Source organism: Malania oleifera, chromosome 2, assembly GCF_029873635.1.
Source record: "Malania oleifera isolate guangnan ecotype guangnan chromosome 2, ASM2987363v1, whole genome shotgun sequence".
NCBI classification, from domain to species: Eukaryota; Viridiplantae; Streptophyta; class Magnoliopsida; order Santalales; family Ximeniaceae; genus Malania; species Malania oleifera.
In genome coordinates, this window is record NC_080418.1 from 62,746,085 (window position 1) to 62,818,173 (window position 72,089).

At 36.2% G+C, this 72,089-nt stretch overlaps 1 protein-coding gene across 1 annotated transcript; it reads right to left on the bottom strand.

Annotated features, from left to right (window-relative positions):
- Positions 1-7,719: 7,719 nt before the first annotated feature.
- On the bottom strand, positions 7,720-46,785 carry LOC131148916 (MLO-like protein 6). Its single transcript, XM_058098880.1, has 14 exons — positions 46,068-46,785; positions 45,886-45,943; positions 45,614-45,801; positions 45,330-45,446; positions 44,931-44,991; positions 44,322-44,410; positions 43,678-43,752; positions 43,375-43,463; positions 42,052-42,101; positions 35,567-35,607; positions 35,306-35,479; positions 9,161-9,196; positions 8,963-9,091; positions 7,720-8,197 (listed from the first exon to the last, which is right to left on the bottom strand). The coding sequence occupies exons 1-14, from the start codon at positions 46,176-46,178 to the stop codon at positions 7,811-7,813; spliced, it is 1,605 nt and encodes a 534-aa protein (XP_057954863.1). The 5' UTR covers positions 46,179-46,785; the 3' UTR covers positions 7,720-7,810.
- Positions 46,786-72,089: the final 25,304 nt, after the last annotated feature.

Genomic DNA, 72,089 nt, shown 5'->3' on the forward strand with positions numbered 1-72,089 from the left:
AGATCGTCATATCAGGCTAAAATCGGGCCAAATTCGAAGAGAGAAGGCAGAGAGGCCATTTTTAGAGAGAGAAACAAAAGGAAAAATGAATTCCTTCACTGAAATTCTAATTTTAGCCTATTTATAGGCAACTTGCCACATGGCCTCATCGAAGAGATGTCTAGACTCGTCGATGACTCATTGACAAGCCCAAGAACATAGTTCATGGAAGAAACCGGGAGCTCGTCAAAGAAATTCAGAAACATGAAAACCTCTCTCAGTAAACCCTCATTGACGAGACATACATACTCGATGACAAGGCTCAGAAGATTGCTTGTCGACGAGAAAATCAAGCGCCTGCTTATTATCCTTTAAAATTTCTTTCCCTTTTCTTCTATTTCCCCTTTTCCTTTTTATTATCTTTCTTATTATTTTAAATAGTTAAAATTTTCCGGGTTGTTACATTCTCCCCTCCTTAAAATAATTTTGTCCTCGAAATTCGTTGATCACCCATTTTCATAACTAAAAGGCTAACTAACCACATTCATACATTTCAATCAAATCAACATATGCAGCACCGAAACATGCAAAGTCAAATGAAATTAATACACATGCTAAAATAGGCATATTACTTGAGCCTTTAGCATTGTCCTTCTCAAGTGTACCCAATATATAGACACATGTCAGGGCACCGCCACCGCGAGGCACCAGGTTGTTCCTCTGATTTTGATTCGAAGCAAGTGCATTTTTCGGCGGTTCTCGACATTACTGAGTTATATGACCATATTTTCCACATCTACACCCCTACTTCGACATTCTCCCCAATGCCGCTGGTTACATCTAGGGTAGTGGGGGCGTGACGAATCGCCCTATCGTCCTCGATCATTTCTTTTTGTCCCTTGTCCTATAGCATCCCTGTCTCCCCTCCACGACCTTTGTTTGAAATTTTCTTGGGAGAAGGGAGACACGATCCTTTTCCTTCATTCTAATGACTCTACACCTCTCTGCAGACTTGACTCTTCAATAATGACTTTCTCCACCAATTCTGCAAAATCCTGAATCTGCAAATATGCCATATGCTCGTGAATCCTTTGATTCAGGCCCATTTTAAACCACCTCGCCTTTTGGTATTCATCTGGAACCATGGAAGGTGTAAAGCGAGATAGTTCTAGGAACCTAGCAGCATATGCTAAACAGTGAGGGGCCTCTGAGTCAAGTTGAAAAATTCCTCTGCCTTTGCATTCCTAGTGGTGGCAGAAAAATATAGGTTGTAGAAGACCTTCTTGAAACAGCCCCATGTCATCTCTATAGGTATCGCTCGCTGTTCTTCCAACAGCTTCATTGCGTGTCACCACCGTTCAACTTCTCTGTCTAGCTTGAAGGTGGTGAAAGGAATCTTCTGCTCCTTGGTGTAGTTCAATAGTGCCATTGTCTTCTCCATCTCTTGCATCCACATCTCAGCCTTAATTGGGTCAGTGTCACTCTCAAAAGATGAGGGTTTCAAACGGGTTAATTGATCAATCGTGCAACCCTAGTGCACTTGTGGGTAGCTTGATCCCCCAAAGTCTCGTCTCATCTCTTCCTTAACCTGACGAGCTATTTCTCATAATAGTCTCGAGGTGTCAATCTTATCCCCGCTGGAAGTTCCCAACTCTCTTCCTCCTCTATCATCCATGCCTTTGCCTCTAGGATCCATCCCTGAATATACATATACAATAGAGGCAATTTAGAATTTCCACATCTTAATATATTTGACATAATCATAAAATATGAAACCAATTTAATATCCAAATCCTCAATTAAATATCCAACATCCAGTTATCTGCAATCATCTTAACCTTCAAATTCAAATTCAATATTTCAGTTTCTATGCATGGAAACATCACCGTCAATGGATTTACTATGGTTTTCTAAAATTGTCGACTAATTCAGAAAATCACAAAAGTCCGTCAAAGGATTTCTATCTTCAAGCAACAAAACAAACACAAACTCCTGTCAATACCTTAATCTACCCATTCCTACCCTTATTTAACTTAAACCTATATTTTGGTATTAATCCTCCTAAAGTCTGCAAGATCGTTATGCTCTGATACCAACTGTAACACCCCGTACTTGCCATATGGGGTTTGGAGTGTTATGAGACCAATCATATGTCTCTGATACCATTCACGCAACAGAAATAATTATATAACCTCAAACAAAATACTAGAGTTCTATATTTACATATGCCAACCCATAAAAAAGTACGTCCAAATACCATATTACATAACCAGGTCAAAATATCTATTAAACATAAAACTAAACACATATCTGTTCTGGTATCCACTCACAAAAAAACTAACCCTGTCCTGGAGTTATCTAAGCTTGATCACTTGAAAGACCTGAAAAGATTAAATAATCGACGGGGTGAGACACCTCTCAGTAGGGAATAAATAAGTTACAATAGTGTGTGGGTAAAGTGTTTAATATATAATTACAAAATATACATAAAATTGTATTCCATTATCCATAGCAGCCAAGTAAATGCATTCATAAACACATCATTATCAACTTCTCTGTCTCCCAATCACATCCACATAAACATAAATATTTTTACTAATAATTCCTAAGAATAGGGAACTCTACCAGCCCATACAAGTAGATACCCTCTACTCTAACAGTAATACCAGGGCACTCACCTTTCTTAGTAAGTCCTCAGGTTATGTATTCAAGTAAAGTCTCCGAGAATAGGGAAGGTCACCCGCCCATACAAGTAGCTTCTCTCTACTTTGGTATCCACAGATAATTACTAGAGCACTCGCCTTCTTCAGCAAGCCCTCAGGTGGAGTATTCTACTTTACCATAAATAATTAAGTAATTAAAGTCACACGCAACCAATAATAACCATTTCACAAAGTTCCACATGTACATACATATCACAATCAATCCACATAGGATTTACACATTCCACATTCTCACTCACACAGGGTCCATATCCACACAAAATACAACGTCCACACAGAACTTTAATCCATATAAGTACATGTCCACATAGGACTGGTCCATAGAGGACTATCATACATGCAACATACATGTCCATACAGGGCTGGTCCATATAGGACTATCAAACACATAGGTTACACAGTCCACACAAGACTAATCATAATACATATTACAACACAAACACCCTGTTCATGGTAAATAGGTAAAACAAATTCCTCATACCACTGCCAATGTTTACCCCCCAATATAAACTTCCATATAATGACCTCCTCACACCACTGCCAACATTATATAACAGTTATATCAGGTACACTATAACAACCTCCTCATACCACTGCCAACGCTATATCGCAATTTACATGAACCACAACACAAATCAATATCAAACCAACCACTCAAACACATCCACACATCAATCACAGTATATACAATCAAACAGTATCCACAACCAACCACTATTTTCAACCAAGCAGAGTTCGCTGCCCAAACAGTATTCACGATCACAATAAATCATCATTCTACAGTACTCGCAATTATTTATTTTTCAAAACTATTTTCATGCCACATGATTTTTCCCAATATAATATATAATCAAAAACAATATTTTCAATACCTGTACTATTTAGAAAATTATACCTAAATAAATAGAATTTTATACCCACAAATTAACTAGTTTAAAATTAATGAAAATCTGTTATAACGTATTTCCCCTTACCCGCTCCTCGAGATTCTGCCTAAATTAAACAAACACGAGACCCTGTATTCTGAAAATCCCAACTTACTCAAATCTCATAAAAATACTCATTTAATGCTTCCTAGGTTCCAAATAACTATATTTGTTAAGAAAACTTCTAAATAACTCACCTACCCTGATTTTGGGTTATTTCCCAAACTTCTCAATTCGAAATTCTGCTCCACTTGTGTTGTAGAGAATCTTTCTAGGAGTCTCTTGGTAGCTTCCGATCGTCGAATTGGGCTAAAATCGGGCCGGATTCGAAGATAGAAGGTAAAGAGGCCACTTTTAAAGAGAGAAATAGAAGGAAAAATAATTCCTTTGCTAAAATTCTGATTTTTGTCTATTTATAAGCTACTTGCCATATGGCCTCGTCGACGAGACATCAGGACTTGTCAATGAGCCCAAGAACACAGTTCATGGACGGAATGGGGAGCTCATCGACAAAATTTAGAAACATGAAAACCTCTCTCGGTAAACCCTCGTCGACGAGACATGCATGCTCGACGACGAGGCTCAGAAGACTGCTCGTCGACGAGAAAATCAAGTTCGTCGATGAGCGCCCGCTTATTATCCTTTAAATTTTCTTTTCCTTTTCTTCTATTTCCCCTTTCCTTTTTTATTATCTTTCTTACTATTTTAAATAGTTAAAATTTTTTGGGTCGTTATAGTGGTTGTGTTTTAATTTCTGATCATATACACTACGTGGATTAGATTTTAAATAAACGAAAGCTTAATTTGTTTTTGGGAATTTGCAGAACTGAAAGGAAGTAAGTTAGTTGATCAATACAAATTGTAGAAACTGTAAGGGAGTGTGTTGATTGGTTGATCACCCAAGACTTATTAACTGAAAGTTTATTTAAGGTCTAAGTTTTTGGAAAAGGTGTTGGATTACATATTGAGCATCATATTGAGAAATTAAATCCATCAATACAGGGCTTAAATCAATCATATACATAGGGCTACAAACAAAGCTAAAAGTTGCCAAAGTGCTGCACATTGTATTTTGTGATTGATTTCTTTGAGTTATTAAAGAGTTGAATCTTGAAAGCATTGCTGGAATTAATCTAACTTATGTATCTTGTTTTGATCATTTTGGTTGAATTGAATTGTTGGAAGAATATATGAAAATCTACAAAGTATTCAAGTTACCATACTTACACTTATTTTATAAAGGTTTATAACTTAATTAATTTTCCTCTGAATTTGTCATTATAAACCAATTTTGTTTGTGTTGTGTTGAAGTATTGGTTTGTGGATTGATTGTCCAAATAAGGTTTGGTTGTGTGATTGCTAGATTAATTCACGAAAGGAATTAAAAGAAATTTTAATAATCCAATTCACCCCCCCTCTTGGGACAACTCCTTAACTTTCATTTATTATTATAAAAAATCTACTTTCATGTGAGATTATTCAAATTGTACGAACGAATTGATTTGCTGGTTTTACAAACGGATGACTCGGGCATAGAGTTGTTGCCTAGCGAGAAGGTGTTCTCGTTAGAGAGGGGTCTCCACCTTCCAATGGAGAGAGGCTACTCCACCTATTGAACGGAGTGGGTAAAGGAAAATCTTCTTAGCAAGTTGCCTGGGGCAAGGACATAGGCGGCAAGTTGAATATTGTAAAAAATCATGTGTTCAATCTTCTTTCCCTAACTCTCTTTAAATTTTGCACTTATAAACTGCTGTGTGTGTTTTAAAGTTATTGGGAAAATCTATTGAATGCTGAGATTTGATTGAGTTTACTTTGAGCAATTAAATTTGTTTGTTAATGGTGTTTATGGTTTGTATGAATTAAGTTTCTAGTTGAAATTTAGACAAGTGTTGAAACTCTAAATTAAGTTTTGGTAGGTTGAGGTAAAGTTTTTGGTGGGTTGATTGTTTAAACATAAAAAGCTTACTTGCTTGAGTTATATTATTGAATCTTGCCTTAAATACATACTTGCTCATTGTTTAAATTCAGGATTGATTGTTGAATTTGCTAAAGGTAAAATTCAGATTCTATTTTTAAGTTTCATATACCTAGGATTGTCTATTGGTATAGTACCATTCGCTGCCTAGTTGATTGTGTGGTGATTGATATTATTGAAAGGTTTAAAATAAACCAATCTTCCGCGTAATAATTTCTAAAATACTCAATTCACCCCCTCTTAGGATTACACCGTTACTTTCAATTGGTATTAGAGCGTAGGTTGTAACAAATCCTACTAGGTAGTTACACAAAGATCTAAATTGCAAACGTAGGTGTATCCCCATTCAGTGAAGGGTAATCCTCCTTTAGACCCCTTATTTTTTACGGTGTAAATTACACCTTCTGGAAACAACGAATGAGAATATTTTTGCAACCCATGGATTGGAGATTTTGGAGAGTAGTAACCCAAGGTGACTATGTTCCTTCTAAGACTACAGAGAACAAGGAAGTTCCTAAAGGAGAAAACAAAATGAGTGAGACTGATATGAAACAAATTCTAATAAACTCTAGTGCTATGAATGCCTTATATTGTGTGTTAGACACAAATGAGTTTAACAGAATAATGAGATGTAATTCTGCAAAGGAAATTTGGGACAAATTATAAGTAATCTATGAGGGAATAGTAGATGTTAGGGATAGTAGAATTGACATGCTTACTAGTGAGTATGAGGTCTACGTCCACAGGAAAGGAGTTTCACTATCTTAATAGGAAATACAATAGAGTAGGAGTAACACACTCAAAATCAATTCTTAGCTCAACCTTTATACCTCTCAATTACAGTTACAACACACAGCTCACTTGCTTACACCACCAATTACACTTGTACATCTTCCTCTACAACACACAACCCATTTTATAGGAGGGGGGAGGGGGGGGGGGAGAGGAGCCATGGAGATAGCGTAGCATTTAATTGAGCCAAGAGCATGCATTGCATTTATTTGGAAGATACAATCTTCTTATTCATTGAGCATGCGTAGCATTTACTTGGAAGATGCAATCTTCTCATTCATTGCAACTACATGTGTGGCCCAAAAAAATACTGATGTTAAAGCCTTGTAGTTATTTTTCTGCAGTATCCATGATTTTGAGATTTATATTTCCTTCATATGCTTTGAGGTTCTATTATGGAAGACCTCCAATTATGTCATAAGTGAAGTGTAGATGTTACAAGCTTCTGAGAAGAAGTGTTGAATGGCAGCTCTGAATTGGAGGTGATGTAAAAATTGTTAGAGAACTCATCCTCAAAACTTAGGTATCAAGGAGAGAGAGTTAAGATGATCTAATACTCGCTTTGGAACTACTCACAGAGACGATGTGGATTGGATGCACACTAATACTCCCTCTTGAGCCCATGTAGGGAAATGAGGCGAGGAAAAGTCCAACCCACAGAGGAGTCAAGCAGCCCAAGACCCAGCTCTGATACCATGTTAGAGAACTCATCCTCAAAACTTAGGTATCAAGGAGAGAGAGTTAAGAGGATCTTATACTGGCTTTGGAACTGCTCACAGAGACGATGTGGACTGGATGTATATTAATATGTTAGAAAACTTATCCTCAAAACGTAGGTATTAAGGAGAGAGGTTAAGAGGATCTTATACTAGTTTTGGAACTGCTCACAGAGACGATGTGGGACTGGATGCACACTAATACTCCCCTCGAGCCCATGGGGGAAATGAGGTGAGAAAAGCCCATGGGGGGAAATGAGGCGAGGAGAAGTCCAACCCATAGAGGAGTCAAGCAGCCCAAGACCCAACTCTGATAGCATGTTAGAAAACTCATTCTCAAAACCTAGGTTTCAAGGAAAGAGAACTAAGAGGATCTTATACTGGCTTTGGAACTGCTCACAAAGATAATGTGGACTAGATGCACACTAATAGAAATTGGAGATATCTGCAGCAAATGTTTTCATGGAAATCATCATTGCAATATGTTTGTGGTGTGACTAAGGCAGGGGTGACCGAGTCTTTAGGTTGATGGTAGGCTGGTAGTCTTGATTCCTTATGAGCTAGAGTTGTAAATATGCAGTTATACTTTTCAATGTGACAATGAATTTACATAGCATTAATTTATTAGATGTTAAAATCAGTTAATGACAAGTCAGTCTCTTCTAGCTTTGAAGTTTTGTTTCCTTTGTGCTTGCCAGCTTACAAATCCTTCCAGGTGCTTGCAAAAGAAATCTCACCGTCAAAGGCTTCTCCAGAATTTGGCTCCTCTTCAGTGATTTCAAGATTTAGAATGCTGTTTACAGTTCCTGTAGGGCTATGATTTTGCTGCGCTGCCTCTTCTGTGATTTCAGCATCATGTGGAGAGCTAAGGACTGCTAAGGGAGGAAGGTGGCCATGCTTCGGTAAATTTGATTTTTGCTTGTCTGAGAATGGAGGTGGAGCCCTCTCCATGAGGCATTGATCCGACGAATTTCTGGTTGAAGTACATCTATTTCTGTAAAGATTCTGCCTTGCAATTTTGTGCCAGCGTTTGATGCCCTTAGCCACACGATCGGTGAATACTGCTGTTTTCATTCCAGAACCCATCTGTTGCCATGATTGATGACATGAGAGAAAATAAAAGGAAATTTTTAGTTGAGAAATCTTGCATTAACAATGTCTAGTTTAAGATATCTTTATGTGTTAATTTAGATGAAAAGCAATGCTGCTTAGCCGCTTAGGGGGAATGAATGCTCATCACTTTTTCTAGAGAATTGGGAGGTCCCGTGTCAACAAAACAATTGAAGAACATTCAATTGTCTTTTATTTTGTTTGATGTGATAATGGTTTATGCATGCAGGCCTACATCAGGTTTTTAGCTGAGTTTGGTCAACAAAATCAGGTCCATGTCTGATCTATAACCGAACTGTCTTAGTTGAATATGCTCTATACACCAGCCACCAAAATTATCTATTTTATGAGAAATCTTGTTAGGAGATATCATACTGAACCGATTAGTGAGGTTTTTATTTTGACCCAGAAGTTTCTAATTTGGTACTAGCTGATTTTCTACATGGGATGATGGCAATTGGACCCAACATATAAGTAAATCTATTTAATAATTGAAAAATTTTAGTGTTTTCTTTAGAAGCTCCTTCAATTAGAAAGGGAGCTCCTGGTCCTACCTATTTTTGGTTCGTATTCAGTTGTTTTATGTCAAAAGAACTGATTAAACCTGCATATTTTTGTTTCTCTTTCGCAATTGGAGGCAATGTGCTTGTGGATTTGAAATGGAATTCCTTCATCTCCAAGGTTTCATAATTCTCTTTGCTATATGGTTCATTTCCTTTGTAGAGTAATATGAATTTGTACCTGTGTGACGAGCACACAAAGAGGAAGCGTCACATAACCACATAGGAACTGCACTGCCACGCCCATGACGACTCTTATGATGACGTCTGCTGTCCCTTGATTGAAGCAAGATCCTGGGCCATACTCATACTGTGTTTGCCAAAGTTGTCAGCTAAGAATGTGCAAATATATTCAAATTTCCAACTTTTTGATACCTACCCATGTCCACGTGAAGAATGCTAGCTGAAAGGAGTTCTGCAATCAGTTTCAACAGCTTTATTCAGGATTATGCCACGGAAACAGTAAGAAAGTCTATAGATTCTCTAGGTTAGCCTTTTGATGATACTGTAGTTGACGTTTGGGCAATTGGTTAAGTACCTACTCAGCTATGCAATTATGCATGTTGGGTCAATTTGACCACTATTGTTTTGATTGGCTCTAACATATCCATTACTGCTTGGCTTGAGGCCAAATTAGCGCATATTGAGTGTGGGCACATGTATGATAGGCCTGTGCCCAATTTGGGTTAATATGGACACAAACCTAACATGCATGGTTTAGTAGTCATTAAGTACTTGACCTTTTAAGGTTGTGTTTGAGAATATGCTAATGTGTATTTGACACGCGTATTTGAAATACATGCATTTTCAAATTTGTTGTTTGGGATAATATTTAAAGGTTATGATTTTGAAATATAGGTATTTAAAAATTCATTGATTGGACATCTTAATACCAATGTATTTGAATTTGAATTTAAATTTAGAATCATATAGATTGCCTCAAATTATATCAGACAAAGAACCCATAATCAATTGGTCTTTTTATCATTAACGAGATTTTTCTGCAGATTAAACTCTCTATTCACTTATGTTAGAATACTACTCTATGTAAAAGATTAAGTTATTCGGTTATGGACCAACAATGTATATCAAGTTCTAATACTCTCCGGCATGTGTAGCCTAATAGCACGTGAAGAGATAAAGACACGATAAATAACACTCATTATAGTGAATACAATAATTTTTTAAACACTACGTAATAAATGCAAATAAAGAGACTAGAACTTAGGATATGTTGGTAACTAGTTCTGATATCATGTTAGATTACCACTTTACTTGAAAGTTTAAGTTATTAGGTAATGAGCCAACAATGTATATCAAGTTTTAACAATTGATACTTGAATTTGTGAAGTTGCTAAATTAGTAGCAACTCCAACTAGTGGATTTTTTATTTTTTTGTTGCCTTCTCAGATGTTCCTTTTGAGTAGATGATGGCATAACATTTTGAGTACTTGTATGCTTTTGAAGTTAGCATAGATATAATTTGCTATGTGTAATTACAATTTACTTAATGCTGATTACTTTAGTTATCTTTATCTCCAAATGAAGCTGGTTTTTAGCAATTAATGTTAGGATTTATGAGGTTTGATGTTTTTGTTACTTACAACTACTTTCTTGTCCATTAAATGTGCTGACACCTAATTTTTTGTGGGGTCAATTTGATTATAATATGAAGATTTCTCATTAATTGGAAAATATTGGACAATAATTGGTCAAAAAACAATTAATTATGAATTCTCTCTCTCTCTTTCTCTCTCTCTCTCTCTCTGTCTCTCTCTGTCTCTCTCTCTCCTTGCTAGTTCAAATCAAGCATAGGCTAGGTTATGGGCTTCAATTATATATTTTTAAGGTTCAATTTCCTCTTTCTTATCAAAATAAAAGCTATCTTTAACTTGGTTAGGGGTTTACTTTAAGAATAGAGTGAGTTTATGTCCAAGCACCCATGTAGGACAAGGAAATGAGTTCCTTGATTCTAAAGGGTATTTTTGGAAAAAGTTGGATTAGGGCAATGCTCTAGCTTCCAAAAAATTTATAAAATGGAAACTGTTGTAGCCAAAAATTGAACGACCTTCACGATCCTTTATCACGACCACTTAAAAGAGATAAATAAGTAAGACTTTGAGGACCCGGGGTATACTCTGGGGGCTCTCTTTGATGCCTAAGTCAGGGATTGGCTTGAGAGGTTTTTTATGCAATAATAAAGTAGAGTTTAGAATGAGATACCTTAATCTCTTCTCTGAATCCCCATTTATAATGATGGAATATGACCCAAGGGTGGTGTGCCATTTATTGGTGAAGTATGGCGCAAGCGTGAATCGATCCGGTTGTTATATCATTGGCGTAGATTGCTCTAGTCGTCATGGAGTTGGCATCAATTGCTCTGGCTGAGCAGTTGACTTAGGTGGTAACTGCCCTCATCAATGCTGGGCTCTTGTATCCTCTAAACTTATGGTAAGTGATATATTTGGGCTATATCAGTTGCCCCCCCTTCAGTTTCAAATTTTTGAAGCTGGCTTCCAAAGTTCAAAAGTTGTTGTTGTTGTTGTTTTTTTTTTTTCTTCGAGCAGCTCTTCTTGAGGCATTTTGGCCTGCTTGTGGCTTTATGAGTCGTTCTCTTCTTTTTTTCCGTTTTTGGCCTAATGAGTTGTGCTCATATTTTGGGCTATTTTTGGGCCTCACGAGCATTGCTCGTTAGTTGGGCCGATTCTTTTTTGTCTAATGAGTTGTGCTCATTTTTTGGGCAGACATTTGGCCTCATGAGCGTTGCTTCTTAGTTGGGCCAATTCATCTTTGCCTAATGAGCTTTGCTTATTTTTTGGGCAGTTTTCTGGCCTTACGAGCGTTGCTCATCAGTTAGGCTGATTCTTCCTTACCTAATGAGTTGTGCTCATTTTTTGGGTAGTCTTATGGCCTCACGAGCGTTGCTAATTAGTTGAGCCGATTCTTTTTTGCCTTATGAGTTGTGCTCATTTTTTGGACAGTCTTCTGGCCTGATGAGCATTGCTCGTCAGTTGGGCCAATTCTTCTTTGCCTAATGAGTTGTGTTCATCTTTTGGGCTATATCTTCAGTAACATTTTGGTAATTTATGATGTCGCAATGGTTGTTCAATTCAACAGGTTCTTGCAGTTTTGATTTCATTGGGCTTAAAGATGTCAGTTATGGTGTTTTCAATATCAGTTAGGATTCGAAATCAGTTCGATATGGATTTGTTTCAAAGGGTTTGGATGTTTATGCACCAAGTTTTCGATCATTTGCGGCAAAGGGAATTGTATGTGAGTGTGCAATGTTATACATTTCATAGACTATTTTCGTGTCGTCTGTGTCATCTATGGGGTCTATAAAATCAAATTATTCGATTGTATCCAGTTGATCCGTGAGTCCCATGTTGGATTTTTTGGACATGGGGTTTTGAGTGCAGTGGCAGATTGAAGTTTGAGATTGAGATCTGCGAGATGTCTACCATTGATGACGGTGATTTTGTTACAGTTTGTTTTGATTATGGTGTGGATTGTTCGATTGATTGGGCTCTAGGTGCTCGATAGAATGTCATTAAGGAGCTCGGTTTTGCTATTTGGAGTTTTTCCGATTGCAGTTGCTACAATTATGCAATTTCAGTGTGCGTTGCAATTTCAACTCAAATTTCCAATTGCAATTTCAAATTCACTATTCAGAGCACTGTTCAGCACACATGAATGTGCAAGAGTCATTATTGTCGATCCCATGGTGGATTCGGCCAACTCATTATAATTTCAAAGTTTGGCTTTGTTTATTTGACTGGAAGTGCAGCTGTCATGACCCCACTATACATTTGGTGCATAAGTCATTGTTCAATCAATTAAATAACTTGAAGATCCTATTAATTATTATTAGCCATTAAGGCGGAGCTCTTCAAGCGTTGAAACTGTGACATCTATTTGTATTTTTTTAGAACTATTATTGTATGATGGAGAAAAAAATCATACCTTGAGAATAGGCACGTTGGCTACATAAATCTTGTGCATAGAAACATCAATTGTAGTCGGATTCGCATTAGATCCGAAACTTCCCAATATCACAAGCTAGGTCCCGGTTATTCGTCTGTCAATTTTCTTACTTGGCTTCTTCAACGCGAGCAAAGCGCCATTGACGTGCTTGAACGTAATAAACCCGTACCCTTTACTTTTCCTAGTGACCTTGCCAAGGATCGGGACGACTTCTTCGAGGTCACCATAGGTGGAGAAGAGATTGCGGAGGTTCTTGATGGTAGTGTCCCTTCCAAGGCTGCGAATGAAGATTTTGCGCTAGGTAGGGTCCTGATCGGCGATGGATCGGACGACGTCGAGTACGTCTAAGTGTTAGATGACATTGAGTATGTCTAGGTTTCAGACAACGGCATTTCGTACAATCTCAATTGAGCCAATGCATCTACCTTCAATTATTTGATGTAGTCATGATCAATGATTGAAAAAGAAAACCTCTCAAGAAGTTCCCACAGACGGTGCCAACTGTTGCAGCCAAAAATTGAACGACCTTCACGATCCCTAATTACGACCACCTGAAAAGAGATAAATAAGCAAGGCTTGGAGGACTCAGGGTGTACTTTGGGGGATCTCTCCGATGCCTAAGTCAAGGATCATCTTGAAAGATTTTTTATGCAACAGTAAAGTAAAGTTTAGAATGAGATAACTTAACTGTTGACCTTATAGGTCACTTCCGGTTATGATTATGACAAAGACTCATTGCAACTAATGGGTGTTTGAGGTTTTGTGCAGGAACTTATATTGGGAAATCACAATGCATAAAGAGAGAGTGAAGTTGAAGACCTTTTCCTAATTGTATTGTACTTTATATTTATTCAAGGGTCTGTAATAGTAATTAGGATATTTGGTTTGTAATAAGCACACACAACACATGTATGATTTATTATGTAAGCTCAAACCAAATATGAACTAAAAGTGACCATAGAAAGACCTTAGGGCTTACACCGGATTCTTTCGGTGTCTCTATTAAGGATATAAATGACTCTAGGACACTCACCTTTCTACTTGCACTTATTAGGCACTTGGATAGGGTGAATGTGTATTGAAACGGGACCGAAATGCACACTTTGTGCACTTTTAATTGACCGGCCAAGGGAGTTCATTTTGTACTAGTCGACTGAAATAGGCCTGGGTCAATAGTTGACTAAGGCCCTGGTCGACCGAACCAGGTAGTTCAAAAAGCCTTGGTTGACCGAAACCCCCTGGGTCAACATTTTGACCATCTAGTTGACCGAGCCACTTTTGTACTCCAACGACCTGGTTGACCGAGGGTCCTTGGGAAAAATCCCAACGGTTTGGTCGACCGAACCAGCCAGTTCAAAATGGCTCAGTCAACCGAACCTCAGAGAAATAGGAAATCGCCCACATTCGGTCGATCAAGCCTTTAGTTCAATATCCTCCTAGTCGACCGAACCATATGACATCTGGTCAACCGAAACCTTTCTGGTCGACCGGACCTCTCGGGTCGTCCCTCATTTTTTACCGCAGTTAATACTTTTAAACAAGGTTAAAATGTTTAAAATGTCATTAAACTTTTTTAACAATTCCTAATAGGTCCCAAACGGTCAAAAATCATGGGATGTCTTTATATACCCCTTCATTTGGGAAAATTAGAAGTTGATTAGAAAAAACAAAAATCCAAATTTCTCTCTCAAGAAAAATATTTTCTATTGCTCATACTCTTTCCAAATCCACTCAAACTTACCTTCTTCACTTCTTCGTATCATTTGTAAGTGTATTGAGTGTTATTATTTAGAGGTTTGCTATCTCATTTCATGAGTGTTTTGAATCGATTTTTATGAGAGCATAACCTAAGTATTCTTAGCAGGCTTTTCAAATAAGCCTACCCTAAGAAGACTTGTGTTGAACTTCCGAGTGTTGCATTCTCATTGCAATATCTTAGGAAGTTTGTATTTGTTTTTGACTTGCAAAAATATTTTCAAACTTACTCAAATATCTTGTGGTATTCATATTGGCATTTTTGTTGAAAGATATTTGTGTTTGATATACTAATCTTTGTGGCAATATTTATTCAAGTTTATATCATTTGCTGAATACAAAGATTGTTTAGCTTTTGCAAACCAAGCATATACACTGGTTGAAATGATTGACATATTCTACTATTTGAAATATTTGAAACTTGCATGATATCTTTGTTTGAGCATCTTGATTGAGAACATATTGAAATGCAAAGATTGCTTGTTAACACTCTCATGTATACATTACATTGATAGAAAATATTTTTGAGAGTTGAACTATCTAGACCACACTGAGCTTACATTTTAAATCATCTGTGGTGTATGTGATTGAGCGCATTTGGCTACAAATTTGTTTTACGTGAAAAGACTTTTATATTGTACCATTTGATTGTATATCTGAGTGATTCTAGGCGTGGCCCAAGGGGGCGGTAATCCAGCCCGGTAAGGATTGGTGTAAAGGTTGAGGTCAGCCCTGTGCTAATTAACCTGGTTTGTTTAGGTGTCGCTCCACCCATTTAAGTGAGCAAGTTGTTGTGGTAATCCTTGTGCTAGTTAGCCAAGGCGGAGATGTAGGAAGTTGACCGAATCTTGATAACATATCTGTGTGTCACTCTCTCTTTACTGCTTTCTGGTGCTTGTGTGATTGATTAAACGGTTTTATTTAATTTCTGGTATATTTATATCATTTGCACTAGATTGACCATAGGGTTGTGAACATACTGCTGCTAGGAGGAATACCTAGGGGTTAGATTTTAAAAATGCCAATTCACCCCCCCTTTTGGGATCACGGTAAAGCTAACAATTGGTATCAGAGCCAAGTTGCATAGACTAGCTGTTATTTTGCAAAAAGATCACATATGGCTCATAGCTCCGTGACCCCTTTCCCTGAGGGACTATCTTTCACACGACCTCCTATTTTTAGTCGTGTTAATTGCACCTTCTGGAAACAAAGGATGCGCATCTACCTTCAGAATACTGATTGGAAGGTGTGGAGAATTGTCACTAAGGGAAACTATGTCCCTATGGAAACTGAGGGTGCAACTAAGGTTCCTAAGACTGAGGATGAATATGATGATGATGATATGAAAGCTATTAGTCTTAATGCCACTTCCATGAATATTTTATACTGTAGTCTTGATGTAAATGAATTTAACAGCATTATGACATGTTCTACTGCAAAAGAAATATGGGATAAGTTAGAGGTCACATATGAGGGTACTAGAGATGTGAAATGTAGGATAGATATGTTGACCAGTGAGTATGAGACCTTTAGGATGAATGTAGGTGAGTCCATTCAGAGCATGTACACTAGATTCACACACATCATAAACTCACTGCATGCATTAGGAAAGACCTATCCCATATATGAGATGAACAGGAAGATCTTTAGAGGCTTTCCTCCTGTTTGGGAAGCCAAGGCTATGACCATTGCTGAGGGAGGAGACCTTAAGGCCATGAGCTTAGATAAACTAATAGGTTCATTGATCACTTATGAATTGTCCATAAATGAAAGACTTAATAAGCATAACAGGGCTAAGAAAGTGACTGCACTAAAAGCATCTAATAACACATCTAGTAAGTATAGTGAGTCTGACACTGATGATGAAATGACCATGTTAACCAAAAGGTTTAACAGATTTTTTAGGAAGAACAGGAAGCCATTTAAAAAATATAGAGACTCCACTAATGAGAAGGGGGAGTCCAGCAAAAGAAAGAAAAAATCCAATGCTCCTATGTGCTACAACTGCAACAAGGTGGGGCACATCGAACCTGACTGCTCACTGTTGACAAAGGAGGCTAAGAAAAAGAAGAAAGCCATGAAGGCTGAGACTTCATTGGACCAATTCAGCAGCAGCGACTCGGATTGAGATCATAGTGACACAGAGATCGCTAATCTGTGCTTGATGGCACACGAGGATGCGGTATTGTCTTCTAGTTCATCATCTTCTTGTTATTAATCTGATGATAGTGATTTTGACAGCATGCCTACATTTAGAGAATTACAGTTTGAATATATTCGTGTTTCAAAATTGTCAGGCAAAATGACCAAAGAGAATAATGATTTGAAAAAGAAATGTGAAAATTGGTCAAAATTGTTTAATAGGGCAAAAACCTCTCATGCCTCTATTTTAAGAGAAAATGATACTACTATTGTTGAGCTTGAGAGGAAATTGGAGGATAGCTCCAAAATTATTGTTAAATTCACCAAGGGCAAAGAAAATTTTGAAAAATTACTTGGTGCCCAAAGAAACTCCTTAAGTAAAGAGGGTCTTGGTTTTAATGGTATTGAAAATGTTAGACGACCTAATCTTTACTTAGGACATTTTACGCGTGAGTCAAAATCTCATATTCCTCCTAAAGAACCTAAGTGTAGATTCAAATGTTTTAAATGTAAACAGATTGGTCATATTCAATTTGATTGTCCACTTAGGAATAAGCATGCTAGAATCAGGAAGGTATGAGTAGTTAAGGGAGATCTTGCTACTAACCCCCGTGGACCCAACAAAATTTGGGGACTAGCATCAGTCACTTAGCTTATTTTGCAGGTATGTCTAAGATCATCCTCCTTCAAGAACCGGTGGTACTTAGATTGTGGATGCTCACGACACATGACTGGAGACCAAGGAAAATTCACTTCAATTGTTCCCAAGAATGGAGGCTATGTGACATTTGGCAACAATGCCAAAGGACGCATCGTCGGGGTAGGTAAGGTTGGTAAGGGTTCCTCTCCTACTATTGATAATGTTTTGTTGGTTGATGGACTGAAACATAATCTACTTAGCGTAAGTCAATTGTGTGACATAGGATATAAAGTATCGTTTGAAAATGACAAATGCATAGTAGAAAATAGAACGAACCACAAAGTGCTTTTTACTGCTGATAGACATGAAAATGTCTATACTACCTCACTTGATAATTTAGCATCACAACAAGTAACATGCTTTTCTGCTATGAATGAAGCTAGTTGGTTGTGGCATAGGCGTTTAGGATATGCTAGCATGGATTTACTGTCTAAACTTGTTAGAAAAAAATTAGTTGAAGGCTTGCCTAAAATGTCTTTTGTGAAGGATAAAATATGTGATGCATGTCAAATGGGTAAGAAAACGAAATCTAGTTTTAAGAAAAAGAAATTTATATCTACTACTAGACTTTTGGAGACGCTTCACCTAGATCTATTTGGACCAAATTCTGTGCAAAGCCTTGGTGGTAAATCTTATGCTTTTGTAATTGTGGATGACTTTTCTAGATTCACATAGGTGTTGTTTCTTGCACATAAAAATGAATCATGTGAACAATTCACCAAACTTTGTTGGAGAATTCAGAATGAAAAAGGATATAAAATCATTCACATAAGAAATGATAGAGGCACGGAATTCAAAAATGAAAGCATAAAAAATTATTGTGACTTAGAGAGCATATCACATAACTTCTCTGCACCTAGGACACCTAAAAAAAAATGGTGTAGTAGAAAGAAAGAATAGGTCACTGCAAAAAATGAGTAGAACTATGTTGAATGAGCATAACTTACCTAAATACTTTTGGGCCGAGGCTATTAATACTGCATGCTATGTTATGAATAGAGTGTTGATTAGACCATCAATTAATAAAACCCCTTATGAATTATGGAACAACCATAAGCCTAATATTTCCAAATTTCATGTGTTTGGTTGTAAATGCTTTGTGCTTAGAGATAATGAACATCTAGGAAAGTTTGACTCCAAATCTGATGAAGGTATTTTCCTAGGTTATGCATTAAATAGCAAAGCATATAGGGTTTTCAATAAAAGAACTTTAACTGTCATTGAATCTATTCATGTTGTGTTTGATGAGTCTAATCCATTTTCTAATAAAGATGATAAAGATGATATTGACAATGGAAAATATTTAGAGAAAATGTCTATTGAAAACAATGCAAGTAAAAATCAAGAAGCAAATGAAAAATCACTTGAAGATAATGAAAATGGAAATCAAAAGTTGCCTAGAGATTGGAAATACATTAGAAGTCATCCTATAGATCAAATCATAGGCGAACCATCCCGTGGTGTAGCCACAAGATCCTCCTTGAGAAATATAGTGAATCATTCTGCTTTCTTATCCCAAGAAGAACCTAAAAATATTAAAGAAGCCATAGAAGATGAGTCTTGGGTGATGTCCATGCAAGAAGAACTTAATTAATTTGAAAGAAGCAAAGCGTGGACCTTAGTTCCTAGGCCTAATGAGCACACCATCATTAGAACTAAATGGGTATATAGAAATAAGAAAGATGAGAATGTGTTAGTAACTAGGAATAAAGCTAGACTAGTGGCCCAAGGGTATAACCAACAGGAAGGGATTGACTTTGATGAAACATATGCTCCTGTTGTTAGATTAGAAGCCATTCGTATGTTACTTGCCTTTGCCGCTTTTAAAAATTTTAAATTGTTTCAAATGGATGTTAAAAACGCTTTTCTAAATATCTACATAAATAAAGAAGTATACGTAGAACAACCACCCGGTTTTGAAAATCATAAACATCCTGATCATATTTACCGGTTATCTAAAGCCTTGTATGGATTGAAACAAGCTCCTAGAGCTTGGTATGAGAGACTTAGTGGCTTTCTACTAGAAAATGGGTTTACCCATGGCAAAATTGACACTACACTCTTCATCAAATCCGAAAATGATGATATACTCTTTGTTCAAATTTATATGGACGATATTATTTTTGGAGTAACTAATGATGAGTTGTGTAATGAGTTTGCCAAATGCATGCAAAGTGAATTTGAAATGAGCATGATGAGTGAACTCAGTTTCTTTTTAGGGCTTCAAATTAAGCAAGCTAATCATGGAACTTTCATATGCCAATCTAAATACATTAGGGACTTGCTAAAGAAATTTAATATGAAAGATTGTAAAATTCTTGGTACACCTATGAACTCTTCCATTAAACTTGATAAAGATGAGCAAGAAATCCCTGTTGATGTAAAATTATATCGTGGCATGATTGGGAGTCTTCTATATCTCACTGCTAGTAAGCCTGATATTATGTTTAGTGTGTGTATGTGCGCTAGATTTTAGGCTGCCCCTAAGGAATCTCATCTAAAAGATGTTAAACGAATCTTTAGGTATCTAGTTGGGACTATTGAATTAGGATTGTGGTACCCTAAGCATACTACCTTTGAGATTGTTAGTTACACTGATGCTAACTTTGCCAATAGTAAGGTTGATAGAAAAAGCACTAGCAGAACTTGTCATTACTTAGGACAATCTCTTGTTTCTTGGTTCTCCAAGAAGCAAAACTCAGCTGCCTTATCCACAGCCGAAACTGAATACATTGCGGTTGGAAGTTGTTGTGCCCAAACTCTTTATATGAAACAACAACTTGTAGATTTTGGATTGCACTATGAAAAAATACCGATTAAATATGATAATACAAGTGCAATCAACATCTCTAAAAATCCTATCTAACATTCACGAACTAAACACATTGAGATTAGACATCATTTTCTTTGTGATCATGTGCAAAGAGGAGATATGGCTCTTGAGTTTGTATGCACTAATGAATAGTGGGCCGACATATTCACTAAACCACTACCCGAGGATAGGTTCATACAAATTAGACGTGGGTTAGGCTTAATGCATAGTAGGGAAGCTTCCTAAATCTCAATGTTTCATAACTTACATAAATTTAGGGGGAGCTCTTTCATGGGATCTTTCCAAGTCTTAGCAACTACCTCTATTGTTGACTTATCTTCTTGCTTTAAGACTTTGTGAAAGGAGATTGATTGATTGTGTGTACAATTCATATTTCTATTGCATGCTTATATTGTTTATCATCTGTGTTGCACAATTTGGCCAATTCATATTCATATTGATATTCTATTTGCTTAATTGGACCATACTGAACTGTTTGAGTAGTTATGGATAAATTGCTAGGAAATATAAACTCAAACATGTTACAATTATACAGGTTTTCTTTTGGAAAGTTTGATTTACAAACGGCACTCTACCGACATTTTCAAAAATTCTTTCTAGAATTCTTCGTGTATAATTGTAATTCATACCCGTTGCCTAGAATTTTAAATTCAAATGACCCTTTTTTCTGTTGCCAAAAGGGGGAGATGGAAAGGGGCAAAAATAATGGGTAAAATGAAATTGTTTTAAAACTAAATTGGATGCATATTGTGAGGGGGAGCCTTCTTAGGCTTAACCCTATATTTTTGTTAAGTGTATTTGTCATCATAAAAAAGGGGGAGAATGTTAATCTTATAGGTCATGCCCGGTTTTGATTAAGACAAATACTCATTGCAACTAATGGGTGTTTGAGGTTTTGTGCAGGAACTTATATTGGGAAATCACAATGCACAAAGAGAGAGTGAAGTTGAAGACCTTTTTCTAATTGTATTGTACTTTATATTTATTCAAGGGTCTGTAATAGTAATTAGGATATTTGGTTTGTAATAAGCACACACAACACATGTATGATTTATTATGTAAGCTCAAACCAAATACGAACTAAAAATGACCATAAAAAGACCTTAGGGCTTACACCAGATTCTTTTGGTGTCTTTATTTTGGACATAAATGACCCTAAGACACTCACCTTTGTACTTGCATGTATTAGGCAGTTGGATAGGGTGAATGTGTATTGAAACGGGACCAAAATGCACACTTTGTGCACTTTCGATCGATCGGCCAAGGCAGTTCATTTTGTCCTGGTCGACCGAAACAGGCCCGGGTCAACAGTTGACTAAAACCCTGGTCGACTGAACCAAGTAGTTCAAAAAGCCTCAGTTGACTGAAACCGCCTGGGTCAACATTTTGACCATCTGGTCGACCAAGCCACTTTTGTACTCCAACTACCTGGTCGACCGAGGGTCCTCGGGAAAAATTCCAACGGTTTGGTCGACCGAACCAACCAGTTCAAAATGGCCCAGTAGAGCGAACCTCGGAGAAATAGGAAATCGCCCACTTTCGGTCGACTGAGCCTTTAGTTCAATATCCTCCTGGTCGATCGAACCATATGATATCTGGTCTACTGAAACCTTTCTGGTCGACTGGACCTCTCGAGGTGCCCCTCATTTTTCACCGTAGTTAATGCTTTTAAACAGGGTTAAAATGTTTAAAATGTCATTAAACTTTTTTAACAATTCCTAATAGGTCCCAAACGGTCAAAAATCATGGGATGTCTATATATACCCCTTTATTTGGGAAAATTAGAAGTTGATTAGCAAAAACAAAAATCCAAATTTCTCTCTCAAGCAAAATATTTCCTACTGCTCATACTCTTTCCAAATCCACTCAAACTTACCTTCTTCACTTCTTCGTATCATTTGTAAGTGTATTGAATGTTATTATTTAGAGGTTTGCTCTCTCATTTCGTGAGTGTTTTGAATCGATTTTTACGATAGCATAACCTAAGTATTCTTAGCAGGCTTTTCAAATAAGCCTACCCTAAGAAGACTTGTGTTGAACATCTGAGTGTTGCATTCTCATTGCAATATTTTAAGAAGTTTGTATTTGTTTTTGGCTTACAAAAATATTTTCAAACTTACTCAAATATCTTGTGGTATTCATATTGACATTTTTGTGGAAAGATATTTGTGTTTGATATACAAATCTTTGTGGCAATATTTATTCTAGTTTATATCATTTGCTGAATACAAAGATCACTTAGCTTTTGCAAACCAAGCATATACACTGGTTGAAGTGATTGACATATTCTACTATTTGAAATATTTGAAACTTGCATGATATCTTTGTTTGATCATCTTGATTGAGAACATATTGAAATGCAAAGATTGCTTGTTGACACTCTCACGTATGCATTACACTGATAGAAAATATCTTTGAGAGTTGAACTATCTAGACCACACTGAGCTTACATTTTAAATCATCTGTGGTGTATGTGATTGAGTGCATTTGGGTACAAATTTGCGTTATGTGAAAACACTTTTATATTGTACCATTTGATTATATATCTGAGTGATTCCAGGCGTGGCCTGAGGGGGCAGTAATCCAGCTCGGTAAGGATTGGTGTAAAGGTTGAAGTCAGCCCTGTTCTAATTGACCTGGTTTGTATAGGTGCCCCTCCACCCGTTTAAGCTAGCAAGTTATTGTGGTAATCTTTGTACTGGTTAGCCAAGGCGGGGATGTAGGCAGTTGGCCGAACCTCGATAACTTATCAGCGTGTCACTCCCTCTTTATTGCTTTCTGGTGCTTGTGTGATTGATTAAACTGTTTTATATAATTTCTGGTATATTTATATCATTTGCACTAGATTGACCATAGGGTTGTGAACATACTGCTGCTAGGAGGAATACCTAGGGGTTAAATTTTAAAAATACCAATTCACCCCCCCTCTTGGGATCACGGTAAAGCTAACAATTGGTATCAGAGCTAAGTTGCATAGACTAGCTGTTATTTTGCAAAAAGATCACATATGACTCATAGCTCCGTGACCCCTTTCCCTGAGGGACCATCTTCCACACGACCTCCTGTTTTTAGTGGTGTTAATTACACCTTCTGGAAATAGAGGATGCGCATCTACCTTTAGAATACTGATTGGAAGGTGTGGAGGATTGTCTCTAAGGGAAACTATGTCCCTATGGAAACTGAGGGTGCAACTAGGGTTCCTAAGACTGAGGATGAATATGATGATGATGATATGAAAGCTGTTAGTCTTAATGCCACTTCCATGAATATTTAATATTGTAGTCTTGATGTAAATGAATTTAACAGGATTATGACATGTTCTACTGCAAAAGAAATATGGGATAAGTTAGAGGTCACATATGAGGGTACTAGAGATGTGAAAGACAGTAGGATAGATATGTTGACGAGAGAGTGTGAGGCCTTTAGGATGAATGTAGGTGAGTCCATTTAGAGCATGTACACTAGATTCAAACACATTATAAACTCACTGCATACATTAGGAAAGACCTATCCCACATATGAGATGAACGGGAAGATCCTTAGAGGCTTACCTCCTGTTTGGGAAGCCAAGGCTACGACCATTGCTGAGGGTAGAGACCTTAAGGCCATGAGCTTAGATAAACTGATAGGTTCCTTGATCACTTATGAATTGTCCACAAATGAAAGACTTAATAAGCATAATAGGGCTAAGAAAGTGACTGCACTAAAAGCATCTAATAACACATCTAGTGAGTATAGTGAGTCTGACACTGATGATGAAATGACCATGTTAACCAAAAGGTTTAGCAGATTTTTTTGGAAGAAGAAGAAGCCATTTAAAAAATATTGTGACTCCACTAATGAGAAGGGAGAGTCCAGCAAAAGAGAGGAAAAATCCAATGCTCCTACGTGCTACAACTGCAACAAGGTGGGGCACATCAAACGTGAATGCCCACTGCTTAAAAAGGAGGCTAAGAAAAAGAAGAAAGCCATGAAGGCTGAGACTTCGTGGGACCAATTCAACAGCAGCGACTCAGATTCAGATCATAGTGACATTGAGGTCGCTAATCTGTGCTTGATGGCACACGAGGATGAGGTATTGTCTTCTAGTTCATCATCTTCTTATTATTCATCTGATGATTGTTATTCTGACAGCTTGCCTACATTTAAAGAATTACAGTTTGAATATATTTGTGTTTCAAAATTATTAGGCAAAATGACCAAAGAGAATAATCATTTGAAAAAGAAATATGAAAATTGTTTAATATGGAAAAACCCTCTTATGCCTCTATTTTAAGAGAAAATGATACTACTATTATTGAGCTTGATAGGAAATTGGAGGACAGTTCCAAAATTATTTTTAAATTCACGAAGGGCAAAGAAAATTTTGAAAAATTACTTGGTGCCCAAAGAAACTCCTTAAGTAAAGAGGGTCTTGGTTTTAATGGTATTGAAAATGTTAGATGACCTAATCTTTACTTAGGACATTTTACACGTGAGTCAAAATCTCATATTCCTCCTAAAGAATCTAAGTGTAGATTCAAATGTTTTAATTGTAAATAGATTGGTCACATTCAATTTGATTGTCCACTTAGGAATAAGCATGCTAGAATTAGGAAGGTATGGGTAGTTAAGGGGGATCCTTCTAATAACCCCCGTGGACCCAACAAAATTTGGGGACTAGCAGGTATGCCTAAGATCATCCTCCTCCAAGGATCGGTGGAACTTAGATAGTGGATTCTCACGACACATGACCGGCGACAAGGGAAAATTCACTTCAATTGTTCCCAAGGATGGAGGCTATGTGACATTTGGCGACAATGCCAAAGAACCCATCATCGGGGTAGGTAAGGTTGGCAAGGATTCCTCTCCTACTATTGATAATGTTTTGTTAGTTGATGGACTGAAAAATAATCTACTTAGCATAAGTCAATTGTGTGACATAGGATATAAAGTATCGTTTGAAAATGACAAATGCATAGTAGAAAATAGAACGGACCACAAAGTGCTTTTTACTGCTAATAGACACGAAAAATGTCTATACTACCTCACTTGATAATTTAGTTTCACAACAAGTAACATATTTTTCTGCTATAAATGAAACTAGTTGGTTGTGGCATAGGCATTTAGGACACGCTAGCATGGATTTACTGTCTAAAATTGTTAGAAAAGAATTAGTTAAAGGCTTGCCTAAGATGTCTTTTGCGAAGGATAAAATATGTGATGCATGTCAAATGGATAAACAAACAAAATCTAGTTTTAAGAAAAAGAAATTTATATCTACTACTAGACCTTTGGAGATGCTTCACCTAAATCTATTTGGACCTAATTTTATGCAAAGCCTTGGTGGTAAATCTTATGCTTTTGTAATTGTGGATGACTTTTCTAGATTCACATGGTTGTTGTTTCTTGCACATAAAAATGAATCATGTGAACAATTCACCAAACTTTGTAGGAGAATTCAGAATGAAAAAGGATATAAAATCATTCACATAAGAAGTGATAGAGGCACAAAATTCAAAAATGAAAGCATAGAAAAATATTGTGACTTAGAGGGCATATCACATAACTTTTCTGCACCTAGGACACCTTAAAAAAATGGTGTAATAGAAAGAAAGAATCGGTCACTGCAAGAAATGGGTAGAACTATGTTGAATGAGCATAACTTACCTAAATATTTTTGGGCTGAGGCCATTAATACTGCATGCTATGTTATGCATAGGGTGTTGATTAGACCATCAATTAATAAAACCCCTTATGAATAATGGAACAACCATAAGCCCAATATTCTCTATTTTCATGTGTTTGGTTGTAAATGCTTTGTGCTTAGAGATAATGAACATCTAAGAAAGTTTGACTCCAAATCTGATGAAGGTATTTTCCTAGGTTATGCATTAAATAGCAAAGCATATAGGGTTTTCAATAAAAGAACCTTAACTGTCATTGAATCTATTCATGTTGTGTTTGATGAGTCTAATCCATTTTCTAATAAAGATGATGAAGATGATATTGACATTAGAAAATGCTTAGAGAAAATTTCTATTGAAAACAATCCAAGTGAAAATCAAGAAGCAAATGAAAAATCACTTGAAGATAATGAAAATTGAAATCAGGAGTTGCCTAGAGATTGGAAATACATTAGAAGTCATCCTATATATCAAATTATAGGCGAACCATCACGTGGTGTTGCGACAAGATCCTCATTGAGAAATATAGTGAATCATTCTGCTTTCTTATCCCAAGAAGAACCTAAAAATATTAAAGAAGCCATAGAAGATGAGTCTTGGGTGATGTCCATGCAAGAAGAACTTAATCAATTTGAAAGAAGTAAAGTGTGGACCTTAGTTCCTAAGCCTAATGAGCATACCATCATTGGAACTAAATGGGTATATAGAAATAAGAAAGATGAGAATGGGGTAGTAACTAGGAATAAAGCTAGACTAGTGGCCCAAGGGTATAACCAACAGGAAGGGATTGCCTTTGATGAAACATATGCTCTTGTTGCTAGATTAGAAGTCATTCGTATGTTACTTACCTTTGCCGCTTTTAAAAATTTTAAATTGTTTCAAATGGATGTTAAAAGCGCTTTTCTAAATGGCTACATAAATAAAGAAGTATACGTAGAACAACCACCTAGTTTTGAAAATCATAAATATCCTGATCATGTTTACTGGTTATCTAAAGCCTTGTATAGATTGAAACAAGCTCCTAGAGTTTGGTATGAGAGACTTAGTGGTTTTCTACTAGAAAATGGGTTTACCCATGGAAAAATTGACACTACACTCTTCATAAAATCCAAAAATGATGATATACTCCTTGTTCAAATTTATGTGGATGATATTATTTTTGGAACAACTAATGATGATTTGTGTAATGAGTTGGCCAAATGCATGCAAAATGAATTTGAAATGAGCATGGTGGGTGAACTCAGTTTCTTCTTAGGGCTACAAATTAAGCAAGCTAATCATGGAACTTTCATATGCCAATCTAAATACATTAGGGACTTGCTAAAGAAATTTAGTATGGAAGATTGTAAAATTCTTGGTACACCTATGAACTCTTCCATTAAGCTTGATAAATATGAGCAAGGAATCCCTGGTGACGTAAAATTATATCATGGTTTGATTAGGAGTCTCCTATATCTCGCTGCTAGTAGGTCTGATATTATGTTTAGTGTGTGTGTGCGTGCTAGATTTCAGGCTGCCCCTACGGAATCTCATCTAAAAGCTGTTAAACGAATCCTTAGGTATCTACTTGGGACTATTGAATTAGGATTGTGGTACCCTAAGCATACTACCTTTGAGATTGTTAGTTACACTGATACTGACTTTGCTGATAGTAAGGTTGATAGAAAAAGTACTAGCGGCACTTGTCATTACTTAGGACAATCTCTTGTTTCTTGGTTCTCCAAAAAGCAAAACTCAGTTACCTTATCCACAGCCAACGCTGAATACATTGCGGCTGGAAGTTGTTGTGCCCAAACTCTTTATATGAAACAACAACTTGTGGATTTTGGATTGCACTATGAAACAATACCGATTAAATGTGATAATACTAGTGCAATCAACATCTCTAAAAATCCTATCTCACATTCACGAACTAAACACATTGAGATTAGACATCATTTTCTTCGTGATCACCGATATTTAGACCAGTTTTTGGTTTTTTTATTGATGATGTATTGGTCTATTCAAGGAGCTACAAGGAGCATGAAACGCATTTGAGGCAGGTTTTGCAGATGCTCGGGGAAAAGAAGTTGTGTGCCAAGTTCAGAAAATGTGAATTCTAGCTCGAGAAAGTTGTGTTTTTGGGGAATGTCATCTGAGGGGAGGGAGTTTCTGTGGATCCTAGTAAAATTGATGCAGCAGTGAATTGGGTTAAACTGAGGAATGTCCAGGAGATTGGGGGTTTCTTGGGGCTGGAGGGTTATTACCATCATTTTGTTGAGGGATTCTCAGCATTATCAGGGCCTCTGACACGACTGACTAGGAAGAACATCAGGTTTGAATGGGACAACACCTGTGAGTAGAGTTTCTAGGAATTGAAGCAAAGGCTTGCTACAACTCTAGTATTAATCATTCCATTAGGGGGTGAGGGTTATGTTATCTACAGTGATGCGTCTTTGAAGGGACTTGACTGTGTATTGATGCAACATGACAGGGTGGTAGTGTATGCTTCTAGATAGTTGAAAGAATATGAAAAGAACTACCCTACCCATGATTTTGAATTGGCCGCAGTAGTAAACGCACTGAAGATTTGGAGGCATTACCTGTATAGTGAACGATGCGAAATTTTCTCCGACAACAAGAGTTTAAAGTGCTTCTTCACTCAGAAGGAACTGAACATGAGACAAAGAAGGTGGTTGGAGCTTATTAAAGATTTTGACTGCACTATCAATTACCATCCAGGGAAAGCAAATGTGGTAGTTGATGCATTGAGTAGGAAGTCTATGAGACCAGCGCTGGTAGTTATGGAGATTCAATATCTGATTATGATGGACCTAGAGAGACTCGGCATAAAGTTAGTCGAGAGTGATTTTCAGGTATGTATTGTCGGTTTAGTGGTGTAGCCTATTCTACAGGAAAGGATTAAAGCTGCTCAGAAGGAAGATCCAGAATTAGCGGAGGTAATGGTAAGAGTACAGAATGGTCAGGGAGAGGAATTGTGTGTCCCTACTGATGCTGATATCAGATTGACCATTTTAGAAGAGGCTCACAGATCTTTGTACATAGTTGAGCTCGGCAGTACGAAAATGTATAGGGATCTATGAGAGTCGTATTGGTGGAGTGGTATAAAGAAAGAGATTGCTGAGTATGTAGCACATTGTTTGATGTGCCAGCAGGTAAAAGCTGAGCACCAGAGGCTAGTAGGTCAGTTGTAGCCATTTTTTATCCCAGAGTAGAAATGAGATCATATATCCATGGATTATGTTTTAGGGCTGCCGTCAGCATTGCATGGCTAAAATGCGATCTGGGTGATTATAGATTGTTTGACTAAGATCGCCCACTTCCTTCCTATCAAGATTAGCTACTCCCTTAACCGCATGGCAGAGATTTATATTCAGGAGATAATCCATTCTCACGGAGTGTCAATGTCTATAGTGTCAATTTGAAACCCGCGTTTCATGTCACATTTTTGGAGGAGCTTGTAGGAGGCTCTAGGGTCTCAGTTATCTTTCAGCACGATGTTCCATCCTTAGTCAGATGAGCAGACTGAGAGGATGATACAGATATTATAAAATATGTTTTGAGCATGTGTTGGATTTTGGGGGTAGTTGGACTCAGTTCATGCCACTGGTGGAGTTTGTGTATAATAACGGTTATCAGACCAGTATTGGTATGACATCGTTTGAGGTACTTTACAGTAGGAGATGTCGTTCTCCTTTATATTGGGATAAGATGGGTGAGCGGCGAGTTGTGGGATCATAATTAGTACAGAAAGCGTATGATAAGGTTCGACTCATCAGATTTAGAGATAGAATCAGTGCAGCTCAGAGCCGACAGAAGAGTTATGCTAATAATCGCCACAGGAAATTGGAATTTGATATTGGAGCTCATGTATTTTGAAAATAGCTCCGTTAAAAGGGGTTATGAGATTTAGGAGGAAAGGTAAACTTAGCCCTAGGTTCATTAGCCTGTTTGAAATTCTAGAGAAAGTGGGGCCAGTTGCCTACAAGTTAGCTTTACCACCTATGTTGTCTAGAATACACGACATATTCCATGTCTCCATATTGAGGAAATACGTCCCAGACCTTTCTCATGTAATCAGTTATGGTGAATTAGAGATTGATGATTCACTAGTTTATGAGGAGGTACTAGTAAAATTCTGGACAGGAAAGAATAAGAATAACATAATAAGAAGATTTCTCTAGTGAAAGTCCAGTGGAGAAACCACGCAATAGAAGAAGCTTCTTGGGAGCTCGAGGAACAGATAAGGTAGAAATACCATCAATTGTTCCAAGAGGTTCAGTTATAACCAGGTAAAGTGTGAATAGTTATGCAATGTTTCTTTTGTAGGTTAGTTAGTGTATGTATTAGTTTCGTTAGTAAGTAATATTTTAGTTTTTGGAGAATTTTATTTTATATATGTGATCTCCTAGAACTTTGGAAGTAACCATGGTATTCCTTCGCCATAAGTGAGGGTAAGTAATAAAATAAGTAGACCATTTATCGTTAAAGGATGGTGAATCACATGGATAGTAAATTTTGAGGATGACATTTTATAAGGAGGGGAGAATGTAGAGACCTGAAGAAATTATAATGATTAAATAATAAAAGAGGGAGAAAAAGGAAATTGAAAAAGGGTTCACAATAGGTTTTTGTTGACGAAAGTGAAGCGTTTGTCTATGAAGTGGCTTCTTGAGATCGTCAACGAGGATAGGTCTCTTGTTGATGAGAAGATACCAAGAGGCTATTTTTAGCTCTGAATTTCGTTGACGAGAAACAAGCGTTTGTCGACAAACTTCCTCGTTCATCGACGAAGTGGCTTCTTGAGATCGTCGACAGGGACAGGTGTCTCATCGACGAGAAGATAGCGAGAGACTATTTTTAGCTTTGAATTTTGTCGACGAGAAACAAGCGTTCATCGATGAACTTCCTTCTTAGTCTTGTCGATGAAGGCCAATGTATAAATAGCCCTAAACTTGATTTTTTTGCAAAAAATTTCATGAAAAATCACTCTCTCTATCTCTCCCCTGTTCATCTCCTCTTTCTTCTCTCTAAGATTTTGGGTCGGATTCTTACCGGTTGAACGATCCAAGGCCACTGCGATACTCATGGGAGAGTTCTCTTCAAGTTTGCTGGAGTGGATCGTTGGTGGGGTTAACTTGGATTTCATTCCAAATTCAGGATAAGACTTTTTATTTAGTATTTGGCTTTCTATTAGTTAACCTCTTTCTTCTCTCTAAGATTTTGGGTCGGATTCTTACCGGTTGAACGATCCGAGGCCACCGCGATACTCATGGGAGAGTTCTCTTCAAGTCTGCTGGAGTGGATCGTTGGTGGGGTTAACTTGGATTTCATTCCAAATTCAGGATAAGACTTTTTATTTAGTATTTGGTTTTCTATTAGTTAAAGAAAATTTAATACTCGAAGAAATACTGAAGTTTTGTTCAAGAAGATATTGTTTTCAGGGTGTTGATCGGGGAACCCTGCGGGTGTAGGACTAGACACTGTAGGAGATTTTCAGTAGTCAGGTAAGGGAGTAAACTAAAACAGAAATTTTTCGTTAAAATTATTCTTATTTATTAGCAGATTTATGTTGAGAAAGCATGTATTATATATGAGTATTATTGAGAAAATGTATATTTGAGAAAATACTGTTGTTATACAGGATTGTATATTTCTAGTATAAAATGTCAGGAAATATGATTTCAAAATAGAATGTATGATTTTATTTAGTATTGTGTGGCATAAATATTATTTAACGCATATCGTATTATGTTAAATCAATTTTACAAATAAAGTATGTTTCAGTGATTTTCAGAAATAACAAGATAATGTAGTACACTACAATTTTAGAATACACGATAAACAGTACCCTTATTCAGATTAGTATGTATGTTATGTTCGGTGCAAGACGGTGATTGATAGCCGGCGCAAGGCTGCAGTTATGCATGTTTTCGGCGCAAGGCCTTAGTTATGATTGTTTTTGGCGCAAGGCCATAATTATTTATGTTGTTACAGAACTCAGAAATGTTGTCAATCTATTTACGTTAAACAATATATTATCTTGTACTATATGTTATCAGAACCTGGATGATAGTTCAGATCAGTTTCAAGAGCATGGTACCATAACTATACAGTTTAGTTCAGTTTAGACTTATCTAACTACCCCTGATAGTAGAGGGGGTGGGAGATGGATAGTCGATGTGGCTTTCAGTGTAGAGTTGTAGACATCCATCTAGTACTCTGGACTAGGGTGTGGCGGGCCCATCGTACTTATAGACATTTTTGACTCGACAGTGGTCAGCCAGCCATTGTCGGGTCCCGCCTTCGGGCTGCACAACCCATCATGAGGGGTAATACAAGACATTAGCTAGCTATTTGTCCTGGGTAAATTTCAGAATTACTAGTTATATCAGATGATTTTATGAACAGTTAGATACAATATGATTTAGTAGAATTATGAAATTATATGTTTACTCAGTTATGTTTTAACCAGTGTTTCATGTATGTGACATGTACTGTATATCTATTATAGCACTAAATATTCATGTTGCCACACAATTGTATTTAGTTTATTTTCCTTACTGAGTGGTGTCTCACGCCAGTTTAAATCATTCCAGGGAACCCTGAAAGACAAGCGGACCGAGCCCGTCGTTGAGACAGTTTTAACTACCTCGCTAGGAGGGTAAGTTTTGAGCTAGGATGTGATGGTTTTTGGTATTAGCTTCTAGTTCATCTTTTGGTAATTTTGAGGACTGTATATTTAAACAGAATATGGTGGAATGTAGGTACTCTGGTTTATCGTGTTATATGGTTGAGTGATTGAAATTTATATTTATTGCTGCTTAGATTTTCGCTGAGTATGATAGTTGTATCCCCCTTACCAATGGGTTGTGGGTTAACTTTATTATGTTATTAGTTAATGGTATCAGAGTGTTTAACATAATTAATTATGTAGTGAGATAAGCGGGTTGTTACACAAATACATGAAGGTATTAGATCAAATGCAAATATCAGACCGAGTGGACATTCAAGTAGGAAAGATTAAGGTGGAAACTCACTTGGAAGAACTCAAGTACATCCAACAAAGTCATAGTATAATAGGGAGTGTTTTGAGGGAGGAACTATTGTAACTCTTACGGTATTGTTTCATGCGAGATCATTGAGTAAAATTTGAACAAATGCATTTCATATTAGGTTGTAAGTATATAGGATATCACTAAACTCTTATAACAAAACTTAATGAGTTTTCAAATAACAAAAACAAAAAGTTTTGTACAAATATCATATACTTGCCATGTTTTCATAAGGGACAAGTTTTAAACAATCCTAGTGTTGTAAATCTTTCATATACTTGATCCCGGTTGGGTTAAAACCTCATTTGTGCACCACTCAAATTCCTCTGTTGAATTTCCTGAAACACCTTTCAGTATTTGGAGCATAACGTTTTCTAGAGAACTCCAAAAGGGCAATCTTGGTATCTACGGAAAGTTAAGAAAAAATATCATAACTTTCGTGTTGAAGATTTTCACAAATGAGAAGGTTTAGATAATGAACAAACAGGGCAAATTGTCGACAATTTGGCCAGGTGCATTGACAGTTTCAGGCAGAGAGCTGAATGGTTGCCTGAGGAAACCGTTGATGGTTTGCATAAGGATCTAATCCCTAACGACTATAAATGGTTAGTTTTCAAAGTAAATAATTATTTTATCAGCCCAACGACTATAAAACGGCTTGTAGCTCATTTTGACTATAAATACAAGTTCAAAGACTTGTATAATGATTGATTTTTAGTAATAATATATCATTTGAAAGCACACTTTATTTAGTTCATCATCTTTGTGCTCAACTTCTCTCTTACTCTTCAATCTTAGTGTGATACTTTTTACTTTGAGAGAGTTGTGTGAGGATTTTGATTGTATCAATTATCAGCTCATTCAAGGAACATTTGTTTTGTAAATAAGTTTCATCATCTTGTTGTATTAAGGTTCTTGGCGAACCTAGTTCAAAGGTTCTTGGTGAATTGAATTGTAAGGGTTCTTGGTGAACCTTGCTGGAAGGCTCTTGGTGAGTAAAAGGGATTTGTTCCCATAGTGTAAAGGCTTCTCCGCTAGTGAAGGAGTTGTGTTAGTAGATTGTAAAAACCTTGGGTTTTACTCAAGGCATGGACATAGGCAAGGAGTCGAACCATGTTAACATTGGTGTTGAGCTTTTCTTCTCTTCACTTTAATTTATATCTTATGCATGACTTATTTTCTGTATATTATGATATAATTATTTGTATCTTGTAAAGATTTTATATTTTGTAAAGAAAAGAAAAAAATACGTAAAAGAGTCTATTCACTGCCCCTCTAGACTCGACTTAGGGGCCAACAATTTCTAAATAAAAAAAACTAATATTTAACTAAAAACAGTCCTCAAACTGTCTTATTCCTTCCTGCATTGCCTTTTGTTTCCTTTTGTAACCAAAGAAAAAAAAACTTGTCCCATCAGCATTTAGTTGAGCATTTAGTAGTTCAATACAACATTGGATTACAAGAGTTTTAGTTTGTGTCATGTGGTTTTTTATACTTTGCACTTCCACATTCAAGGCTAAAGTTTTTCTAACATTGATATAATGATAGAGATTACAAGCATGATTTGGTAACCCAAGTATAGATATTATAATATTTATTTAATTTCTACAGGGAATGGCTGTAAATTTATTTATTTTGTGATTTTTTTTCTAACTTTATTAAGGATTTTAAGGCTATATCTTTATAAAATATTTTTAGAATCTTTTCATAGTTATTCATTAGGAAACTAGGATTTAGGCCTTATTAAGGTTCTAGTACTTGTTTGCTTCCTCTTCAAGCATAGGTAGTCTATGAAACATAAAAAAGGGACTAGAATGTCTCTTTTAGGGAGGTTGAATTTATCAATCAAGAATGGTTCTAGTGCTTTTGTGCTCCCTAGGGGCATTATCCTTCCATTGTATCCCCTTATTTTTCTTTCCTCCCTCCTTAGTCCTTTAAGATTTGTTTCCTATCTCCCCATCCCCTCTATACTAAGTCTCTCTCTCTCTCTCTCTCTCTCTCTCTCTCTCTCTCTCTCTCTCTCTCTCACACACACACACACACACATCCTGAATTACATTCTCTTTATTAATCAAGTGAAGAAAAATTAGGTTTTAAATTAATGCAAGTTTTTTTTTTTCCCCGTACTATTCCTTCCCTTAATGTTTGCATTTGGAGAAACCTATGTCTAGCACATGCTTGTATGGGTTATGCTTTTCAAATGAGCTAATTTTCCATATATGAAACAATATAATGATATATACACGCATGTATTTTTCCTGAACGAGTTATTCTTTTCCAAACTATTGAAACAAGTCATATCAAAATAGATTATGTCTACAATTATTCAAGGGTTTTCCATCATGATATTGTTAAGACATGGTTAATTTAAAGTTTCCATGATGTTTACCTGGAATTGGATGACTTGAAGGAGATAAAGGAGCCAATATGGTCTACCAAACCAAAAGAAATTGTCGTTAGGATTCACAAGAAAAGCCCCTTGAGTTACACTATTCTTGTTGCTACTCTCCAAACACATTTCAGTTATTATAACTTCCAATTTTGTCCCCACAACTAGAAGAATCTGTAGTAAAAATAACATAGTATAAAAGAGAGAAATTATAATGTCTACTTAAAATGGTACCAAACAGGGGTAGCTTATTGACTATACCATTAGAGGAATGAAAGGTAGCCAATAGTAGTTGTAGAACTCTGCAGAGAAATTTGGTTAAAAATGAGCAATAACATTATTGCATTGCTAATAGAAAAAGGTGGCTTGTTCAGCTATATAGAGAGCTAAGTCTATGGAGTTAAATGCAAATTTGGTCGTAGAATTGTTAAATTTATTTATGGTGGTTGTAATAATCTTTCATTGCAAATCATTGCTATTTTGTTTAAATTATTGCAATTTCATTCCAATAATTGCATAATTTAGATTATACAAGGACAACATTATAAAGAAAATTTTTCAGTGACCAAGATAGAAATTGTAGAAAGTTCGGTAACCAGAAGTACATTTAACTCCAGATGAATCCCCGCTCTCATGCTTTTGTGATTTTTCAAAAATGAAATTGTGTGCAAAGGCAATAGCTTAAAATGACTTGTCATGGGTTATCTTGACATTCGGTGGTTGGATAGCATATGTTACTACAATAGGAGCACATAGATGCTAAGTTGCTTACTCAACATGGCCAGGGATGGACATGGTTTGGCTATATTCCTTGACAAGGTTGCTTATAGTGGTTGGTTTTGGTTGACATGGTTCGATAGTTAACTCAGGTATGTCAGATGCCTCATTGATATATGGTGTTGGTGGGACATGGAACAAGTCATGGTTTAGGGGAAACCATGCTTAAAGGGTTGACCCATGGGTAGTATATGATGTCATGTCAAATGCTGCAGTGTTGATATATTGACCTAGTAGGGAAATTACTTCATAGTTTTTGTTGTAAGGATGATAACAAGATTGGTGGAAGGATGAATTTGTCGCTGACATTGGAGTCTTTTTTAGCCATATAATTGTGCACATAACTTGTTTAGCCTTGTTGGTAAATACTGGCTACGTCCAACACAACCTTGGCAGTCAAGGTTGTCAATTATGTATTAATATGACATGTGGGTGGCATGAGACACTAAAGGGAATTCATGAATGGTGTTCCTGCACATGTTAGGAGTGTGTAATCCTTGTCTTCAAATAAGAAAAGCTTAAGTGATGTTGCTCTTGTAAACACTGTAGATTTTTAAATGTTGTTTCATTATTACATACTTGTAGGATACCAAAAAATCTATGTGTGTGTGTCATTAGCTTAACTAAGTGTTGACATGATGTCGTCATAGTATCAAGGAGTGTAGCAAAGACTTAGACCATGTGACAAGTGGTATCATAGCTTGGTTGGTGATGGCGAACTCAGGTTAGTGGGATCAATTAGACTGTTTGGACAACTTCCTTGATTTTCCATAGATTACGATGTAGTTCCATTGGTAGTACAGTGTCAATGTTTAACTAAGGAATTGGTTGAGATGTAATATTGACATGTTGATTTTTTGGTTGCTAGAGAAACCAAAATATCAATGTTTTTCATTGATATGACGACCTTTACAAAGACCTTGAATGGCAGAATTTGGCTTAATAAATGGTGCAATCACCCTTGTCAAAAGGGCGGCCATCTCCTTAAGTTTTGGTGAGGGTGAGGCCTCTCAAAAAATTTGAGTCCCTAAACCGAAATCCTTTGAAGGAAGTCACAGTGCGAAGGACTTTGAGAATATGAGCATATAAAACACTACTTCAAGGCTTCCCACATTCTAGAGAACGAAAAGGTTACCATAATATCAACGTACATGTCATGTGATGCTAAGTTATGGTGGTATATACGGATAGCGGATGATGAAAATGTAGGAAGACATTGAATTAAGATGTGGGAAACCTTAAAGAAGGAATTGAAAGCTCTATCCTTCCTTCTAGCATGACTTAGGTCGCAAAGGATGCCTTTAAACAATTAAAGTAGATTGGAACCATAAGGGACTGAGTCAAGTAGTTCAGTTCTTTAATATTAGACAACAAGAACATGTCAGAGTAAGAAAATTTGTTCAACTTTTGTTATAGTTTATAAGCGTGGGCATAGATGCAACTACGTAAAGGAGTGCAAGATCTCCTAGTAGCCATTGGAGCAGTAGGTGACTTGGTTGATTTCAAAATCAACACTAAGACCATGGGTCACAAGGCCAAGCCTAGGAAATACAAAGTTAAAGGTAAGACCAACAAAGAGAAGGGAAAGAAGAAGGATGATCGGGAGAAGTCCAAAGGTGAAGGCAACAGCTAGAATAAAGGGAAGGATGCTTCCTAAAGTTCCCAGAAGTTTTGGTTGTTTTATTTATAACAACCCTCACTAAGCCTGTGATTTTCCTAAGCCGAATAATTTGAATGCCTTGGTAGCCTTAGATTTGAAAGATGATAATTCAGATGAGGAGGGGCCTTTGCACATCAACCCACTACAATTTCTAAATGCTATCAATGTTGTGAATCCTTTCTCTCAGAAAATCCAAGTGTATGTTCATGTGAAGATCAATAGAATTAAAGCTAATGCAATCGTGGATTCAGGGGCCACACACAACTTTGTTGCAAAGAAGAAAGTGACAAAGGTTGGCCTCAAACTCATTCAAAATTCAAGTCAGATCAAGGTTGTGAACTTTAAAGCCATGCGTATTTAGGGCATGGCTATTGCTACCCCAACCATGATATCATGGGAAGGAGATGTAGTCTAATGATGGTGCCCTTATATCATTTTAATTTCATACTCGACTTGGAATTCTTTGTGAAGGCTAAAATGATGCTAATGCCTTACATTGTTGGAATCTTGATCCCTGATGAGAAGGCTTTTTGCTTTGTTTCTGTATTGTACAAGTATCCAAGCAAGAAGTGTGGTAAGTAGAAGGTGGGTGTCATTTTAGCTATGCAATTGAATGACAAATTGAGGAAAGGGGACTCTACATTCTTGGCTGCACTTGTGAAGATCAAACTAGACTAGTTGGTGGAAGTTCCCAATGCAATTGCAAAACTTTTGGGAGATTTCTTTGACGTCATGCTCTTATAACTCCTACAATATCTTCCATTAGATGTTGATGCTTGGTTTTAGAGCTCCTGCACATGCCTCGCACAAAATGAGATTGTTGGAGTTGCCAGAATTGATGAAGTAATTGGATGAGTTGTTGAATGCAAAACTTGTTCAACCCTCCAAGGTTGATGCTATGGTATTGTTCTAAAAGAAGTAGGAATCTTTGCTATGGATATGTGTAGATTATAAGGCCATGAACAAGGTCACAATAAAGAATAAATATCAAGTCCCTAATGTTAAGTTGTTGTTCGATCAATTGGAAAAAAAGCATCATTCTTCATAATACAAGACGTGTGATCAAGCTATTGACAAATGAGGATTGTAGAGGGGGATGAACATAAGGCAACTAGTGTAATCAGAAATGGTTCCTATAAGTTCTTAGTAATGTCATTTGGTTTGAAAACTGTCCCTGTAACTTTTCTATAATTTAATGAATGATGTTTTCTATGAATTCATCAAGAAGTTATGTTCTTAGGACACTAGGTTAGCCAAAGGTAGGTGTGTATGGATGAACAAAAGATAAATACTATCATTAACTAGCCTACACTATCAAAGGTGGCCGAGTTGTGTTCATTTTGGGTTTGGCTTACTATTACTTGAAGTTTATCTAAGGGTAATAAAAAAGAGTTATCTTATTGATAAAATTATTAAAGAAATAAAACAACAGGGCATGGACAAATGCGTCTCAAGATGCCTTTGATGGCTTGAAGTTGTTAGTTTCATCAAATGCAGTGTTGTGGTTGCCTATATTCGATCTATTTTTTGAGGTACATACAAATACTTCTGACAGAGTTATCAAGGGAGTCCTTCTGCAAGAGGGATACCCTGTGGCTTTTAAGAGTAGAAAATTGAAGGAATTTGAGACTTGATACTCCACTCATGAAAAGGAAATGATTGCAGTAGTGTATTGCTTGGAGACTTTGAAGTATTACCTGCTAGGAACTCAGTTCACTGTGGTGATTGATAATGTGGCCAATACTAACTTCAAAACTCAAAAGAAACTCTCACCAAAGTAGGCTTGGTGGCAAGAGTTTCTAGTTCAATTAAACTTCGAATGGACGCACAAACTAGGGAGGCAAAACCAAGTGGCTGATGCTTTGAGGAAAGAAGTGGAGGCATGTGTGACAACCCTTACACAATAAGAATGCAAGTTCTTGGACCATGTTCAAGATGCTGTAAAGACAAACTTTGAGTTCAATGGACTTTAACAGATGGTGAATGATGGGATTATATGCCAATACTTGTTGGAAGATCAATTATTATACACAAAGAGTAGCATAGTATACATTCCTTCTAATAGCGGACTTAGAAATGAATTACTGTAAGAGGTGCATGATGCACAATGAGGTTGGTCATTGAAGAAAGGCAAGGATATTGACACTACTAACTAGATCATATTTTTGGCCTAAGATGGAGGAAGATGTTGAAGTCTATGTTAAGACATGTCTTGTATATCAACAAGAAAAGCTTAAAAGACAAAGGGATGCACAGTTGCTGCAACCTCTTCCTATTCTAGAAAAGCCATTGAGAAATGTGTCTATGGATTTTATTGTGGGTGTACTAAAGGTAAAGGGCTTGCACTCTATTTTTGTGCTTGTAGATTGGTTCTCCAAGTATGCAATATTCATACCAGCACCACATGCTTGTCTTGCAGAGGTGGCTACAAAATGATTTTTCAAACATGTGGTTAAACACTTTGGGATGCTCAAGGATATATTAAGTGACAAAGAAACTAGATTTACAAGTAGATTGTGGACACACTTATTCAACCAGATGGGAACTAAGTTGAAGTTCTTAACAATAAATCATCCTTAGGTAGATGGCTAAACTGAGAGGGTGAATGCTTTGTTTGAGGAATATTTGAGGCACTATATGACTAGAAGTCAAAAGAATTGAGTTGATTTTCTTGATTTTTCCCAATTCAACAACAACCTAAATACATATTCTTTTACAGGAATGGGTATATTTAAATTTGATTCAGGTATAGAGTCATGTGGGACATTTCTTGCTGCATACTAGTTAGCTTATAGTAAATAGGAAATGCTTGAAATGGTAAGATATGTCTTGTTTAAGGCAGCACAATTGATGAAGAAATATACAAATAGAAAGAGAAAGGATGTTTAGTTTTAGGAAGGGGACATGGTTCTTCACCTCAGATATGGAAGAAGATAGGCAGCAAGACAGTGCATAAGGGATTGATCTCTAAGTATGATGGTCTATCTGGCATTTAGAAGAAAGTGGGAAATGTTGCTTACATATTAAAGTTGCTTGATAGACTAAAAGTATCCAACTTTCTATGTAAGTTTCTTGAAGCCTTATATGTAGACATCTTAAATGAGAACAAGATGTGACAAATATAGCTTTACCAGTGATAAGGAAAAAAATGATAAGGATATTGACAGGATTCTTGATCACAAAACTAAGGTACAAACTCAGAATAATCATAGAACCCATTACTTGGTAAAGTGGAAGGGTTTATCACAAGTAGAATCTATATGGGAACATTATGTGACACTGGCAGTTTGAGAAATAGATAAGGGACTATGTTGACATGGCGTGGGCAATTCATGTGCCAAGGCAATAACTTAAGATGACTTGTCATGAGTTATCTTGACATTTGATGGTTTGATAGGCTATGTTGCTAAAGAAAGAGCACATATATGCTAAGTTGCCTACTTGACATGGTTAGGGATGGACATGGTTGAGGCCATGGTCGTTGACAAGGTTACTTACAGTAGTTGGTTTCGATTGACTTGGTCAGTCGGTTGACTTGGTCATATGGTTAAGTCAAGTATGTCAAGCTCCTCATTGACTTATGGTGTTGGTTGGACCCAAAATAAGTCATGGTTAACGGGAAACTATGCTCAACACAAAATGTTGACTTGTGAGCAGTATACAGTGTCAATGTCAAATTCTATAGTGTTGACATATTGACCAGGTAGGGCAGTTACTGGGCAGTTTTCATTATAATGTTGTCACACAAGCTTGGCCGAAGGATGAATTCGTGGGTTGACATCTGAGCATATTTCTAGCCACATTATTATGAACATAACTTGTTTAGCCTCGCTAGAAAATGGTAGTCTCGTGTAGCACAACCTAGGCAGTTGAGGTTGTCAATTTTAGACCCTAGGCAGTTGGGGGTATCAGTTGTGTATTAATATGACATGTGGATGACATGGACACTAGAGAGAACTCATGCATGGTATTCCAACACATATTAAGAGTGTATAATCCTTGTCTTTGAATAAGAGAATGTTTGGTGACGTTGCTCTTATAAACATTGTTGCCTTGTGAATGTTGTTTCATTGTTACATACTTGTAGGACTTAATGAATCTATATGTATGTGTGTCTTTGGTTAATCAAGCATGAGTTGGTGCCATCATAGTGTCAAGGAGTGTAGTAAAGACTTAGACCCTGTGATACCTACCATCATTGTCATTTAATCAACAGAAGTCTCCTAATTCAACTAAATGATGCAAGCCCTATCCTGATTATATGCATAGCTTGAACAAATGACACATTAGGTGCTGTGAAGTGTCTTACCATGTGCATTGAAAAATATAAAAAATATGGAGAAGATCCAGATCCAGAAGCTGCAAGAGAGAGTGCCACATAATTTAGTGTCTAAAATATTGATAAGATGAATTTTTTAATAAATTGTTTCTTGTATTTTGTCATAAGTGTTACTTTCTTTTAAAATGAATTACAGAATAATCTTTTTGTTTTTATGCCACACTAAGTGGTGGTTCCACCTAGGGGTGGGGTTTGAACCACACCCTCAACCTCCAAAATTGTTTACTATTATTATAATTTTCAAGATTTTCCATTTGTATTATATCATTGATCCCTTATTTATTTATTTATTTTTCTTTTAAATGTTTATTGAGATTAGGAAGAACGACAGGGAAGTATATCATCCTTCTAAAAGTCACCCATGTCCTATTCTAAAATTTGAATTTAAAGCCTCTCTTTGTGGTGCTTATTAGAATATAATAGGTCGTGTGAATCGATAGATTCAAATTGATTCGTTAGATTCATGAGGTGAATTGATAAATTCAGAAATGATTCAGTTGTTTTCAGATTCTCTAGTAAGATTCGAATCAATTAGTGTGGAATTGATATGAATCGTATGAATTGAATTGTGAATCATAAGATTCAAACAATAACATATTTAGTTGTATTTTGATTATGGGTTTGTTTTATACTTTTACGTAACTTCTCCTTTAATGAGTTTGTTTTATTTTATTTTTTTATGGTATATACATGTACATGTTTGTGCATATCCAACAAAAAATTCCTTTATTTTTTAGGATACAATGAAATTTGTTGTTATTATTATTATTAATATTGCTATTATTTTAATTTTAGGCATTTAATTATCAATTTCAATATGACAGTATCCCAAAACAAAAAAAAAAAAAAAAAAAACAAAAAACAAGAAACAAAAAAATGAAGAAGAAGAAGAAGAAGAAGAAGAAGAGAAAATCTAGTAGACATAACTATAAAAATTATTGTCATAAATATATTTAAGATCAGTTAGTATCTATAATTATATTTATATTTTTAAAGAATAAAAATTATGATTATAATTTTTTCAGTTCGAAAATTTGTGTCTTGGCCCCAAAATAAAAAATTAATCAACTCAAAAAGTCCCAAATAAAATGTAGAAAAGTTTTTTTGTTTTTTTTTGGGAAGAACCCAAAGCCACCCACAGCGGCCCGTCTCAAGTGTAGAACATTGAATGATAGTTTTTATTTTTATGGATTTAGTCTGCCCTCCTCCCCAATGGCCGTCACAAAATCCTAAATCCACCGCGGCTACTCGTTAACTATGCAGCCACTTATCTGCGATTTAAGTAATTTGTACCTGATTCCAATCACTTGCTCAATGTCATTGTCAAAAGCTCTGGCAATGTACCTCTGAAAGTTGAAATTGCTGCCTTCAAAAACGTGGGCCTAAGGAACAAAAAAAACATGTTCAGATTTGAGTTGGGGAGAAACATTATTATAGTTGGTATGGGCAATGGATAATGGGGAATTTGCTCAACTGTGTCCTGCAATTCAGGTGAGCTGTTTTTGGTTTGAGCTTGAGGCTCGTAGACATTTAAATACATCTGAACCTCCACACCAAGTTGTTTTGCTTTAACACGCTCTAGATGAAATTACTTACTGTGATGAACCCGCTGCGAAGAGTGAAGTAATCAGCTTTTGAGATCGAACCACTGAGCTGTCGAATGAAGCTAACCTGAAACAGAGCAATAACTTTGGTGATCATGAGATGAGTGCAGAGACTGATTTAACATCAATAGCGTCTTCAGGAACGAACTTTTTCATTCCAGCTCTAAAGTGTATTTTTAATGTAGCAAGAGAGAGATTTCCCCAAAATTATCTTGGCAATCACTAAATGTTTGTCCCGAGTCTCAACTGTTTCTATGAAAACAGCCTAAAACAGTCCCTGGAAATTGGGCATATTTGTACTGTTCCTTTTCCATTATGGATTGGAGATCGTACTTTAGGAAAAATTATTCCCTGGCCTATCATTGATAAATTTGCTATCTCCCCAAAATTGCTTTGCATGATGTGGTAGTTTAGAAGTTATTTGCTGAAAAATGTGTGAACTAAACCATTCTAAGCGTGTTGCTTTTAACGCGGCTTCATTAATCACAACAAAAAACATGAATTTTTAGCAAGGATCTATGTTACTATTTTTTCTTTCCTGATACCAGTTATCTGTCATGTATGCTTGCTAATCATCTTTACTTGTGGTCGGTGCAAAATTGTTGCAGGTGACAATGTAGGAATTTGCACACTTACTGGCCAAAGGAAGACCATATAATGAGTCCAAATCTTTAAATGCTGTTGCCCAAAAGATGTTTGACTAGTGAGTCGGAACCTTCTTGAATCTGTACATCCGATTAGTCTTCAAACTTTAAAGAACAAAAATATAAAGAAAAATTTGATGCTTTGCGAATATGATAAACCTGACCGGCTGTCCTAGCATGGAATAGTAGGTTTGATGATTCAACCCATCAAGAACCCTGGACGAATCCTTTTTGGACTCCCTCCCCCCGACCGTACTGAACTGGGGAGCAAAGGTATGTCCAAGACATGTTCCAGGTAAGTCGTATTGGTCAGGCATGACTAGCAGAGACAGCACAACTCAAAACCAGGACCGTCCATATTACTTGTTTATCTTGTGTTATGAGATTTGTGCCTCCGCCACTGTGCCCGACCCCCAAGGGCACCCATCAAGTACTTCTTAGCAGTCCAAAAAATAAAATAATTTATGATGTTAAGAAAGTAAGTTTGACACTCAATTATCTGGTGGGAATGTTACGCCCGGCATAAGCAGAACTATATAATAATACAAGGAATAAAAAAAAAAATTGTTAAAAATGGAAAGCCATCACTTCTTTATGCTACCATTTTCTATCTCATAATCAAGGGTCCGAGTCTCTTCCTCCCATGCTTGCCATCTCCCTATCTGCCGATGATATAAAATTTGGATCAGTCATTCGAATTAAATGACATACAAATATTCAAAGAGAAAATAAGAGAAAATGAGTAGAAACTGTGTATGACACTTTAAAGTAGTGCTTTCATAATTGATCTTTAAGGTTTGTTCACCACACTCAATGAACTATGGTGGTAGGCACCTGAAATTAGTGGTTAGGAGCTTACAGCCAGCAATTATACTGCAGCGCAAGTCCAGCAGAGGTGGGGTAACCAGTATTCTTGTCCAAAGAGGCATCAAAATTAAGTAAAATACTTTTAAAATGCTAGCACAGAGGATAGTATTTGAAGAATTGATTTCTTACGTACCTTAGTTATCCCCAGACACATTGTTAGTACACAGCATAGAATACGAAATACTGCCAGCACAAAGAGGAAGATATTTAGTTGCCGAATTCCATCCCTGGAAATCAGAGAAACCATCCCCTGTACTCATAGTCAACCAAAAAGAAAGAACTTGATTAGAATATTGTACGTATTTATAATTCTGAGCTAGCAGCTCCTTATTGCAATCCCAATATAAAGCTACAAAGAGATTTTCTCGCTGTAGTAATCAATGAGATACAGAATCATTTTATTTTGATATAACTCACCTTTGCCTGACAGCTGGCTTCATCTGTGATTTCATTGGAGATTGTGGTGTTTGCGTTTGCCTCCAAAATATTTTTGCAAGGAAGAAAAGAGGTTGCCACAGTTTTGGTGACACAGATTTTGGATATGGGTTTTCCAGATATCGTAAGGAAAAATGACATGAAACCCATTATCATCACTTCTGCAGTAACTTTCAAGCCAAAGAACACATCAATTGTTAAATCTAGAGAGAGAGAGAGAGAGAGAGGGAGAGACAGAGTAGGCGCGTGCTAACCTCTTTTAATCTTACCCAAGGCTCTATAGAAAGATTTTCTTTTTCTCCTTCTGAGAAACTGAAACATGCAATTCCACCATAAACACTTGGTCTGACTTAACCGCTCCGCACAGTAAAGATGCACAAGTATGTACGCGCACAAAAGTTCACATATGCATTCATCACTTAAGAGGCAGGCTCACCTCAGCTAGACGGTTCAGTGCTGCAGCAGTGATTACTGAAAGCAGATAGAAGAGCAAATAAAGAATCGATACGGCCCATGTTGGTGTATCTTCAAGGGATCCTTTTCCCATTTCGCTGGGATGTTTATTCTCAAACTAATAATATTCTTAGCTCTTGTTAAGGGAATAGTCTTTATATTTACATGGCTGCTTTCTATCCTTGCAACTACTCTTGTTCTGCCCTGCTTCTCCCTTCCTGTATGGGCGTGTGTATTACTTCACCCCAAAATTAAAAATGTTGAAGTAGAGATAAATGGCACGACGAGAAGTCCTTGGATGTTGATTTTCCCACCAGGGTTGCTGGATTGAAGAGACTTTTTGGTTGTTTCTTTGGGCTAATCAAATAAGGTTCACTTTGGAGATATGGATCGAGATGCATAAAGACACTGAATTTCTCAGTAGGATTCTTGGAAAAGATGGTTTGAAAAACTGCACAAGGTCCTTTCAGATTGTCAAAGGCAAAACTATCTATGCCTCGCAATTCAAACAACCAAGTTTCTAACATAAAGACATACTTTGAGTTCAAGAATCTACAGTCTAGTTTCTTTGTGATTAGCCTGGCAAAAATCCTCTTTATGGCTTCGAATTTTGAATTTTTTCCAAGCTTCAAAAATCACAGTTGACAGATGTAAGGTTCATTTTGATCTTCAGTTGAGTCTTTTACACCAAGTGACTGTAAATTGAAGTTTCTTCATTTTGGATCTTTTTTCAAACGATATTTATGAATGAAATAGAAGTTGCCATGTCAAAGAGATTGAGACTGGAGTTGGAGCAAGCTAACATTGAAGATGCCACAGATATTAAGTAGTGTGTCGTGGATGTTGATCTCTGCGGTCGTGAACAGGTACATGATGCCTACCCTCTTTGTGCATCATTTACATTGCGGAGACTGTCCAATTGTCAAAGTTGCACCAAAGATGAAGCAAAGTCAATTTCCTCATCTGTTTGATGTAGATATTGAAAGTTCTCATAATCGGTATATTTACTTCCATTGCACAGAATTGCTCTAAATCCAAAGACATTGAAAGCATCCATTTAATTATTTGGATTTAACCACTAGTTGTTTAAATAGTAACGGACTTCCCTTTCTTTGAAATTATTTTACAGTTTATTAATGCTTGGTATCTAACAGCTCCTATCCCATTTTTCTGCAAGTATTTTTGCTAGTTAAAAATTTTAGGTCTTACTTTTCCCACTGCTAGTGCTTATCAATTTGAGTAACACAATTGAAAAGTTGCATAAATGTTTCTCATAAATTATGATGGAGTTATTGTAAACAAGAAGACCTAAGAAATACTAATAATAATAATAATTAAATTTCAAACTTGCACAACTAACAATTAATTATATTTCAAACATGCACACATCGGAGGATGTTAATTAATTATACCAATAATTTATAGCTTGTATGATTAGATGATCAAAATATGGTAAAATAAAATTATAATTTTATCACACTAGGTACACAAGTCAAATAACATAGGCATGTGCATGTGTACACGAGAACAAATACTGTAAGCATGCTTAAAATGCCATGGAAATAATTGTCTTGCAGCCCTAGTGTGGGTTAGTGTGGGACTTGGAAATGGTGTATTCCTCCCCTATGACAAATTCAAGATAAGCCTAGCAGCCATGCTATTATTATTGGTGGTTTTTTTTTTTTTTTTTATAAAAGAGGGCGGCGCCTCCTTTCTTTATTAATAAACCCCTCATTTTTGGTGAAAAATACCGTGGTTTCAACAAAACAAGTTACAAATAGAAAAAAACGAAACGTAACAAAACGAAACGACACATAAGACTCTTAAATTAGGAAGACCAATTTTTTTAGGGCGTATCATGCCTCTAACTAGATGAGGTAAAGAAGCAAACTCTAAATATCTCATAGTGGTGTCTTCCTCTCCTTGAAGAACCAAGAAGTTTGCAACCTTATTTCTTTCTCTGAATTGGAGAACAATGGTGAAGTTAATCATGGAAAGAGCTCTTCCCAAAAATCCAACAAATTCCATACCATGCATCTTCGAGAACGAACCCAATCAACCACTACATTAGAATCACATTCAATCTCCACATTCATATAACCCATTTCTTCGCACATCCGCACTCCCTTCATCAGGGCCCTAAGTTCGGATTTATTATTAATGTCATAGCCAAAGAAGGAAGAATAAGCACCTAGGAAAGCCCTGCTGCAATCTCAAATCACACCACCTCGTCCACATGCCCCTGGGTTTCCACAACAACCACCATCTATGTTCAACTTTATGGACCCAACCTGTGGGTTCCCCCACCTAACAACACAAGGAGTCGTGCCTTCGAAGTGACAATTGGAATCTCAAGAGCACTTAAAACTTTGCTATCTTGAGTGGAAAGGGATCTGCTTGATCTCATATTCTCCGAAATCCTCCTAAGCCATATCTTGATTGTCAACCAAACTCCTCATGTCGATTCCTTAGCACCTTTCATTCAGACTCTACATCGACGCACCCAAAGTCTCCAAGTTATTAAACTTAGCAAGCTACTAATGATTACACACCCTCTGAGTCGATTTCTTAGCATAAGTAAACCATTGTTGAACATAACATATCCAAGAAACTGCATTTATACAAGGAACCCCCAAGGCTGTAGCGGCAAAATGCTAAATCTTCACAGTAATCTCGCTTGAGCAAAGCACATTGTTGAGACTACTACAGGATTCAACTTAGTTAGTTAGTCTATTAGTTTTTTAGTTTGTTTCAATTATTGGTGTTAATAACTGCTCTTTGTTCTTCTATAAATATTGAGATTCTTTTGTAAATTAATCACTTTTGTTGAATGAAAATACTTGAGCAATTTTCTCTTCATTCTTTAGATTTTATTTCTTTACATGGTATCAGAGTAGTTACTTTCACTCTCTGTTTTTGATCCCTAAATTTTCTTGAGTATTTCAATGGTGTTCGCTGCTTGTTCATCGCAAACATGTACTTCCAATTCTTTGAAATTTGTGTCCAATTTAAACACAGTAATGGCAGATGAATATGCTAACAATCCTTATTTTCTTCTTGCGAATGAAAATCCAGGGTTTGTTCTTACCTCTTAACCTCTAAGAGGTCTAGAAAATTACATGAGCTAGGCTAGATCCGTGTACTTGGCTTTGAGTTCCATGAACAAGTTTGGATTTGTTGGCCATACAAGGCTTAAAATCGTTTTTTGATGATAACAAATAATATGAACTTAACATATTTGGTTAAGTGATGATATTTCAGGACTCAAGTATAAAAATACAAAGTCAAATGCTCATAAGGATCATTGAAAGCTTATGTTTTAAAGAAAGATGATTAAATGAATCTTAAGGAGTCAAAGCATGGATTTAAAGATGATCTAATAAAGCTTGAAGATTATGAGAACATGGATGTTAAAGAGGACTTGCTAAAAAGCTTAAAGAATATTAAAGCATGAAGACAAGGTGGAGCCAAAGAAAGACAAAGAAAGAGAGCCTAAAGAAAAACATGAAGACTTAAGAGTTTAGAATGTCAAAAGTCATAAGAAGTCTTTATGTAAGTACTTCATATTTAAACATCTTATGGAAATATGATGAAAGCTCTTCTAGGGTTAATTATGGACTTAGAGACCTTATTTCAAAAGTCAAAAAATGTTTTATGAGAAATCAAAGCAAGAGAGCACAAATGATTATGAAAACTAAAATGAAAATTCTGAAGTTGGTTTGCCTATACGACTGAGGTGTACCCTCAGAAGTCTGAAGATGCAGGATCAGACGATTGAAATTTTACTTTAGACGTCTGAAGAATTACTTCAGAAGACCGAAGAAATAGTTTAGTGTACTGAAGATTTATTTGTTGAAACACATAATAGGCATAACACCCTCAAAAGACTGAACCCTCAGTTCAGTCGTCTAATTTGGGACTTTAGAAGGCTAAACTTGCAGTTCAGTTGTCTGACCCTGTGTCCAGACTATAATTTTCAGTGCTTTAAGGAACATTAGAAGAATAAACCCGATAAATCAGTCGTCTGAACATTGTTAACGGTTAGAAATTTTAAATGTTTTATTTTTCAAATAAAGGTTGCTTGTGCCCCAAATTTTCCAAAAACTTGGAAGATACTCCAAGTAAACTTGGGCAACACAAAATTACTTTCTAAGCCTATAAATACATGGTTTTACAAATCAAATTATATATAGAAAAAAAAAAAAACCCAAAAAGAAAGAATTGAAAAATCTACTGAAAGCTATCTTGCAAACAAAGCTCTCTCTTGCTCAACACTTTGCACAACTGAATTGTTGAATTTCTGAAGTGTTGATCCATCTTAATTTTGAGTTTTAATTTACTAATTCTCCTCTAGAAGGAACTCAGTGATAAATTCTCTTGAGTTTCATTATTTTTCATATTGATATTTAATTATTGAAGTATATAGTGATTGAATTTGTACTAATATGCTCTTTGTGAGAGTGTCATTGTACGCAGCAATTGTTCTTTGTTCTTGATTATTCTGGGTTGTTGGATCGTGGACCAAGTGTGGGGTATCACTTGGAGAGATTTAGCTCTAGCCTATTGAAGGAGTGACCGAGTGTGGGTTATCGCTTGGAGAGGTTTTGCTCTAGCCTATTGAAGGAGGGACCGAGTGTGGGGTATCACTTGGAGAGGCATTGCTTTAGCCTACCTAAAGAGTGTTTGAGCATGGGGTATCGCTTGTAAAAGGTTTGTTCCTCCTGAAAAGGAACAGTATAGTGAATTCCTTTGGTGGTATTGGCCAAAGGTGAGGATGTAGGCTATGGATAAGCCAAACCTTGTATAAAACATGGAGTCACTCTCTTTCCCTATTCTTTTTAATTTCGAGCAAATATCGATTGCGTGGATGATTTAAATTTCCTAATCATAAAAACTACGTGGATTGGATTTTAAATAAACTAAAGATTAATTTATTTTTGAGACTTGCGAAAACTGAAAGGAAGTATGTTGGTTGATCAATATTTATTGCGGAAACCATAAGGGAGTATGTTGATTGGTCAACACCCAAAACGTATTAACTAAAGATTTATTTGAAATCTGAATTTTGGGAAGAGTGTGGATGTTATATTGTTTATCATCTTGAAAGACAAATTTCATTCTCTATAGGGCTTAAATCAAATTTATATATACAGGGCTACAAAAGCTGAAACTTGTATAAGAGTTGGTTTTCATATCTTGGTTGAATATTTTGTGATTGATTACTTTGAGTTATTAAAGTGCTAAATCTTGAAAGCGTTGTTGGAATCAATCTAACTTATGTATTTTTTTTTTATCATTTTGGTTGAATTGAATTGTTGGAAGAATATCTAAAAATCTACAAAGTATTCAAGTTACCATACTTACACCTATTTATAAAGGTTTATAACTTAATTAATTTTCCACTGAACTTGTGATTATAAACCAATTTGTTTATGTTGTGTTGAAGTATTGGTTTGTGGATTGATTATCCAAATCAGGTTTGGTTGTGTGATTGCTAGATTAACAAGAGGTTAATAATTCACGAAAGGAATTTAAATTTTTTTTAATAATCCAATTCACCCCCCTCTTGGGACAACTCCTTAACTTTCAATTGATATCAGAGCGGGGCTATAGCAAATCCTAACAAGTAGTTATATAAAAATCTAGATGGCACACCTAGGAGTAGCTCCATTTGGAGAGGGTCAATCCTCAACTAGGCCTCCCATATTTTGTGGTTTAAATTACACATTTTGGAAACAACGTATGAGAATCTATCTTCAAACAATGGATTGGAAGGCTTGGAAGATTGTCACACATGGTGACTTAATTCCTACAAAAACCGTAGATGGCAAAGAAATTCCTAGAGAAGAAAAGGACTTAACCAACATTAATTACAAGAGGATGCAAGTAAACTCTAGTGCCATGAATGCACTATATTGTGCCTTAGATGATAATGAGTTTAATAGGGTCATGACATGTAAGTCAACCAAAGAAATTTGGGATAAACTTGAGGTAACCTACGAAGGTACCATAGATGTTAGAGACAATAGATCAAGTGACCAAGAGGTTGCTTGCTATATGACATGGGACGATGAGAAAAGCTCCTCATCCAAATCAATTAATAGTTCTTGTAGTGAGTCATCTAATGAATCTGATGATGAAAGTATGCCTTCTTATGAAGAATTTCAAAATGATCTATTTAAGGTATATAAAATTCTAGTTAATGTGACTAAACGATACACATCATTGAAAATCAAGAATGAAGGAGTAATGAAAGATCTAAAATCTTTAAGACTTGCTGAAAGTGAAAAAGAGTTTAAAATCCATAGATTAGAAAGCAAGAATGAAAAGTTGATAAAAGAACTAGAAGTTCTAAAGTCCAAAACTTCCATGGATAATGAAAAAGACATATATTTCTGAATTAGAAAATAAAATCAGCAAAATGTCTCTAGACCAAGTAAAACTACAAGAAAAGGGCAAAAATATACAAAATTCATAAATCTGTGATCTTAAAAGAAAAATTGAAGATAAAGCAAAAATAATTTACAATTTCACAAGAGGAAAAGAAAACTTTAATAAAATAATAGGTGCACAAAGAATGTCTTTAAATAAAGAAGACATAGGGGGTTCAATGGAGTTGAAAATACAAGGAAAAAGAAACTCTATACGAGGTACTTTACGAAAGCATCGAAAGACTATGCTAGGACCTCTTCTAATGCCCATACTTGCCCTATATGCTACCTATGTAAAAAGAAGGGACATAAAGTTTGAATGTCCATTAAAGAGGAAAGATGTGAAAGTTAAACAAGTTTGGAAAGTAAAAGAAACATCTCTTATTAAACCATCCGGACCCAAGAAAGTATGAGTACCAGGATGAAAGACTAATTTATAAACGAATGACATTAAAGATATTTGGATTAGTTATTCCCCTTAGAAATTAAGAAAGCTACTTAATCCAAATCAAGGAAAGTAAACTAGTTGAAAAAGAAAATCTTAAAGATGAGTTTAAGAGCTTATTGATAACTATAACAATTATAACAAATACAAAAATGACATTATTAGCCAAAATCATAGGATGATTTGTAAAAGGCTTAACTTTCTAAGATTTGGAAAGTAATATGAAATGAAATCAAGAGAAAGAAAATCTGAAGCAAAATTGAGCTTATTGCATGAGAACTTTGATTAATGAAATTTTTTTTAGCAAAGCGAGAGGTAGTTAAGTTGAATGAGAAATACTTAAGAAACATGAGAAACAATTTGAGCACAATGCACAAATAATTATAATGTGCTTCATGCTTATATGATATGTTGATATGCTATGTTGCTAACATGTATGATATCTATATATTGATAATTGAAGGCTCACTATACATTGCAAATTTGAGCATGAAATTATTGAGCATGGTTATAAAGCATGAATCTTGGTATGATAAGATATTAGTATTGGTATCTATGAAATATATTGGTATCTATGAGTATGATAACTGATACTTAAGCATGACAGCATATTTGTATCCATGAGCATGTGATGATATTATATTGATATATGAGAATGAGATTAATTCTTGATCATATTAGTTTACATGCTAAATGATGAATCACTTTGTATATCTCTTGCATGATTGACTAATGGATAAAAATAAGCATGTTATTACATAGATGATACTGAAATAATTTTGCTACTATTCTTGACATTGGTATCTATGAGCACTTAACATGAAACTAATTTTTTTTTTGGAGTATGGCATGATAAATTTAAAAACGCAATTGGTATCTTTATGAATACATAGTTTTCAATTGGTATTACAAATGAAAATATGAATTTATTGAATATGAGATACATTTCATTCAGGGGGAGTTAGACTTGTTAAAGTAATGATATCATGATTTATGCTTATTAATGAAAATCATTGAAAATTATGATATAAAATCTTTTGTATTGTCTCATGCTTCCTTAAAATTTGTTGTCTATCTTTTCATGCATGATGAATGCAAAATTTTGATTATGGTTGCTCAATGCCTTAATACTTATATTTTTCTTGATATCTTACTCTTTTTGATTGATGTCAAAAGGGGGAGAAATTTTGGGCAAAAATTAAGCATGATACTGCATACTTAAGATGATATATTGGTATCGTGATCTTGAATGATATGATTATTGATATATGCGCATTAATATTGAAATTGATCTTAATATTGCAAATATTGTTAAGATGCTTTTGTAAGGGGGAGCCTTTTCAAGGCTTACTCAATTTTTTACTCATTATTTGTCATCATAAAAAATGGGGAGATTGTTGGCCTTTCAAGACTTAAAATCTTATTTTGATGATAAAAAAAGAAGAAGATGAACTTAACATAAGTTAAGTGATGATATTTCAGGACTCAAGTATGTGAATACAAAGTCAAATGCTCATAAGGATCATTCAAAGCTTATGTTCTGAAGAAAGATGATTAAATGAAGCTTAAAGAGTCAAAGCATGGATTTAAAGATTATCTAATAAAGCTTGAAGATTATGAGAACATGGATGTAAAGCGGACTTGCTAAAAAGCTTAAAGAATATTAAAGCTTGAAGACAAGGTGGAGCCAAAGAAAGACAAAGCAAGAGAGCCTAAAGAAAAGCATGAAGACTTAAGAGTTTAGAATGTCAAAAGTCATAAGAAGTCTTTATGTAAGTATTTCTTACTTAAATATCTTATGTAAATATGATGAAAGCTCTTCTAGGATTAATTATGGACTTAGAGACCTTATTTCAAAACTCGAAAAATGTTTTATGAGAATCAAAGCAAGAGAGCACAAATGATTTTGAAAACTAAAATGAAAATTCTGAAGTTGGTCTGCCCAGACAACTGAGGTGTACCCTTAGAAGTCTGAAGATGCAGGCTCAGACGACTGAAGTTTTACTTTAGACTTCTAAAGAATTTCTTCAGAAGACCGAAGAATTAGTTCACTGAACTGAAGATTTATTTGTTGAAACATAGAACATGCAGAACACCCTCAGAAGACCGAACCCTTAGTTCAGTCGTCTGGTCTGGGATTTCAGAAGATTGAACATGTAGTTTAGTCATCCGATCCTATTTCTAGACTATAATTTTTAGTACTTTAAGGAACATCAGAAGACTAAACCCCATAGTTCAGTCGTCTGAACAACTTTAACAACTAGAAATTTTAAATGTTTTAATTTTCAAATAAAGGTTGCTTATGCCCCAAATTTTCTAAAAGCTTGGAAGATACTCCAAGTAAACTTGGGCAACACGAAATTACTTTTCTAGACCTATAAATACATGGTTTTACAAATCAAATTATACACAAAAGAAACCAAGAAAGAAAGAATTGAAAAATATGCTGAAAGCTATCTTGCAAACAAAGCTCTCTCTTGCTCAACACTTTGCACAACTGAATTGCTGAATTTCTGAAGTGCTGATCCATCCTACTTTTGAGTTCTGAGTTGCTAATTCTCATCTTGAAGGAACTCAGTGATAAATTCTCTTGAGTTTCATTGTATTTCATATTGATATTTAATTATTGAAGTACATAGTGATTGAATTTGTACTAATCTACTCTTTGTGAGAGTGTCGTTGTACGCAGCTATTTTTCTTTGTTCTTGACGATTCCAAGTTGTTGGATTGTTGACCAAGTGTGGGGTATCACTTGGAGAGGTGTAGCTCTAGCCTATTGAAGGAGTGACTGAGCATGAGGTATTGCTTGGAGAGGTCTTGCTCTAGCCTATTGAAGGAGGGACCAAGTGTCGGGTATCACTTGGAGAGGCATTGCTCTAGCCTACTTAAGGAGTGTTTGGGCATGGGATATCGCTTGTAAAAGGTTTGTTCTGCCTGGAAAGGAATGGTATAGTGGAATCCTTTGGTGGTATTGGCCAAAGGTGAGGATGTAGGTTGGGGATAAGCCGAATCTCGTAAAAAACATGGTGTTACTCTCTTTCCCTATTCGTTTTAATTTCCTACAAATATCAACTGTGTGGATGATTTAAATTTCATAATCATAAAAACTATGTGGATTGGATTTTAAATAAACTAAAGATTAATTTGTTTTTGGGACTTGTGGAAACCGAAAGCAAGTACGTTGGTTGATCAATATTTATTGTGGAATCCATAAAGGAGTACGTTGATTGGTCAACACCCAAAACTTATTAACTTAAGGTTTATTTGAAATCTGAATTTTGGGAAGAGTGTGGATGTTATATTGCTTATCATCTTGAAAGGAAAATTTCACTTTCTACAGGGTTTGAATCAAATTCATATACACTGGGCTACAAAAGGTTAAACTTGTATAAGAGCTAGTTTTCATATCTTGATCGAATATTTTGTGATTGATTACTTTGAGTTATTAAAGTGCCGAGTTTTGAAAGCGTTGCTAGAATCAATCTAACTTGTGTATTTTGTTTTGATCATTTTGGTTGAATTGAATTGCTGGAAGAATATCTGAAAATCTACAAAGTATTCAAGTTGCCATACTTACACCTATTTATGATGGTTTATAACTTAATTATTTTTCCGCTGATTTTGTGATTATAAACCAATTTGTTTATGTTGTGTTGAAGTATTGGTTTGTGGATTGATTGTCCAAATATGGTTTGGTAGTGTGATTGCTTGATTAACAAGAGGTTAAGAATTCATGAAAGGAATTAAAAGAAATTTTAATAATCCTATTCACCCTCCTATTGGTACAACTCCTTAACTATCAGGATTTGTGAATGGCTCAATCATAGAACCAGATCCTTCTTCTTCATTATTCAATTCTTGGAGGCGCTGCAATACCACAATTCTTTCTTGGCTAACTAATTCTCTGAGTATGGAATTGGAAGCTAGTTTGATGTATATCAATAATGCAAAGGATTTGTGGTTTGATCTTAAGGATAGGCTCTCATAGGGTAATACACCACGATTGTTTGAACTTGAGAAAGAAATCTCTCATCTTTCACAAGGTTCACTCTCGGTGAGTTCTTATTTTACAAAGTTCACGACTTTATGGGATGAGTTTTCCAACTATCAGCCTTTTTCCTGTTTGTTCTTATGCTTGTACTTGTGGATCCAAGGCTTCTCAATTGGATGCCTAGCAAGAGGAACATGTTTTTCAGGTTTTTGATGGGCTTAAATGATAGTTATAGCAATCTTATTGGTCCAATCTTGTTAAGGGAACCATTTCTTTCATCGAGCAAAATTGTTCTTTAGTTCTGCAAGAAAAAAAGAGGAGGAACATTGGTCATGGTAGCATGGGTTATAATATTGAAGCAGCTATTGCAATGTTTGTTAACCACAACAAAGGGGCAATTTCAGAATCACAATGGTGGCAAAGGAGGAAGGCATTCTAAGAAAGAAAGCCTAATTTATACTTATTGTGGCCTAACAGGTCATATAGCTGATAAATGCTATAAACTTTATGATTATCCTCCAGGATACAAACCCAAAGGAGGAAACAAAGCTAGGGCTAACCAAATGAACTGTGGCTTTGGGAATTTTAATCCTCTTACTGCTTTGACCAATTCTGTAACGCCCCAACTTGGGTCTACCAAGGAGAACTGCATCTCTTCTCCTCCACCTGGACTAGACAACAGAGGGCAGGCCTTATCGGACTAATGACTGGCCCCACAGACCAAGACGTGTTCTTTTTAGTGTGTTTTGTCCCCACTCACACACTTCTTGAGAAAACTTTTTAGAAGGTCACCCATCCCAAGATTACTCCAAGCCAAGCACACTTAACCGTGGAGTTCTTATGGAAAGGCTCCCAAAAAGAGAGGTACACGTTATTAATATGGGTAGTAACACAATCCTTTTTAAGTCTTTCTTCCACGGGGTATCACATTCTTCCTCACTTACAGAACCCAACGTCCTCATTGCGAACCCAAATTTCCAAACCCAGGTGATGTGAATCTCATCAAACTTTTGGCTAGGTAATTTCTCTGATACCATTTTGTAATGCCCCAACCTGGGTCTGTCAGGGAGCACTGCATCTCTCCTCCTCCGCCTGGACTAGACGGTAAGAGGGCATGCCTTATCGGACTAATGACTGGTCCCACAGACCAACACATGTCCTTTTTAGTGTGTTTTGTCCTCACTGCACACTTCCTGAGAAAACGTCCCAGAAGGTCATACATCCCAAGATTACTCCAAGCCAAGCACGCTTAACCATAGAATTCTTATGGGAAGGCTCTCAAAAAGAAAGGTGCATCTTGTTGATATGAGTAGTAACATCAATCCTTTTTAAGCCTTTCTTCCATGGGGTATCACAAATTCTCAGGGCACCAATTCTCAAGTTAATGATCCTTTGCATGGTTCTTTGCTTTATATTGGTTTTCAATTAGAGATCATGCCTGCATCAAATGATTTTGGTTGTTCTTTTGAGGTAGCTTCTTTGCAGTCAAATTTCTCACAACTGCCTTCCTTGGCACAATGTCCAATTACTCAGGCTCAAAGTGAGCAATTGCTTGCTTTTTTGAAAATTCATTCGACATCTGGATTAGGAATTGGTACTTAAGCTTCTCATTAGGCTGCATCTGTCATGGCACCTTTGCATCTTCTCAACCCACTTTCAATGCTTGTAGCACTTGTACTCCTTCTTGTTCTTCCAACTTTTCAGGTAACCCCTTTTGCTTTCAACCAAATCTATCTCATTCCATTTTTTATGCCCAATTTGTTAATACACATGACTTTAAATCCAATGATTGGATCATTGATACTAGAGCCACTAACCATATGGTCCATTCTGTCTCTCAACTGACTTCTATAACTTCCATTGTACAATATTATGTTTATTTGAAAAATGGGAAAAAGGCCTTAGTCACACACATAGGCACAATGCAACTTTCTTCTACTCTCATTCTCCTTGATTTTCTGCATGTCCCTACCTTCATTTTCAATTTGATTTCAGCTAGTGAGCTTACCAAAAATCTTTATTGTTGCCTTATAATTCTTGGTAATTGATGTTTCATTCAGGACCTTGTTCTATGGAGCACAATTGGTATGGGTAAAGAACACAATGGGTTGTATTTGCTGTAAGATTCTACTATGCACACCGTTCTTGCTTTCAGTACTATTCATGATGATCATTTTTCTTCAGAGTTGTGGCACACTAGGCTAGGTCACCCTTCTTATTCCAAGTTTTATTTGCTTAAAGAAGCTCTTAATGTAAATAGTTCTAATATACCAGATTGTTGTGATGTTTGTTATTTTTCTAAGCAGAAAAGACTACCCTTTGCTTGTAGTAGTCATGTTTCAAATAAGTCTTTTGAGCTAATACATTGTGACCTATGGGGTCCTTTTGCTACTTGTACTCTTGAAGGTTTTAGATATTTTTTAACAATTGTTGATGATTTCACTAGGTATACTTGGGTTTACCTTGTTAGACAAACTAATATTCGATTTCTTCTTCCTCGATTTGATACTTTGGTTAAAACTCAATTTAATGCCATAATTCAGACCATCAAGAGTGACAATGGCACTGAATTTTTTTCTTGAGGATTCGTTCCATAACAATGGAATCTTGGATCAATTAAGATGTGTCGATACTCCTCAACAAAATGCCATTGTTGATAGGAAGCATCAACACATCCTCAATATTGCAAGAGCATTGTTATTTCAATCCAAGGTGCCATTGAACTATTGGGGTGATTGCATATTTATTGCTGTTTACTTAATAGGATTCCTTCCAAGTCTTTAGGTAATGAGAGCCGTTTTGAGCTTCTTTTCAATAAGCCTCCTTCTTATTCTCATTTAAAATGTTTTGGTTGTTTATGCTTTGCTTCCACTCTCTCTCACAATAGGCACAAGTTTGCACCTAGGGCAAGAAAATGTGTGTTTCTAGGCTATCCTCATGGAATTAAAGGATATAAGATTTTGGAAATTAAGACTAATTCTGTTTTCATATCCAGAGATATTCAATTCTATGGCCATATTTTTCCTTTTGGGAATTCTATTAACCCTTCTATTTCTTATCTAGATAGTTTTGTTTTTCCTCATTGTACTTTTGGTTCTTCTGATCTTAATTTTATTCCTATTTCTTTATCTCCTCATTTTTCTTCCATTTCTCCACATTTTGATGTTTCACACTCTAGTCCACCTTTACCTACTTCAGTGGAATGTAATTCTTCTAACCTTGATTCTACAGATGCTCTCTCTCTAGTGCCTACTGCCTCCTCTCCTTCCATTCTTCCTCTTCCTCTTTTAAGAAGGTCCATTATATCTCATCATCCTCCTTCTTACTTATCAGATTACTCTTGTAAGCTTGTCAGTACCAAACCTGCCCCTGGTTTGACATATGATGTTTCTGATAGCCTAAGCCACTCTCACCTTGGCCCCTCTTTTCACTCTTTTGTCATGGCTGTTACTTCTGCTCCCTTAGAACTTGCTTCCTTTCATCAAGCAATCCAGTTTTTTAAGTGGAGAGATGTCATGGACAAAGAGATTTCTGCTTTGGAACTCAATGACACGTGGAATCTCACTACACTACCTCCTGGTAAATCTCCTATTGGTGCAAATGGGTGTACATAATCAAGTATCACCCTGATGGTTCCATTGAAAGGTTCAAGGCTCGTTTGGTTGCCAAGGGTTTCACTCAAAAACTTGGCTTAGATTACTCAAGCACATTTTCACATATTGCTAAGTTTGTTTCAGTGAGGATAGTGCTTGCTTTAGCTGCTGTGAAAGGGTGGTATTTACATCAACTTGATGTCAATAATGCTTTTCTTCATAGGGAGTTAGTTGAGGATGCGTACATGTTTCTTCCACTAGGCTTTCATAGAAAGGGGGAGCATCTTGTTTGCAAGTTGAATAAAAGTCTTTATAGACTTAGCAGGCCTCCAGGCAGTGGTTTGAGAAATTCTCTACCACAATTTTGCAGATGGGATTTTTCCAATCAATATCTGATTATTCAATGTTCACTCACATGTTTGGTTGTTCTTTCACAGTGCTACTAGTTTATGTAGATGATATCTTGCTTACTAGTAACAATCCTTCATGTGTTGAAAATTTTAAGCAAGTACTTGATGCCAAGTTTCGTTTGATAGATCTAGGATCACTAAGATACTTTCTAGGACTTGAAGTAGCTAGAACAGATGAAGGGATCAACTTAAACTAGAGAAAGTATGCATTAGAGATTCAAAATGATACAAGTTTCATTTGCAGTAAACCTGTTAGATTTTCTATGGAACAAAACTTGAGGTTGTCCAAGTATGAAGGTAAACCACTTGCTTATCCAGCTCAGTACAGAAGGTTAATTGGTAAATTGTTATACGTAACTCTAACTAGGCCAGATATTACCTATGTTGTGCATTGGTTAAGACAATTTGTATCACAACCTAGGGAGCCTCATCAACTTGCAGCCAATAGAGTACTTCAGTATCTTTAAGGCTCACCAGGAAAAGGAATCTTCTTTCCAAGAAGTTCAGAGTTGCATATTAAGTCCTTTTGTGATCCATATTGGGCTGGTTTCTTAGATACTAGAAGATCATTAACTGGCTATGCTGTTTACTTGGGTGAATCATTAATATCTTGGAAATCAAAGAAGCAAGGAGTGGTTTCAAGGTCCATGGCTGTAGTTGAGTACAAGGCTATGGCAAGTGCAGCTTGTGAGATCACATGGGTGTTACAATTTCTTAAAGACTTAAAAATTGAACATCCTAAGCCAGCTATGCTACTCTGTTACAATCAAGTATCTTTATACATAGCTGTAAATCCTATATTTCATGAGAGGACAAAACACATAGAAGTGGATTGTCACTTAGTGAGAGACAAGATTATGGAAGGCATGATAAAGACTCTTCATATTGCAACAAACTCTCAGGTAGCTGATATATTCACTAAGGCATTAGGCTTCTCTTCTTTTTCAAAGCTATATGAAAGGTTGGGATTAAAAGAAATTTTTGTTCCAAGGCAAAGTAAGACAGTTTCTTCAATGCAAGTCACAGAGGTCAAGGATTATGACTTGAGGGGAGTGTTGAGACTGCTACATGAGTCAACTTAGTTAGTTAGTTTGTTAGTTTGTTTCAGTTATTGGTGTTAATAACTGCTATTTGTTCTTGTATAAATATTGAGATTCTCTTGTAAATTAATCACTTCTGTTGAAGGCAATTACTTAAGAAATTTTCTCTTCATTCTTCAGATTTTATTTCTTTACACACATGATTCAAGGTTTCTATTTGCCCTAGCTCCCAACAGTTACACTGAGAAGCAAGAGCAATTCCCAAGGATTAAACTTTCTCATCCAATGACAAGCTATCAAAACGAGCTTTCCAAGCACATATGCTAACCTTCTTTGGCAAGAGATTGTGCCACAACCAATCCATATCACTTACATGTGGCCCTTTGACTCTAAATAAATCCTATATGTTAGCTTTACCGTGATCCCAAGAGGGGGGTGAATTGGTATTTTTAAAATTTAACCCCTAGGTATTCCTCCTAATAGCAGTATATTCAAAACCCTAAGGTCAATCTAGTGCGAGTAATATAAATATATCAAAAATTAAATGAAGCAATTTAATTAGCGGCACCTATACAAACCAAGTCAATTAGCACAGGGCTGATCTCAACCTTTACAACAATCCTTACCGGGGTGGATTACCGCCCCCTCATGCCACGCCTAAAATCACTCAGATTTATAATCAAATGGTACAATATAAAAGTGTTTTCACGTAAAGCAGATTTGTGCCCAAATACGATCAATCACATACACCACAAGTGATTTTATATGTAAGCTTAGTGTGGTCCAATATTTCAACTCTCAAATGTATTTTCAATTAGTGTAATGCTTACGTGAGAGTGTCAACAAGCAATCTTTGTATTTCAAGATGTTCTCAATCAAGGTGCTCAAACAAAGATATCACTCAAGTTTCAAATATTCCAAAGTGCAGAATATATCAATCACGTGAATAGTGTATATGCTTGGTTTGTAAGATATATGTAATCTTTGTATTTAGCAAAATGATATGTATTTGAATAGATATTGCAACAAAGACCAATATCACAAATGCAAATATCTTTTCACAAATATATCAAAGTAAATCCCACAAGATATTTAAGTAAGTTTAGAAAACCTTTTGCAACCCAAAACAAATACAAAACTTCCTAAGTTATTGCAACGAAAATGCTACACTTGGAAGTTCAATACAAGTCTTCTTTGGATAGACTTATTAGCAAAGCCCCCTAAGAGAAATTAGGTTTTGCTTTCGTAATATCGAGTCAATTTCACAACAATGAGAGAGCAAACCTTTTTTTTGAAACACTCAAAACACTTACAGAGGATTTAGGAACTTGAGAAGGTAAGTTAGAGTGTTTGTAGAAAGAAAATTAGTAGTAGAGAGTATTTTGCTTGAGAGAGAATTTTTGAATTTGTTTGCTTAATTAAGTTGCTAATTTTCCCAAATGAAGGGGTATATATAGAAACCCCATGAATTATGACCGTTAGGGACCTATTGGGAATTATTAGGAAAGTTTAATGACCTTTTAATTATTTTAACCCTGTTTTAAAAAATTAACCACAGTAAAAAAATTAAGGCAACCCGAGAGGTCCGGTCGACCAGAACCATTTCGGTCGACCGAAGTTCATATGGTTCGGTTGACCAGGACCATTTTAAATTGGAGACTCGATCGACCGAAAGTGCCTGTCCAAAGGGCGATTTTCCATTTCTCTATGGTTTGGTCGACCATGCCATTTTGAACTGAATGGTTCGGTCGACTAGACTGTTGGGACTTCTCCCGAGGACCCTCAGTCAACCAGGTAGTTGGTATTCAATTTTGGCTCGGTCGACCAGATGGTCAACTTGTTGACCTCAGGAGGTTTCTATCGACTGGGGGATTTGAACTACACTGGTTCGGTCAACCGAGACCTTGGTCAACTGTTAACCCAAGCCGTTTTCGGTCGATTGAGGCAGAATGAACTGCTAAGGTTAGTCGAGCGAAAGTGCACAATGTGTGCATTTCGGTCCTATTATGATCCACTCAAACCCTAATCAAGTGCCTAACATTCATAGGTGCAATAGTAAGTGTCCTAGGGTCATTTTTGGGTCCTTTTGAAGGCACCAAAAAAATCTGGTTTAGGTCTACTGAAGGATAAACCCTAAGGTCTTTCTAAGGTCACTTTTAGTTTATAGTTTGTTTGAGCTTACCTATTAGATCATGCATATGATGTGTGTCAGCTTATTACGAACCAAACCCTATTTACTAGTACAGATCAATTACATGAATGAATTATTTATATTACAACACAATGATCTTCAATGTTTACTTGCTTTGTGCCCATCTCGATCTTTACAATTTTAATTCCTGCACAAAACCTTAAACACCCATTAGACAAAATGAGTATTTGTCATAATCAAAATCAGGCATGACCTATAAGGTCAATATTCTCCCCATTTTTGATGATGACAAATATGACAAGCAAAAATATAGGGTTAGCCTAAGAAGGCTCCCCCTCTCAATATGCATCCAACTTATTTCTAAACAAATTCATTTTACCCATTATTTTTTCCCCTTTCCATCTCCCTCTTTTGGCAACAGAAAAAAAGGCCATATTAGTTAATACTATAGGGAATGAGTAAGTATTACAGTTATACATGAAGAATTTTGGAAAGAGTTAGAAAAAAATTTCGGTAGAGTGCCGTTTGTAAATCGGACTTTCCAAAATGAATCTTGTATAAGTGTAACCTGTTTGAGTTTAAATATATCCTAACAGTTTATCCACAACTACTCAAACAGTCCAGTATGGTCCAACCAAGCAAGTAAACTTTCAATATGATCATGAAGTGGACAAATTGTGCATCACAAATGATAATCATTATTCATTACATTAAAGAATGATCATGCAATAGATATATATATAAGATAGGCGCACACAATCAATAATCAGCTTTCACAAAGTCTAAAGCAAGAAGACAAGTCAACAATAATATTAGTTGCTAAGACTTAGAAAGTTCTCATTTGAGTGCTCCCCCTAAACTTATGCAATTTATGAAACATTTAAGTTTAGGAAGCTTCTCTACTATGCATTAAGCCTAACTCACATCTAATTTGTATGAACCTATCCTTGGGTAGTGGTTTAGTGAATATGTCGGCCCACTGTTCATTAGTGCATACAAACTCATGAGCCACATCTCCTTTTTGCACATGATCACGAAGAAAATGATGTCTAATCTCAATGTGTTTAGTTTGTGAATGTGAGATAGGATTTTTTGAGATGTTGATTGCACTAGTATTATCACATTTAATAGGTATAGTTTCATAGTGCTATCCAAAATCCACAAGTTGTTATTTCATATAAAGAGTTTGGGCACAACAACTTCCAACCGCATATATTCAGCTTCAGATATGGATAATGCAACTGAGTTCTGTTTCTTAGAGAACCAAGAGACAAGAGATTGTCCTAAGTAATGACAAGTGCCTCTAGTGCTTTTTCTATCAACCTTACTATTGGCAAAGTCAGCATCAATGTAACTAACAATCTCAAAGGTTGTATGTGTAGGGTACCACCATCCTAATTCAATAGTCCCAACTAGATACCTAAGGATTCATTTAACAACTTTTAAATGAGATTCCTTAGGGGTTGCCTAAAATCTAGCACACATACACACACTAAACATAATATCCGGCCTACTAGAAGTGAGATATAGGAGACTCCCAATCATGCCACGATACGATTTTGCATCAACAGGGATTCCTTGCTCATCTTTATCAAGCTTAATGGAAGAGTTAATAGGTGTACCAAGAATTTTGCAGTCTTCCATATTAAATTTGAACAAGGAGCATATCATCATTTTTGGATTTGATGAAAAGTGTAGTGTCAATCTTGCCATGGGTAAACCCATTTTCTAGTAGAAAACCACTAAGCCTCTCATACCAAGCTCTAGGAGCTTGTTTCAATCCACATAAGGCTTTAGAGAACCGGTAAACATGATCGGGATATTTATGAATTTCAAAACCGGGTGGTTGTTCTATGTATACTTCTTCATTAATGAAACCATTTAGAAAAGCGCTTTTAACATCCATTTGAAACAATTTAAAATTTTTAAAAGTGGCAAAGGCAAGTAGCATACGAATGGCTTCTAATCTAGCAACAGGAGCATATGTTTCATCAAAATCAATCCTTTCCTGTTGGTTATACCCTTGGGTTACTAGTGTAGCTTTATTCCTAGTTACTACCCCATTCTCATCTTTCTTATTTTTATATACTCATTTAGTTCCAATTATGGTGTGCTCATTAGGCCTAGGAACTAAGGTCCACACTTTGTTTCTTTCAAATTGGTTAAGTTTTTCTTGCATGGATATCAGTCAAGACTCATCCTCTATGACTTCTTTAATACTTTTAGGTTCTTCTTGGGATAAGAAAGCGGAATGATTCACTATATTTCTCAAGGAGGATCTTGTGGCTACACCACGGGATGGTTTGCCTATGATTTGATCTATAGGATGACTTCTAATAAATTTCCAATCTCTAGGCAACTCCTGATTTCCATTTTCATTATCTTCAAGTGATTTTTCATTTGCTTCTTGATTTTCACTTGCATTGTTTTCAATAGACATTTTCTTTAAGCATTTTCTAATATCAATATCATTTTCATCATATTTATTGGAAAATGGATTAGACTCATCAAACACAACATGAATAGATTCAATGACAGTTAAAGTTCTTTTATTGAAAACCCTATATGCTTTGCTATTTAATGCATATCTTAGGAAAATACCTTCATCAAATTTGGAGTCAAACTTTCCTAGATGTTCATTATCTCTAAGCACAAAGTATTTACAACCAAACACATGAAAATAGGAAATATTAGGCTTATGGTTGTTTTGTAATTCATAAGGGGTTTTATTGATTAATGGTCTAATCAACACCCTATTCATAACATAGCATGCAGTATTAATGGCTTCGGCCTAAAAATATTTAGGTAAGTTATGCTTATTCAACATAGTTTTACCCATTTCTTGCAGTGACCTATTCTTTCTTTCTACTACACCATTTTATTGAGGTTTCCTAGGTGTAGAGAAGTTATGTAATATGCCCTCTAAGTCACAATATTTTTCTATGCTTTCATTTTTGAATTCCATGCCTCTATCACTTCTTATGTGAGTGATTTTATATCTTTTATCATTTTGAATTCTCCTACAAAGTTTGGTGAATTGGTCACATGATTCATTTTTATGTACAAGAAACAACACCTATGTGAATCTAGAAAAGTCATCCACAATTACAAAAACATAAGATTTACCACCAAGACTTTGCAAAGAATTAGGTCCAAATAGATCTAGGTGAAGTATCTCCAAAGGTCTAGTAGTAGATATGAATTTCTTTTTCTTAAAACTAGATTTTGTTTGCTTACCCATTTGACATGCATCACATATTTTATCCTTTACAAAAGAAATCTTAGGCAAGCCTTTAACTAATTATTTTCTAACAAGTTTAGATAGTAAATCCATGCTAGCATGTCCTAAATGCCTATGCCATAACCAACTAGCTTCATTTATAATAGAAATACATGTTACTTGTTGTGAAGCTAGATTATCAAGAGAGGTAGTATAAACATTTTCATGTTTATCAGCAGTGAAAAACACTTTGTGATCAATTTTATTTTCTACTATGTGTTTATCATTTTCAAAAGATACTTTATATCCTATGTCACGCAACTGACTTATGCTAAGTAGAATATGTTTTAGTCCATCAACCAGCAAAACATTGTCAATGGTAAGAGAAGAATCCTTACCAACCTTACCTACCCCGATGATACATCCTTTGGCATTGTCCCCAAATGTTACATAGCCTCCATCCTTGGGAACAATTGATGTGAATTTACCCTTGTCGCCGATCATGTGCCGTGAGCACCCACTATCCAAGTACCATCTTTCCTTAGAGGAGGACGATCTTAGGCATACCTGCAAAATAAGCTAAGTGACTGATGCTGGTCTCCAAATTTTATTGGGTCCACGAGGGTTAGTAGCAGGATCTCCCTTAACTACCCATACCTTCCTAGTTCTAGCATTCTTATTCCTAAGTGGACAATCAAATTGAATGTGACCAATCTGTTTACATTTAAAACATCTTAATCTACACTTAGGTTCTTTAGGAGGAATATGAGATTTTGACTCATGTGTAAAGTGTCCTAAGTAAAGATTAGGTTGTCTAACATTTTCAATACCATTAAAACCAAGACCCTCTTTACTTAAGGAGTTTCTTTGGGCACGAAGTAATTTTTCAAAATTTTCTTTGCCCTTAGTGAATTTAAAAATGATTTTGGAGCTATCTTCCAATTTCCTCTCAAGATCAACAATAGTAGCATCCTTTTCTTTTAAAATAGAGGTATGAGAGGTTTTTGCCATATTAAATAATTTTGACCAATTTTCACATTTCTTTTTCAAATCATTATTCTCTTTGGTCATTTTGCCTAACAATTTTGAAACACGAATATATTCAAACTGTAATTCTCTAAATGTAGGCAAGCTGTCAGAATGACAATCATCAAATGAATAATAAGAAGAAAATGAACTAGAAGACAATACCTCATTAGATTAGCGACCTCCGTGTCACTTTGATCTGAATCCAAGTTGTTGCTGCTGAATTGTCAGAATGACAATCATCAAATGAATAATAAGAAGAAAATGAACTAGAAGACAATACCTCATCCTCGTGTGCCATCAAGCATAGATTAGCGACCTCCATGTCACTTTGATCTGAATCCAAGTTGCTGCTGCTGAATTGGTCCCATGAAGTCCCAGCCTTCATGGCTTTCTTCTTTTTCTTAGCCTCATTTTTCAGCAGTGGGCAGTCGGGTTTGATGTGCCCCACCTTGTTGCAGTTATAGCACGTAGGAGCATTTGATTTTTCTTTTCTTTTGCTGGACTCCCCCTTCTCATTAGTAGAGTCTCTATATTTTTTAAATGGCTTCCTGTTCTTTCTGAAAAATCTGCTAAACTTTCTGGTTAGCATGACCATTTCATCATTAGTGTCAGAATCACTGCACTCACTAGATGTGTTATTAGATGCTTTCAGTGCAGTCACTTTCTTAGCCCTGTTATGCTCATTAAGTCTTTCATTGATGGACAATTCATAAGTAATCAAGGAACCTATCAATTCATCTAAGGTCATGGCCTTAAGGTCTCTGCCCTCAGCAATGGCCGTAGCCTTGGCTTCCCAAACAGGAGGTAAGCCTCTAAGGATCTTCCTAATCATCTCATATGTGGGATAGGTCTTTCCTAATGCATGCAGAAAGTTTATAATGTGTGTGAATCTAGTGTACATGCTCGGAATGGACTCAACTACATTCATCCTAAAGGCCTCATACTCACTGGTCAACATATCTATCCTACTGTCTTTCACATCTCTAGTACCCTCATATGTGATCTCTAACTTATCCCATATTTATTTTGCAGTAGAACATGCCATAATCCTGTTAAATTCATTTACGTCAAGACTATAGTATAAAATATTCATGGCAGTGGCATTAAGACTAACAACTTTCATATCATCATCATCATATTCATCCTCAGTCTTAGGAACCCTAGCTGCACCCTGAGTTTTCATAGGGACATAGTTTCCCTTAGAGACAATCCTCCACACCTTCAAATCAGTATTGTGAAGGTAGATGCGCATCCTCTGTTTCCAGAAGGTGTAATTAACACCATTAAAAATAGGAGGTCATTTGGAAGATGGTCCCTTAGGGAAAGGGGTCATGGAGCTATGAGCCATATGCGATCCTTTTGCAAAATAACAACTAGTCTATGCTACGTGGCTCTGATACCAATTGCTAGCTTTACCGTGATCCCAAGAGGGGGTTGAATTGGTATTTTTAAAATTTAACCCCTAGGTATTCCTCCTAACAGCAGTATATTCACAACCTTATGGTATCTAGTGCGAGTAATATAAATATATCAGAATTTAAATGAAGCAATTTAATTAACAACACATGCACCAGAAAAACAATAAGGTAAGAGTGAGACACAGAAATGTTATCGATGTTCGACCAAATGCCTACGTCCCCGCCTTGGTTAACAAGCACAAGGACTACCATTATCACTTGCTCACTTAACCGGGTGGAGCGGCACCTATACAAACCAGGTTAATTAGCACAGGGCTGACCTCAACCTTTACAATAATCCTTACCGGGCTAGATTACCGCCCCCTCAGGCCACACTTGGAATCACTCAGATTTACAATCAAATGGTACAATATAAAAATGCTTTCACGTAAAGCAGATTTGTACCCAAATGCATTCAATCACATACACCACAAATGATTTAATATGTAAGCTCAATGTGGTCGAATATTTCAACTCTCAAGTGTATTTTCTATTAGTGTAATGCGTACGTGAGAGTGTCAACAAGCAATCTTTGTATTTCAAGATATTCTCAATCAAGGTGCTCAAACAAAGATATCACTCAAGTTTCAAATATTCCAAAGTGCAGAATATATCAATCACTTGAATAGTGTATATGCTTGGTTTGCAAGATATATGTAATCTTTGTATTTGGTAAAATGATATGTATTTGAATAGATATTGCAACAAAGGCCAATATCACGAACGCAAATATCTTTTCACAAATATATCAAAGTAAATCCCACAAGATATTTGAGTAAGTTTAGAAAACCTTTTGCAACCCAAAACAAATACAAAACTTCCTAAGTTATTGCAATGAAAATGCAACACTTGGAAGTTCAATACAAGTCTTCTTAGGATAGACTTATTAGCAAAGCCCCCTAAGAGAACTTAGGTTTTGCTCTCATAAAATCAAGTCAATCTCATAACAATGAGAGAGCAAACCTTTTTGTTTAAACACTCAAAATACTTATAGAAGATTTAAGAACTTGAGAAGGTAAGCTAGAGTGTTTGTAGAAAGAATATGAGTAGTAGAGAGTATTTTGCTTGAGAGAGAATTTTTGAATTTGTTTGCTTAATCAAGTTGCTAATTTTCCCAAATGAAGGGGTATATATGGACACCCCATGAATTATGACCGTTGGGGACCTATTGAGAATTATTAGGAAAGTTTAATGACCTTTTAATTATTTTAACCCTATTGTAAAAAAAATAACCATGGTAAAAAAATCAGGGCACCCGAGAGGTCCGATCGACCAGAACCATTTCGATCGACCGAAGTACATATGGTTCGGTCGACCAGGATACTTTTGAACTGGAGACTCGGTCGACCGAAAGTGCCTGTCCAAAGGGCAATTTTCCATTTCTCCGAGGTTCGGTCCACTAGACCATTTTGAACTGAATGGTTTGATCAACCAGACTGTTGGGACTTCTCCCGAGGACCCTCGGTCGACCAGGTAGTTGGTATTCAATTTTGGCTCGGTCGATGAGATGGTCAATTTGTTGATCTCAGGAGGTTTCGGTCAACCGAGGGATTTGAACTACACTGGTTCATTCAACTGGGACCTTGGTCAATTATTGACCCAGGTCGGTTTCGGTCAACCGAGGCAGAATGAACTGCCAAGGTCGATCGACCAAAAGTGCACAATGTGTGCATTTCAGTCTTGTTATGATCCACTTAAACCCTAACCAAGTGCCTAACATTCATAGGTGCAATGGTGAGTGTCCTAGGGTCATTTTTAGGTTCTTTTAAAGACACCGAAAAAATCTGGTTTAGGTCGACTGATAAACTCTAAGGTCTTTCTAAGGTCACTTTTAGTTTACAGTTTGTTTGAGCTTACCTATTAGATTATGCATGTGATGTGTGTGAGCTTATTACAAACCAATCCTTATTTACTATTACAGACCAATTACATGAATGAATTATATATATTACAACACAATGGTCTTCAATCTTTACTTGCTTTGTGCCCATCTCGATCTTGACAATTGTAGTTCCTGCACAAAACCTCAAACACCCATTAGACACAATGAATATTGTCGCGACGTCCCGGGAGCGCGTGTGCCCTGGGCGGCGAAATAAAAATCAGATTTTAATTTTTAAGGAAAATATGGAATTTTGGAGTCGCCACTAACCTTTAGTGCGGTTAGAACACATGATTACTACCCCGTTAGGGGTAGAATCGGTCTACATTACCAGAGTTGGGGTCGGGAGTTCGGT

What these genes read in the sequence shown, in the direction of transcription:
- LOC131148916 (XM_058098880.1), bottom strand. Translation starts at nt 46,178, where the DNA reads ATGGGAAAAGGATCCCTTGAAGATACACCAACATGGGCCGTATCGATT. An exon ending in TGTGTCTGGGGATAACTAAG is followed by an intron (nt 44,992 to 45,329) that starts GTACGTAAGAAA and finishes TATCATCGGCAG; the next exon opens with ATAGGGAGATGGCAAGCATG. An exon ending in TTCAAGTCATCCAATTCCAG is followed by an intron (nt 9,197 to 35,305) that starts GTAAACATCATG and finishes AACTGATTGCAG; the next exon opens with AACTCCTTTCAGCTAGCATT.